This window comes from Carassius gibelio, chromosome B12, assembly GCF_023724105.1.
Source record: "Carassius gibelio isolate Cgi1373 ecotype wild population from Czech Republic chromosome B12, carGib1.2-hapl.c, whole genome shotgun sequence".
Lineage (NCBI taxonomy): Eukaryota > Metazoa > Chordata > Actinopteri > Cypriniformes > Cyprinidae > Carassius > Carassius gibelio.
In genome coordinates, this window is record NC_068407.1 from 21387291 (window position 1) to 21459379 (window position 72089).

The following is a 72089-nucleotide window of genomic DNA, read 5'->3' on the forward strand; positions in this document are numbered from 1 at the left end:
TGTTTTTCAGTCATTTTGCTTCTGAAGTATTTCCGCACACTTAGATGGTTTTGCAGTGCAGATACACTACTGTTAGTGTTTGCACAAGCCTGAATTATTTCTGTGGTGAAGGAAAGCAGGCCACAGAAGCTCCAGAAAATTCCTTTATTGTTCCTTTTTATGACTTCTTTTAATGGAAGAGTATTTGTGATTTAATAATGGGAAGCTAATGAAATATCAGAGTGTATCTGTATCTGGAGCAGACGTGCAGACACCACCGATCTGAACTTTCCGTGTCTGTCTGACTCTTGAGGAATAAATAAGACACAATCTCTCACTCCAAGGGTTTTTGACACATGTGTAAGAAAGTTATTTAACTGTGAAATGTAGAGGGAGCCCACCACCTTCACCACTAACAAGAACCAGCTCTGCTCAACACATGCCAGATATATACTGTCTGTCACGTCTTTCTCTTCTGTTTTGTAAGTGTACATGAAACATTTCTATGTGGAAGAACATGACTGCTTTTACCGTGTGTGTCCAAAATCTGTCTCTAAAAAACAATCCGATTCAGTTTCTGCGAGGGTTTGTGTGTACGGTGGTTTGTGGGATTGAACGAGGCAAAGTTTGACATGTGTTTGTGTTTAAATGGGAGGTTTCCTTCTGGCCATTTCAGAAATAAAAACAGGACCACGTTAGGAAGACATGAAGCAGTGTGTGTCAAGTTATCATATTACACTGTCACTTTAATCTCTTAAAGACATGGCTCATCCAAAAATAAAAATGTGCTGTTAATTTACCCTCAGACCGTCAGAGATTAATTGCAGATAAATGCAGCTAGGGCTACTCTGAGAGTCTGCATATCATTCGAGGAAAACTTAATCCCAGTGTCTCCTGATGATATACTGAGGTCTTATGAAGCGAAATGATCAGTCTGTGCAAGAAACTGAACTTTATTACTTCTAACATCATTATCTTTAATCCAGAGCCTCATTTAAATGGTCTGGAGTGATGTCCGGTTCAGCCACGGATCTTTTCTGTAGTAAAACAGATGAATCAGTTCACCAGATCGTCTGAATTGTGAATTCATTCACTTTATATGCTTTAGACATGTAAGATGTCCATTGTTCATGTCATTAATGGATGCTTTAGTATTATAATCGTGTATATGTGATGCCATTGCGTGATTAAGTAAACAGAATAGTGGATTGAAACAGAAGAAACAAAAGATTCAGATTTCCTCTGGATTACAGGTAATACTAACAATATTGTAAATGATTGTGTGTATGTGTGATTTTGTTTTCCTTGATATTCTTCTTGTTTTCTTTAGTTTTTCTTTTCCTCATAGACACAGCCAGTGACATGTATTTAATGAATCTTCTTCACTGTCCTACTCTTCCCAAGAGCTAAACCTTTAACACACTTGGGGAAACACAAGGAGTAATGCTTCTACACGTCATCTTACAAGTATAGTCTTCATCTAAACTGTGTTTGAAGTGCAGGACTAACTTCTGCTTTTCTCCCAGGTCTACAAGAGCTTCGCTCATGAGTCATCTTAAATATTTCACCTGATTAGGACAGAAAACACTGCACTAAAACACCTCAGATAATTCTGAGGAGACACAGCAAACTCAAGCTAACATTAGACTAAAAGTAGACACGGTTTGAATTAGCTCATAAAAGAAAGGTTTCTGTTTCTGGAGCGTAGATGAGTCTCAGACAAGATTTCTAGATAAACATTTATGAAGTAGGTCAGCTGAGGTCTGCACGTGGCCTAAAACTGAGCAAAACCACATCCTTGATTCAAAGAAACTTCCATTCGCCAGTTTTCCAGAGATCATCTTAAGAGAGAGTTCAATCTATTCCTGAACAAGACACCTGGGAAATAAAAACAAACCCTCAGAAATAATCAAACATAGATTTAATATAACAACAAATTAATGTGCTATTTAGATTCAATTCAAGTTTATTTGTATAGCGCTTTTTACGATACAAATCATTACAAAGCAACTTTACAGAAAATTATGTTTCTACAATATTTAGTAGTAGCTTATGGTGGTGACTGTCAGTTTGTGCGTATATGACAGGATTTTTCTGAAAAATTAATACAAGATGTAGTCAGCCAGACGATGAACATTATTAACAGCAGTTATTATATGATGCAGTCACACTTGTAGCAATATTTGTTAGTTCTGTTGTTGATTCAGGGTTAGCATCATCTGAGGTCCTCTGAGGGTCAGCATCATCTCTTCTCAGGTGTTCTGGATCCAGACTGGAGCTTGTGTAAATCCTAGTTACCACGGGATGAAGATCCAGCAGAAACAGAGAAACACATAGAGACATCATTAGCATAGCTGCTGATCCAACAAAGTAAAATTAGTTTAACCCAAGCTAAAGAATAAGAATGCACATTTGATCAGATACAACTACACTCACAATTTAAGAGATGCATTATTTGAATGTTTGGTGAAAGAGATGTGTTTTTAATCTAGATTTAAACAGAGAGAGTGTGTCTGAACCCCGAACATTATCAGGAAGGCTATTCCAGAGTTTGGGAGCCAAATGTGAGAAAGCTCTACCTCCTTTAGTGGACTTTGCTATCCTAGGAACTTAATAACATAACATAATAATAGGCTATTGTTCATATTTTTATTATAACTTTAACCTTAAGTATTACATATTTGTTTGATTTGTTATAAGGATACAAAATTGTGTTGTTTTTTGGGAAGAAATCAATCAATCAACCAATTATCATACCTCTGGAAAGACAAAGACCATTAGATAAAGAGTGTTTTTATTTTTTGTTTTGTTAACAATAAGAACAATAAGATATGTATATATATATATATATATATATATATATATATATATATATATACATACATATTTTAAAGTACATGTTTTATCTTTATGTAATGTTATTTATTACAATAATTTAACCATTACATTCAACCAAAACCAAAACATCATTTAACACAAATAAAAGTTATTGAAATAAAAATTGTTTTATCTGCAAAAGTTATTAGCAATTTCTAAGCCCAAAACTTTAGTGTACATTAAAAAAAATGCTTATTTTTCCAATTTTAAAAGTAAATCTAATGTAACATAGCAAAACTTTCAAAATATTTAAATGATTACAACACCAAGCAAAAATAAATAAGCAAATAAGATAATCTAGAACATTATAGTGTGCAAAAATTTTTCAAGAAGGTTCCAAAAAAAGAAATGCAAATACAAAAAAAGTATGCAAATAAAAAATAAAATAAAATAAAGTTCTTTTGAGTTCTTAAGGTAAAACAGCTGTATCCAAAATACCACTAAACAAATGCTGTCCTCTGGTGTAAAGAGCATCTATCGGTTGATGACAGGAGTCTGAGTGCGTGGCCATGATTTGCATCACGTCTCCCTGGATCATCACTTTTGCTCTTCCTGGAGCAACATCTGCATCAAACAAACAAACACAGCCAGCTCCAAACCCTAACAAGATCCGGAAGAACACCCTACTCTGCAGAACGAGGGGGTGTAAGTGACCTAGATTACACCTACTGATCAAAATACACTAAAGGAGTGAGTCAGAAATCAGCTAAACATCTTTACTCATGACTCATCTGAGACTGAGCTGCAGAAAAACACCAGATTTTAAAAGATAAAAATACATTCTCTTTCAGTGATTACAAGAATATTGTAGTATTTTTTCAGTAGTGGCATGCATGTTGCATGATGTTTGTTGCATGCTTTTAAAATACGTTTGCATCATTTATCAGGTAAATAAACGTCAAAGCAGTTTGCTGCCCTCTCTTGGTCTTAAAACGCCATGACAGACGTACTGATATTTTGCGTCACTGTTCTGTCCTGTTTCAAAATAAAATAAAATAAACGTTAATTTAAAATTAAAATAATAAAATTAAAATAAATTAAACAAAATAAAATGAATTAAAAAAGTTAAATAAATGTAAAAGTTAAATAAAAAATAAATGAAATACATTGTTTTCTTATTTAATTAATAAAATAAATTTAAATAAGGTCAAACAAAAACAAAATAAAGTACAATTAAATTGAATTAAATTTAAAAATACAATAATAAATCCTTGCATTAATTGTAAAACACAAAGTGTGGAGTATACCATATATCATAAATAGCATATACTATAAAAAGCTGAGTCTGGCTTGCTTTCAGGAATAATTTACTGTACATTCAGCCAAACTACTGTACATCCATTTCTAACTAGTTCTCTGTCAGGTACGGATCTCAAAGGGTACAACTATCCACAACAACACTGAAACATGCATGCTAACATTTGTGCATAAAAATATAATAAACACATCAGTCGTCTACTAACAAACGGCAGAACACAGATCCAGTCACAGCAGGCAAGAACAAGCATTTCTGTCATAATGTTGCTTGCCATATTGAATACACACATATATCTGTTTACTTTTCTGCAGTCTGCAACATTTCAAGTTGTTTAATTGAAATAACATTCATTTACCATAAATTAACGACCTAACAAAAAAATAGCATTTTAAATCTGAACATTTACTTAGATTAATACATTAACTTGCTTAAATTAAATTAATATCAGTTAATGTATCATGAATAAAGATGAATTACCAATTAAAAAATATTATTTTTAAAAGCAAACTGTAAAGATTGATTGATTTTAGTTCCAGATCTCTAATGCATGGACTGATGTACAGTAAGGTGTTGTGTGTTTTGTGTTCTGTGAGCCGTGTGCTGGCATACACTCATGTAATGCAGAAACACATGCTGACCACAGCAGTTTGAGCAGCGTTTGACTGGTCTCTGTGTCCTTCAGCAGCAGCGCTGGAGCATGACACACACCTCTGTCAAACACGTCTCAGATGTGTCTCCAGGGACCGGACTAATAATCAACGTGAGCAGAACGACAGCTTGTGAGTTCACAATGTTTAACAACTATTAGTGTGGAAATGGTTACACTTTCAAAATAAATAAATAAATACATTAATGAATGGAATGCACTACAATAAAACAAAAATAAAATAGTTAAACCAAAATAAAATGAAAAATTAATAAACGTTTTAAAACAAAAATAAGTAAAACTAAACAAATAGAACAAAAAAATATTTTCAAATAAAATTAAGTAAAATAAAAGAAAACGCATTTATTTTCCTACAAAATTATTTGCTTCATTAATATTATTATTATTATTTTTTTTTCAGTAATACACTAAAGGAATAATAATAATAATAATAATAATAATAATAATGAAGCATTTACATTTCTGTGTGCCTTTAGCCCTGTTGTGCCCTATAGTACACACACTGGGTCAAAAATTCAATTGTAATAGGAATGTTTTTATTGATACATTTATTGATTTCAGCATAATTTCTCTCACCTCATCCACCTTTTTGGCTGGACTTTTTCAAATAACTTGCCAGTGCATTATTGGAACTACAATGCATTGAAATGCTGCCCACTGGGCATAGCCCACACATTTACTGTGTGTCCCTGGAGCACAACATCAGGGTCACAGGGATATCTGTAGCAATAGACAATAATACATTGTATGGATCACAATTATACATTTTTATTTTATGCCAAAAGTCATTAGGATTTTGAGTTAAGATCATGTTCCATAAAGATGTTTTGTACATTTTCTACCATAAATATATTAAAACTTAATTTTTGATTACTAATATGCATTGCTAATGACTTAATTTAGGACAACTTTTAATGTGACTTTTCTCAATATTTTTTTTTTTATTAATCTTTTTTTTTTTGGACCCTTAGATTCCAGATATTCAAATAGTTGTATCTGAGCCAAATATTGTCCTCCTAACAAACATACGTGAATAACTTATGTATTCAGCTTTCAAAGGGTGTGTCTCAATCAATCCTTTTAACTGGTTTGTGGCCTAGGGTCACAAATTAATGTTGTTTCTAAAAAAAAACGTACCCAATGTTGCATTGCTCCTAGTCACAATATAGTGAATCTGTGAACTGCTTGATTTGTAGTGTCTGTGACGGCACCCATAGGTTTCTGAAGATAGTTTTTGAAGCCAAAAGTAGGCAGAGTGGGCCGTCGCCATATTTGCAGCATGTCATTCCCGGATCATCGAAAATAGGCAAAAAGGCGGGAGCTGGCTGCTGAAGCCACGCCCACCTAGCACAACAGCAGTGACAGCAGCGGCAATCCACCTGTCACTCAAGTGGCCACGCCCTTAATTATGCAGCACTTTAATGCTTAATATAATTTAAACATTTAAACAATTATCATGAAGGGCAAAATTAGCTATTTAGACCAAAAAAAACAAAAAAACAAAAACTGTACCAGGCTGTAAACGTTTTGGTATCAAAGGTTCCATGAAAAACGTTTAACATCCTTTCATTATTTACACTATTTGAATTAAGTCTCAAATGACAGAATGTCTGCCAGGTGGGTCTAGGTCTTAGCAAGCAAAGGTCCAAACAGATTAAAAAATAAAAAATAAACACTAATGCAGATGCTCAGTTTATATGCTGTTTACATTATGAAAATAATTAAAGATTTCACATCAGAAAGACATGTGTACCAAGACCTGCGGGTGGATGTTTGTACAATTATACTAAAAGGCTTTTTGCTTAAAAATTTCAGTTGAAAGACATGTAGATTGTGTTGAAGTTGATCTTGTAATAGCTTCTGTGCGTCACCAGGGAGAAGCAAATCTCTAAACGGCCTCAGTTCTCACTACTGCCCCCTTCAGCAGATACAGTGACATTACAATCACATCTGGAAAGTGTAACACCACACCGGATGTTGCTGTGTGCATTTGCTGAGGTTTTAGGCTACATAAAGATGTAAATTATTTAAAGCTAAAGTCTAATATTCATTCAGGAAAAAAAAAAAATGTCACTTTGAAGATGCCAATATGAGTTTAATGACTGTAAATGGAGAGAGATAGGCAGGATTAAACTTATAAGAGATTGAAAGGTCACCAATGCATTATAAATACTTATGCTAGAGCTTCAACAAGTGCAGTAGATTCATTACTTACCCAATCATCTACTTTTTGTTGTGAAGAACAAGTGCTGGTGAATGCAATTATGTCCATATTGATTTTTCTTCTTCCTTTTCTCATTTCTCTTGAGAAACACTTCTCTAATTATCACTCGGCTCAATTCTATTGATTCTCCCACATTGGCACTGTTTTAATGATCTGCTCATGACATGACAAGAGACATTTTAAATTTCTAAAAATACGTCTCTCTGTTTATCTATAGTTAACATTGCAAATAAAGAAGATAAAATTCACAACAAAATCTGTGAGTAGTATGTCATATGAGATAAATGAAATGTAAATCTAAATGTACATGAAACGTTTTATTCACAAACATAAGTCTTCGCCCTTTAACAGTTTCAAAATAAGTTGATTTCATGGGATTTATATATATTATTTTGAAAATCTCTGTTGCTCCATCACCGCTTGTGATGTCTCCGGAGATGCCCTTCTGAATTATCAATGTCCTGCTAAATCAATAAGTCTTGTGACATTACATCTCAGTCGACAGCAACAGAAGCAGTAATCAGAATTGGTCTGAATGACTGAAGGTGTATTGAAGGGTTTGAAACTGCAACATTACTGTGACAGACAACATTTTTTTCTATCAATATGAACTATGTGTTGTTTGAGTCACTGCTATCTGAAAGCTTCAACCAAGCACATTTACAGTATTGTTCAAAATAATAGCAGTACAATGTGACTAACCAGAATAATCAAGGTTTTTAGTATATTTTTTATTGCTACATGGCAAACAAGTTACCAGTAGGTTCAGTAGATTGTCAGAAAACAAACAAGACCCAGCATTCATGATATGCACGCTCTTAAGGCTGTGCAATTGGGCAATTAGTTGAAAGGGGTGTGTTCAAAAAAATAGCAGTGTCTACCTTTGACTGTACAAACTCAAAACTATTTTGTACAAACATTTTTTTTTTCTGGGATTTAGCAATCCTGTGAATCACTAAACTAATATTTAGTTGTATGACCACAGTTTTTTAAAACTGCTTGACATCTGTGTGGCATGGAGTCAACCAACTTGTGGCACCTCTCAGCTGTTATTCCACTCCATGATTCTTTAACAACATTCCACAATTCATTCACATTTCTTGGTTTTGCTTCAGAAACAGCATTTTTGATATCACCCCACAAGTTCTCAATTGGATTAAGGTCTGGAGATTGGGCTGGCCACTCCATAACATTAATTTTGTTGGTTTGGAACCAAGACTTTGCCCGTTTACTAGTGTGTTTTGGGTCATTGTCTTGTTGAAACAACCATTTCAAGGGCATGTCCTCTTCAGCATAGGGCAACATGACCTCTTCAAGTATTTTAACATATGCAAACTGATCCATGATCCCTGGTATGCGATAAATAGGCCCAACACCATAGTAGGAGAAACATGCCCATATCATGATGCTTGCACCTCCATGCTTCACTGTCTTCACTGTGTACTGTGGCTTGAATTCGGAGTTTGGGGGTCGTCTCACAAACTGCCTGTGGCCCTTGGACCCAAAAAGAACAATTTTACTCTCATCAGTCCACAAAATGTTCCTCCATTTCTCTTTAGGCCAGTTGATGTGTTCTTTGGCAAATTGTAACCTCTTCTGCACATGCCTTTTTTTTAACAGAGGGACTTTGCGGGGGATTCTTGAAAATAGATTAGCTTCACACAGACGTCTTCTAACTGTCACAGTACTTACAGGTAACTCCAGACTGTCTTTGATCATCCTGGAGGTGATCATTGGCTGAGCCTTTGCCATTCTGGTTATTCTTCTATCCTTTTTGATGGTTGTCTTCCGTTTTCTTCCACGTCTCTCTGGTTTTGCTCTCCATTTTAAGGCATTGGAGATCATTTTAGCTGAACAGCCTATCATTTTTTGCACCTCTTTATAGGTTTTCCCCTCTCTAATCAACTTTTTAATCAAAGTACGCTGTTCTTCTGAACAATGTCTTGAACGACCCATTTTCCTCAGCTTTCAAATGCATGTTCAACAAGTGTTGGCTTCATCCTTAAATAGGGGCCACCTGATTCACACCTGTTTCTTCACAAAATTGATGACCTCAGTGATTGAATGCCACACTGCTATTTTTTTGAACACACCCCTTTCAACTAATTCAACTAATTGCCCAATTGCACAGCCTTAAGAGCGTGCTTATCATGAATGCTGGGTCTCATTTGTTTTCTGAGAATCTACTGAACCTACTGGTAACTTGTTTGCCACGTAGCAATAAAAAAATATACGAAAAACCTTGATTATTCTGGTTAGTCACATTGTACTGCTATTATTTTGAACAATACTGTATCAGCCAACCTTTTCAGTACAGCTTCAAGTGTAATTTAAGCCAGAGCAGAATAGGTTCTTTAATAATAATAATAATAATAATAATAATAATAATAATAATAATAAAAGGCATATTTTGAAAGAAAAGACATTGTCCATTTCAAAAACACATCTCAAGGTCAAATAATCCAGCAATGATGAGACTAAACATCCTGACCACTTGCAATGGACAAAGAACCATTTCAAACAAACAGCTAAATCATCAATAACCCAGCTCATGTGGGTATTAAATCCCCAGACGGTCAAGTGCATCCCATCTAAGTGGTTTAGGACATGTGCATTTCCAAAAGAGATGCATCAAAGCATTTGACAAAGAGGATGTTTATGGGAATAAATCATTTTGTGGAAATGCAGAAGGGCAGACGACAGATTAGCTAGACGGCAATTACGAAAAGATATTCTGAATAAACAAACGTGTGTTGGGAGAGAACAAAGCGCTTTATTTGAGAGAGTGGAGTGTATTTGGGGACTGGCGGGTCGGTGCTGGTCAGAGGCAGTTGAATGAGGTTTTTATTGCCACCCGCATCTTTTCTGAGGAGCAGCTGTGGTCTACAGGGCTGAGCAGATTGAATGGCATTGGTGGAGCTGCTGCTATTATCTGCTGTACTGGGGGTGGCTTAAGAAAAAGACGGGAAGAAAAGAAAGACGAGGGCAGGAGGAGAAACAGGGCGGAGAGAACACTAAATGGAGATTTGAGACGGGCAATTTGAGTCATTTGGAGGTTGAACACTCCAGTAACCCAGGAAAAACCATATATATATATATGCTGGATTCAACAGTTTCAAAATAACTTAATTTCATGAGATTATAATTGGATTAAAAGCATTAAAGTGATAGTTCACCCACCCAAAAAGTCATTGTATATTATATATGCATGTATATTCAATTTGTATGTATAATTGTGTAAGTATCTAATTAAAAGTTAAAAGCAGAATGTTTTGTTTTAATGGGAAGCATCTCTGTTATGAATATAGAAATAAATTAATTAATTCAAATAAATTCAAACATAAATAAATTATTGCAGAAATGTTAATGATGTCTCATGTCATTCTAAAACCCAAATAAATACGTGCCTCTCCCACAACTTTTATTCCTTTTCACACAAAGTATGATTTGCAGGTCCCCAGCTTCGTTTAATAAAAAGCCTAATTTTCACATAATTACTTGAAGAAATATTATGTTATGATTTCTAAACAATTTTAGCATGTTGTAAGATTTGAAAACTGATGCATTTGAAGCTTAGCGTCACACATTTAGCATTATATGCATTCGTTTTCTAATCGGTGATGAACAAAAGATTCTGGCTCCTATTAAACTTTTGTAAAAATTATAAAAATGCTGACAGTGACTGGCAACTATTTATTTTTTTATTTTATTATTATTATTATTATTATTATTTTGGTATAGACAGTTATATATTGTTATTGAAAAAAATCCCAATAAATATTGAAATGTCATTTTTTGCCATTATTGCACACCTATGTGAGAGTAAATAAAAGCATTGATGAAACATAATGGTAATATATGTGAAACAAAAACATAACAGTTATATTCAGGATATGAAACATGCTGTATTAGACCATAACATCAACACCTAAATGAGAAAGTGCATACAGATGCAATTCATGAATAGCTTGAGTAATATTTTACCAGTTGACTAGTTACTTGTAGATTAAGTACTTCACTGGAAAAGAAAAGGAAAAAAAAAGAAGTGTACAATTTACAGTAAAATGCCGGAATTTTACCGTAAAAATACGGTAGGAACATTTTTGGTTTTACGGTTTTACGGTAATTTCTTTAACTGACATAATGTTAATATAACAACTTACCGAAGCACTGAAATCAATGCTGAAAAATGTTTCACCATATATAGTAGGTTAACTTACCGTTAACCATTTAACAGGTTTTTACTGTAGCATTTTTACAGTCTTTTACCATTAAATTCAATGTCATTTTTTACAGAGTGGCCAGCTTCAGTAGTGCACACCTCTGATGGAGATATGTGTGTGCACAAGAGACAGACAGGGTGAGACATCTCCAGAGACGGAGGAGTGCGAGAACACATGCCTCAGACCAATTAAGAGATGGGCGCTGTACTCTTTAGGACAGCCTGCTGTAACCATACACACACTGCTCAATGTAGAGGAGCGATGATGAATAATGCATCATCGCCCGGTGGATGTGGACCAGCGTGTGTGTGTGTGTGTGTGTGTGTGAGTCAGAACTGGAGAGCGAGCATGTGTGTGTGAGGAATCCCTCCCCCAGCCCCCAACCAGTCTGCAACATGAAGCCAGCGAGCGAGCGGAGAAGAGAGGAGAGAGCGAGGAGGACAGGAGCAGGAGGGAGAATGTACCGAGATCAGATCTGACGAGGAGGACCATGACGAGCGTAGGAAGCGCAGCCCATCGATGGCAGCCATGCTGAGTCCAAAGATCAGACAGACCAGGAGAGGTACAGTACACCGCTTCTGTGTTTCATCTGAACCTGCTTCATCTCACAGCATCTCTGCTTCAGCTGTTCAGCACATCACTGGATCATCTCCATTATATCACTTAATATCTCTCTATATATATGGACAAGTATAAATATATTTGTTTTAGATAGATAGATAGATAGATAGATATTAGTATATATATATATAATATATATAATATAATTTTTTTTATGATTTTAAATTATATTTTGCTACTAATTTGCTACTAAGTTTCCCACTATATGTCAGCTTTTTATTGATTATGAAAAAATATAGTTTCAGTGTATATGTTTACATTCCAACTGATGTAATTAAATTGAATTGACCTTATATTATAAATGAGAAAATTATTTGCCATAAAAGATGTCCATATTTGGAAATAAACGCCCATAGTAGTCGACGACTGATGCACAGCTGTCCGACTGATTATTCAGCTATTTACTCCATCAAAACTCTGATTCTGCTAAACAGATAGATATGAATGTAAATACACTTAATAAGTCTTATCTCTTTACTCTCATTGTGTTATGGCTGACCATAAGATCAACCACAAGCATTTAGCAATGCATGTCACACACATTCTGCTATCATCTGCAGCACGCTGAGGCTTTTACACACAGAGCGCCGATCGTCCTTCATCAGCAGCCTGTAGATGTGAAATACAGCCAGAGCGCAGGGTTTCATTCATCATGCATCAACCTGATGTTAATAAGCAAAGCTCAATGCATGTAAAAGGCTGAGTAATTCAGCCCTTTATGTCCTCTCACACCTCTCCTTCCCCCAGCAGCTGAGCATCACGGCATCTGCTGGGAGATGTTCAACCGTGAACCATGCATTTATTTATTTCTCTCTGGAAAGCTTGATTCTCACTGGACAGTCACAGCATTCTGCATCACTCACATTTATTGTATAAAGAGTTTCTAGCTGAAAACGGACCTTCCAGGTAACAGAGATCTTGCTCAGATTAATATTTGTACTCATTTATTTGGCAGAAGACATGCACTATGCTGGATAATGTGCAGTCAGTCGCTCATAATCGCAAAATAAACCCTTCAGGGCAATTTGAGACCTCTCTGCTTAGAGGCAGGGTCTTACATCAAGGGGTTTGTTTCGCGATATCGCCAGCTGACTGTACATTAGACCTTGTTTATTTCCCAGTGGACATTACATCATGTGCATGCATCTGACAGATGCTTTAATACAAAGAGATTGCATTGAAGGTATACATTCATTTAGTTCATGCATTCAACGGAAATCAAACATAATCAGACTCTGATGTTGCTAGAGTCCTACAATTAAAAAAAATTGACATATCTAGAATAAAACAAATACTAGATATATAGAAATACTAGATTTGTCTTAGAGTCAAACCAATTAATTTATGACAAAACATAATATAAAACATATTTCTTTGATGGATGGATGGATGGATATTTTGCCATATATATATATATATATATATATGTATATATATATATATATATATATATGTGTGTGTGTGTGTGTGTGTGTGTGTGTAATTTCAGAAATTACTAAATTACGAAAACTTCACAAATTCAAAAGTAATATGTAGTAAAAAAATAATCTACAAAAAAAAAAAAATTAGAACCACAACCAATAAAATGAAAAAAAAAAAAAATATGTAATAATATGTGCTAAATGTAATATAGTTAATGTCTTAAAGTATGCAAACCCACGCTCTAGGTGGTTTCTTGCTGTTGCTAATCGCGGTGGACTTTATCTAAGGTGCCTAATTGATATGCCACTATCAAGGCTCCAGTACGCTCACTGTCATCATGCACAACTTGAAAACATTCTATCCAGTATATTTTAACTGCAACTTTAGAGACAACTATTCTCAGAGTTGGTCCTGTACGTGCCAAAACAGGCAGTTTTGGTGACCACATCCTAGAAACGCCCAATACAATGTGGGAAGGTATGAATCATCGTGTAGAGAGATTTGCAAACTGGGTGTCTGCACTCTGTTCCATTTGACTTCAGCACTGAAAATACTCCAAACGGTGATGGGCACCGAACACTCGTGCAGGGAAAACATTTCCATCATGGGCTCCACAGAAGGACAGCTTTGAGGGAGTTTTAAAACACTCAATGTTTGCATTTCTGCTACACATCAAAGCTGAAAGTTCCTACTTCTGCATAATAGTCACTATATATATATATATAGTGCCTCGCACAACCAAACCAATTGTAGGTGCACTGGATAAGGAACGCTGGACAAACTGGCATTACTAACAGTTGATTTAACTCACTATAAATGTGTTTATAAATGTGCTTCTACTTTGCATGTTTCGTAAGCCTGTGGAAAGTCAATTGACCAAAACACTGCTCATTAAAATATTTTTGTGATGATCCAAACTTAAGTAGTGTGCAATATTTATATTTTATTAGTTTATACTGCAGAATACTCACACAAATAAAATGGAAAATTATTTGAGCAAATTGGTACCTACAGTGTTCACAAAAAAATGTATAAAAAATAAACTTTAAAAACTGAAACAAAGGCTGCAATAATCATCCCGCCAAGAAACTTGAGGTTTTCATTTGCCACTACCAAGTTCATAGTTTCAAGTTTTTTTGTTTATATTACTGTATCTCTTAGAGGAACTGATTGTCTTCAGAAAAATTTTGTTTAGTTGGTATTTTCTTTTCACCTTGCCTCTGGATAATCCATAATAAAGCAGTGTTTATAAGTGCAGCACTGCTTTGTTTACAGAAACCAAGAAAATCTGCTGTTCCATATGCGCCACCTGCTGGCAGAGAGCGAGATGTGTGTCATTCAGCCCATCCGCTGTTTCTGTTACGTTTTTCTGTTTAGAGCATTGGGAGGTCATTTGTAGTGCTTCATAGGAGAAGCACTAAAGACATGTTTTGCCGTATTTATCTTGTTTTGATGCTCTGATTGGTAGAGATTTCTTTGCAGAATTGTGGGTAATATAGTTTTTCAACAGGATGATTAAACATGATTTTCTTCTTTAATTATTATTAATATGTAGGCTGAAACAAAAGAATATATCATGAATTAACAACCTCTTAGTTCACAGTAATGGTTATATACGTTACTATTCAAAACCATTGAGAAAACATGGAACTTTTAATTCCGGATCCGGACCGTTGCACTCTATATGAATTACAGACTTAAAGACCAGTCAGCAGTCCAGCTCACCAGTGGATTGGGAGTGAAACATAATACAATAATATAAATGAGAAGGACACATCGATTTCTTTTCTTTCTCTGAAAGCCAGGCATGCATTGATTTGGAGTCTACAGCCCAGAGGCATAAGATGACTGAGGTGTAGACAGACTCCTATAAATTATCAATGGTGACACAGATTGTTCATACAGTAGTCCAGATTTAAGCCTGCATGGCCTGTGTCAGAGCAAAATCAGGAGAATCAAACCAAAATCTGTTGGTCCATGAAAAAGTGGTCCTTGAACATCATAACTACATGAATTGGCAGACTGCAGAAGCTTCTATATCAAGTGAGCCTCTGGCTAAATTACACTCTGGAGATCCTATTAGAGCATGAGCACTCACTCCCTCTGGGAAAGAGATACTGGAGGATCACACATGTATTTACCAGAGGGTAAGTGGTACAGACCAGAGAGGATGAATCAGAGCACACAGAGCAAAGAAGCTTATAGCAGGGTTATTATAGAACTAATTCATTTTTACAACCTAAAATAAATGTTAACTGAAATTTTATTAAATATATGTGCATTTTATATCTACTAGTACAAATAATAGAAACTATATAGAAGCTCACCAGTGGATTGGGAGAGGAAAATAATTTAATATAATAAAATAAATAAGAAAAAAAAAAAGAAAAAACATCGAATTCCCCATCGTTCTATGAAAGCAACACATTGATTTTGAGTCTAGAATCCAGAGGCATAACATGACATAAAAATGACAGAAACACAAATAAATTACCAACATCTTGACTAAAAATAAATAGAAAATGGAAAATACAAAAAATAAAAGTACTATTATAAAAAATAAATAAATAAAAACTACATCTCAATGACATTAAAATTATTTTGGATTATCAAGTATATCATTCATTGATTATTTAGTATAAATTACTGGCTCACAGGATAAACACAGCACCTATCACTAAGCTACAAGTTTTTGGTCAAGTTTCTTTCATCCGTGGAAAACCAAAATTATTATTTTTCCATGCGTTTATGCCATGAATGGAGAGTGAAGCTGTCAAGCTTCAAAAAATACACAAAAGCACTGCCAAAGTCTCATAAAAAGTGGTTGGTATGACTCATGAAGTCTTCTGAAATCATACAATAGCCTACAGTTCTGCTTTTGTGTAAATTATGACAGTTTCCCCTCTGCTACTGTAAGTGCTTGTCATCCTTAAATGATGCTTGACTACAAATGATGATGAGGATGATGATGATGTCTTTGATCACTGACATGTACGTCTCTTGTCGTCACCTGCAGCCAGGTCCAAGAGCATGGTGATGGGAGAAGCATCACGTGGCTCACCGAGTCTCCAGGAGGGAGTGCTAAAGGCCGGCTGGCTGAAGAAGCAGAGGAGCATTATGAAGAACTGGCAGCTGCGCTGGTTTGTGCTGCGTGCTGACCACCTCTACTTCTACAAGGATGAAGAGGAGACCAAACCACAGGTATGTTCAGCCTTGAAGACGTGCAGAAATATGGCTATAAAAGGAAATTTGGCGGTTGAACTACTCTGAATTTGCATCACTGCACTACTGAGAACAGTTGTCCCAAGACTTACAGTACATTTAAAGAAGGGTACAACAGGGCTAAAGGCACGTCTTAAAGGGTTAGTTCACACAAAAATGAAAATTAACCAGTGTTTTACTCACCCTCAAAGCATCCTACATGAGTATATGACTTTCTTCTTTCGGTGAGTTATATAAAAAATTGTTTTCTTAATATTTCAAACGTAATAAACACTTTTTTTCGCACTGTTGGCAAAATGAGCTGTTTGATCTACCAAAAAGAAACAACTCATTTTGGAATCAAATATATCAGTAGATGTGTTTTTAATCACTAAAAACAATAATAACATCTAAAGGGTCATTAATTCAAAAGTCATATAAACTGAAAAAAATGCACATTTAATAAATAATTAATAGTTCATAAATAGGCATTTCGATCAGTTCACTTCCAATGAGTAAACTGCAGTGTGGAAAGCGCTGAGAGCCATCATTAACTACAAGACACCATCTCCCTGCATTGAGGCAAAGCAACGACTTGCTAACGACCTGAATGAGTTTTATTGTAGATTTGAAACCCCCAACACCCATTCTGACCGTCTCCCTACACAACCATTAACACCTCCTGCAATCCCCCGTTCCACACCTACTGCTCTTCAAATCTGTGAAGATGATGTGCGCCAGGTCTTCAAGAAGAACAAAAGAAGAAGAAAAGCACCAGGCACAGATGGCGTTACGCCTGTCTGAAAACCTGTGCTGACCAGCTGGCCCCCATCTTTTCACAGATCTTCAACAGATCCCTGGAGTTGTGTGAAGTACCTTCCTGCTTCAAACACTCCACCATCATCCCCATCCCAAAGAAACCCAAGATAGCAGAACTTAACGACTACAGGCCTGTGGCTCTAACGTCTGTCGTCATGAAGTCGTTTGAAAAACTGGTTCTGGCTTATCTGAAGGACATCACTGGACCCTTACTGGACCCCCTGCAGTTTGCTTACCGAGCAAACAGGTCTGTGGATGATGCAATCAACATGGGATTGCACTTCATCCTGCAACATCTGGACAAAACAGGGACTTATGTGAGGATCCTTGTTATGAGCCCAAGTCATTTATTGGTTGTTTCCATTCTGTCCTCTTGTGTTCTCTCTGTGTATGTTTGTATCAGATGGGCGGTTCCTGGAGATAATTTGTTGGAGGCTGTGATTGGTTCTCCTCTTCACCTGACCCAGATATCCCGGACGAGCCCCCAATTTATGTTACGACTGCTAGGGGTCAGCAGTAACAGGAAAAGGAAGAGAGTCTCAGAACCAGAGAGATGTTGAATAACAATAATTTATTTACAAGTTGGCGCTTAGCGTCAGGGGCAGACAAGGCCAAAATAACAAACAAAAATCATCTTTTTGTTAACCCTCTACACTTCCTAAATCAAAATTAAAGAAAAAATAAAATAAAATACATTTTCAACTTACCTGACGCCCTGAACCCACAACAATGTGAAAAGTGACATTTGTGGACTTTCAGGACCTAAAGTGGGACAGTCACATTGACTCCATTGTAAAAAAGGCCCAACAAAGGTTGTATTTCCTTCGCCAGCTGAGGAAGTTTAACCTGCCACAGGAGCTGCTGAAACTGTTCTACTCAGCCGTCATTGAGTCTGTACTGTGTACTTCAATAACTGTCTGGTTTGGCTCAGCAACAAAATCAGACATCAGAAGACTACAGAGAACTGTTCAGACTGCTGAAAGGATTATTGGTGCTCCCCTGCCCACCCTTCAAGAACTGTATACATCCAGAATGAGGAAAAGGCCTCAGAAAATCACTCTGGATCCCTCACATCCAAGTCACCCCATCTTTGAACTTTTGCCATCTGGCCGGCGTCTCAGAGCCGCAAACACCAGAACAGCAAGGCACAAGAACAGTTTCTTCCCCCAGGCAATCTACCTCATGAACAGTTAAATGTTCCCCACTTATGCAATAAAAATGTGCAATATTCTTCTGTTTATTTGTTACCTATCCATCCTAGTACATCCCTGAATCTCACTCTATTCTATTCCATTATCATCTATAGCACAACTGTTCATACAATTCATTTATTGTTTGAGCTATTTTGTAATATTTGTCTTTATATTAACTTGGTCTGTGTGTTGTTGTGTCTGTACTGGAAGCTTATGTCACTAAAACAAATTGGCAATAAAGCTCTTTCTGATTTCTGATTCTAATTTTGTATAGCTTTATCTGTATGTCAGATAAAGTCAAATAGAGATATCCCTATCATAAGCACAAATATTCACTGTAAAAATGCACTAGCCTTGTTGTGATACTGCTAAGAAACATCTCAGAGTATTCAACGTTTCTTAATTTATCTTAATGCAAGACATTCACAAATGAGAGTCACAACCCATGCCATATTTTAGTGAGAGTCCTTTTTCCAACAAAAGATGGCAAAAAAAACAGTCAATAAATGTGATATCCGTCACATTAACACTATGCATCCTTTCTAGATTCTAGACAGCACTTTATGTTAGATTATTATGTGACATAGAGCTATTAGTAAGTGTGAACTCTTCCATTTATGCCCAATTGCATCATATTTCCAGCACAATCCGAGCCTGCACATTGCCTTCAGCAGGTTTCGACCATCTCATATTAAGCAATCAATAAAATCCAGCCTTGGTGAGTTCTTGAGATGAAAAGCATTCTTCACAGGAGAATGTCAATACTCATCAAAGCCCCATTAATCGGTGCCCATGCTGCGCTGGCCAAGATGTGTGCGGAAATGTCAATCCCTCCTGCTTTTCTTGACTTTAATCAATAGAATACAAAGTGGAAGGCCTGTGTAGAAAAATACCATATCAAATCTCACGCTGAGATAAAAGGTGACAGTGGAGACTGGGCCGTATTGAGCATTACGATTATAATGTTATTAGCATTATGATCCGGGGTATTTGATAGTTGTTCAGAAGTAGAGCTGGGACTGGATATGTGAAAAAAACTGCTACAGTATTTTCTTCTTATATATATATATATATATATATATATATATATACATATACTTTTTTAAAACAAAACTGAAGAAGAATTTGAATTCCGGTAAAGAATGTTCTTAAAACTGATCATAAATAAAATTCTTAAAGTTAAGACAACCTCCAACTTGACTTAAATCCACAAAGGATATATATTTTTAAAATAACGAGCTTGTTTTACATTTTTAAAGATTTTTTTCTTTTTTTTTTAGCAAATATGGGAGTGGCCATACACAGAAAAAAATTTAGTTATTATACAGTAATATGGAGGTAGTGCAAAAATAAAACAATAAATAAAATAAAATAAAATAAAAACGTGTGAGTTGGTTTTCAAGTTGATCAATGCAAAGACCATCATACAATCAGATAATACCAAAGCTTGTCATTTTCTTCTTAAGTAAGATGTTCTTGAGAAAATGTGAATTTAAATATGAAATATTCTTTAACCTCCTAAACAATTTTTCAAGAATTGAGCATTCTTACAAACTTCTTGGAATTCAACCTAAGAAATATCTTTATTTCTTTCTTAAGAAGATTTTTTAAAGATTCAATCTGTTCAAAATATTTCAAAAAACAACAACCAATCAAAGGAAAGTGTCTGCTAAAGGATTCAGCTTGATTGGATTGGATTGGCCTGGTGAATAATCTCTGAACTTTATTCAGTTTACAGTTTATCTAATTGAAGGAGGCGTTTCGAAAATGTGCAGTATGGCAAACCACCAAATGTTCAAGCTTTTGATTGTACAATAGGCTCAAAATCCCTGGTAACACATTTCCAGAAGACTTGGAGACTTGATGCTGATTAAAGAATGATATCCAAGTTTACATGGTAATTAATTCTGATTGATTTAAATGGTCAGTAATGGTCATGTGATGCATTTCTAACTCTTTGTCTGTGCAGGGCTGCATCTCACTGAAGGGCAGCCAGGTGAATGAACTGACAGCCAACACAGAAGAACCCGGCCGACAGCTTTTTGAGATTGTGCCAGGTGAGCAGATCTTCAGATCAAATCATCAAATCAATGTCCTGAACTGAAACCAGCATGCATGGCTTTTCAAATTGATTAGGCTTTCCAGAACACACTGATTAAAGATTTTGCCATGAATTTATTTACTGACGCTGACTGTGTGTATATCTTATTTATGACAAGTAAAGAACATGAGTGTGACACCCACCAGAGCTTCCTTTTCTAAACAATAAAGTAAAGAAAACTGGGGTCAACATCCAAACACATTCAGAGTTTACAAGATATTCAATTCTCTTTTTTGCACACAATAATGATATTCAAATGGTGAAAATCTATGAAAATGCAGACCGCGTCTGCTCAAGCCAAAGACAGCGATGTGACTAAAAAGAAGAAAAATGCAGAATAAGAAAAAAAATCAGATTACAAATAATTGTCCTGTAATTAGAGAAATACGCTGAATAGTTTTGCATATAATTAATGAAAAATTCTGATCAAGAATAATTTAAGAAAAAATAAAAAATAAATAATATTATATCAGGATGCATCAGTGAATAAATTGTTCACCCCTAAAATGCATCATAAACATTTAGAAAACTGAATTTGGTGTTAGCCTAAGTATGCACCAAACACAATAAATAAAACAGCCAAACACACAAAGCAGTTTGCTACACCCAACAGCACTTTCTCATGTCAGATCAGTAAACACAGAGAAGAACCCATAACCACAGTCTCCATCTGACCAGCACGCTTCAGCTCCTTTGAGTCCCTTTTCGTGCAAAGCAAACAATAAAATATATTTAAAAAATCCGATTTCAGAGCTCCCTTGTGCTCCTCAGCTGTAAAACGAGTGCAGCATTTGTCTGGCGATGCCTGGCCTGTTGTTGATTGTGTCTCTGAAAGTGAAGAAGTTCCAAAAACAATGAAGAAATGGAAATATTTGATTAACCAGTGAACAGTCTTGAAACTGAATCAAGGAAAAACTGACATTTAGAAACATTCAAAGCCCCAAACTGAATAGAAATAATGCAAAATGGTGCAGATGTTGATATTTATATGGCCGCAAAGATGAAATTCTGGCAGTATGTAATGCGAGATCTTCATAACAGTTTAGCAGACTGCTCACATGAAATTATATAAATATCAGTTTTCACAACAATAATAAGTCTGAGTATTATGGAATTTGCAGGTGTGTACAAAACATGTACTATTCGATTTGGCAAAAGTCAGAGTCCTTTGATTATCAATACCCAGGAACCTAGATGAAAGCTTTTATTTCAAAACTATTTACAAAAAGAACAAAATACAATTGCACTAAATAAAATAATTGAATGAATACATAGGCTAATTACAATTTAAGCACTTAACTAAAATATGTAGGCTATTTCTAAAATAAATAACTAGGAAGGCTGACTATCAGCTTGCTTCCATTTCGTGAGATGCATGTAAGCCTACTCTTCACCTGAATTAGAAAAAAAGCTCGACTAGTCTTCAGTGATCTAAGACAACGCTTGCTCGCAGGCCTAAACGTAATATCTGAGCAGAGACCATTCATAAAAGAACAATGTATATTTAAAAGCACACATCCAGTTGTGTGAGAGTGACCACGAGAGTGACCCCTGAGAATAATCACTCCTGCTCGTAATATTTCTCCAAACAACACTTTGAGATAATCTACTTGGTGGCCTTGATTTTGCCAAGACATGTTCCTGGATCAACATCTTTCGATGATCCTAGATCAACATTATTGTCCAAATAAACTTAACCCGAAACCTAACCCTACCCGTAATGTATTCCTAAAATCAGTGTGAAATTATTAAGAAGGGTGAAGAAGCACCTAACCATGGCTTTAAGCCTAAAACAGATATTTCCTGAAAAGTTATCCCTCAATTCTGATTGGTTGATTGGAATGTTGTTCTGGGAACATGTGGTACTTGTGAAATCAGAGATCTTCTTCAGTCCTGTGCATAACTACACAACACACAACACAAAGTCCCAGGAACGCACACAACCACTGCCAAATTCATGGATAAAACAGATAAAAAAACACAATTGCACGCTGAGCACATAATTGTGTATCTGTAAAAGCCTGCACTCAATCTGTATTCCACGATTAAATAAACACAATTCAGTTGTTTGAAAAAGGAAAAAGTCCCCAGAATTCACTTTTAATCAGATCACTGTTGTTCTTTCACCACAAGCCCTTTTTTTTTTCTTCCCTACAACTGCTGGGTTTGCTTCTCTTATTTATCTTAATTGCATCAGTATTTGTTTTTGTTCAGTGGACTGCTGTAAGCACTTATCTTCTCATGACTAATTCCTCCAGTCATTTTATCTGGCCAGCAGAGTATTGGCTGTTCAATGCTTTTATCAGTGTGAAGCTTTGAACTGAAGCCGTTGTGGAGGTCTTTATCCTTTACTGTTGCAAACCCAATGGGTAACTGGAAATGTCTTTGTTACTTTGGTCTTTTTAAGTTTTAAACTGAAGATCTGTGACGTGTTCAACTTCTCATGCCAATGATGGCGAGACGGACAGCAAGTTAGTACCAAAACACTGAAGTAATACTGAAATATATCTCACTGATACGTGACAATAGAGATACACATATAGACTCCATCTAAAAGATGTGGTCGGTTGTTTCCACCGCAAAATAAAAAGGAATTCAAAGATAATAATGACATTTTATCTCACAATTTAGATTTTTTTTTCTCATAATTGCAAGATTTAAAGAATTATGGGATATAAACTCACAAAGTTTTTCAACAGCATAAATAAGCTTCCATAAAAAGAAGACTGAATGATTAGTTACAGTTACAGCACCTCAATAAATATATTATTTCAGGCTAAACTCTTTACAGCAGCATTATACAATAACTGCATGACATTTCTACATGTCCGAATATAACGGCATATATAAATACATCTTGGTGAAAAATTAGTGCTATTCATTTGATCAAAAAACAACAGAAAGCTAGCGGCTCTTGCATCTGTGGTCATTTCTTGTCTTGGCACATAAATTAGCTGCAAGCAATAATAGCAATGTTTATGAATGGATATGTATCTCTGAATAATAAACAGTGATGTAGTGGTGAAAGAAGCCTCTCTTGTTTCTGTCTCAGCTGGTGAGAAAGACAAGGCTGCGATGAGCCATGAGTCTTTTCTTCTCATGGCCAACTCCCAGAGTGACATGGACGACTGGGTGAAGGCCATCAGACGGGTCATTTGGGCTCCTTTAGGAGGAGGTAAACCCACCAAATTAAAATACATACACTGCTACATAGTCATTACCTCTCTCCTCCACTGAATGTTTCATGTACAGTGTGTCCACATGATATCACCAGTGTTACACAAATATCACGGAGCAGAGTATGCCTCACTATCCACAGGTTCAATTACAAAGTCATGATATTAATAGAAAGTTCAAACAAGCAATGTAAAGCACCACTCCTGTTAGCAGCTAGAACTGTAAAAGCCCTGCTGACGTTATCTTTAGATGAAGTATAACACCAAAGAGATTTTCTTACGACGCCAATGAGAAGAAGAGTCCATCTACTGGATTGTTTTAGAGACTGCTTTACAGTTAAGCTTGGATTGACTTTATTAAGACAGCTTGGCCTAAGACATCATCTAAGGACTGTGTCCACATCAAAACTTTCTCTGATCGCGGTCTTCTAGTCATTAGTATTTGAAACGCCTCAATAGTTTGCGCAGATTTCTGCCACAAACAAGATTCACACCTGGATGAGAAACATGCGCTGAGAGGAGGTCAATGGAAAGAGAATACGCTTGTGTAAAACGACTGAAATACTTGGATGTCCACTGTAAGTGTCGTCTGGAGTAAAGCTGGCAGTCAGGAACGTACTGGGAATTTGGTATAATTAAATATATAATGAAACAACTTCTGTGTTCACAACAGTGGTGGATTTTAAGTAAATGTTGCGTAAAATACTGTTGAGCTTCAGCTTATACGTTGTAGCATTGACATTGTACATCTTGGATTTTTCAAAGTGAAACTTTCATATATTCCAGATTCGTTACATGTAGAGTAACAAAAGAGTTAATATCAAAGGCAAATCAGTGTGGTAATGATCAAACTGCAATAGTATTATCACTGTACCGTACTTTTTTTGACTGATATAAGCTAAACATGAGCTGTTTGGTCTCTGCAGGCATATTTGGCCAGCGTTTGGAGGACACTGTACAATATGAGAGTAAGTTTGGTCCTCGTCTCGCCCCTCTCGTGGTGGAGCAGTGTGTGGATTTCATCAGGGAACAGGGTCTCGATGAAGAAGGTTTGTTCCGGATGCCAGGACAAGCCAACCTGGTGAAGGAGCTTCAGGAGGCGTTTGACTGTGGAGATAAACCTCAGTTTGACAGGTACACGTCTTCTCCGAGAGCACACGTGGAGCGCTAAACCCTTACCAACCCTTCATGCTAACCCTATGATTGTGATTTCTAGTGACACGGATGTGCACACCGTGGCTTCCCTGCTGAAGCTGTATCTCAGGGAGCTTCCCGAACCCGTCGTTCCCTTCTGCAAGTACGAGGACTTCCTCACGTGTGCTCAGATCCTGGCCAGAGACGAGGACGAGGTTAGCGACTGCACCGCACACATAATCTATGCATGATTTCAAGCACTTGATTTTATTTTATTTTTAAAATAAACTTTACTATAAAAAAAAAACAGTGATATTTTCACTTGAATTTGATCCTCGAGACGTTTTGATCGCTTCAATGACTTCCCACAGGGAATACAAGAATTAGGGAAGCTAGTGACGACCCTTCCAGCTGCCAATTACAACCTTCTGAAATATATATGCAAGTATGTCCAACATAATCATCTCAGACACAGAGTTTGCGTGCTTCGCTGCTGACCGTGAGCTCTGTCCTCGTAGATTTCTGGATGAGGTGCAGTCTCACGAAAACGAAAATAAAATGGGTGTGCAGAACCTGGCCACCGTGTTTGGACCAAATATCCTCCGTCCCAACATGGAGGATCCAGTAGCTATCATGGAAGGTACACACTTATATTGTTGAATTTATATTGAACACTTCAGAACTAGACACCTGCGGGACGAGCTGTGCCTAATGTAGTCTATATGTGTGGCATAAACGCAATTATAATCTACACACGATTAAATATCTTAGCATGTACAGCAAGATACAGTTTCATAATATTAAAAAAATAATTTTATTTCATGTCACATATGTTAGAAATCAGTTGTACACCCAAATTGTATAAGCATTTACAAAGAAATGGCAAGTACAAAACTAAATTAATCATGACATTGTTTTAAGTAGCAGGACTGAAACAAGTAAAGATACTGAATTATTTTGTAAAGATACTCCAAATATTTTTTTTTGTTTTATTTAGAACTTCAATAAATTGTTTTTACAGTGCATTGTAATTTTTTTCTAAATGTACTAATAAAATTTCACCTATAACCCAATGCAACGTTTTTCCTCTCAACAATGCAGTTTTGACCCAGTGCGACTTATTGTCTGGAAAATGTGTAAACATTATAATGTGCAACGTCTGGGTTATGTATGCAACCCTTGTTCCCTGATGAAGATGTTATGTCATGACAACATTAGGGGTCCTGGGACCCCGTATCCTCTCTGATTAAGAGGAAATTGCTAATGAAAATTGGCTAGTGGATCTTGCATGTTCAGCCATTCCCCATGCATGCAGTATAAGAGGCGTTTTATGCTTGTGTGTGTGTATGTGTGTGTGTGTGTGTGTGTGTTATAGGCACCTCCCTTGTTCAGCATCTCATGACGCTGCTCATCAGTAATCACGAGCACCTGTACACTGAGAAACCCTCAGAAACATCACAGAACCAGACGGAGCTCGAGGACCAAAGCCAGCAACTTCAGCAGTCCGACCTGGTGGACGTGATCTCTGAGGAGGATCTCCACACCTCGTCTCAGGGGAAGGGAGAGACAGCCGTCAGCCCTAGTAAGCAGGCCAAGACACTTCCGGGATGGAAGCACACCTTCAGAGGCTCCGCGGTGGACGGTGGGAACTGGTTAATGAACGGTCTGTCCTCACTGAGGGGACACCGCCGAACCTCAGCTGGGGAACGCTCCAGGGACTCGGGCTCCTCTCAGAGACTGTCTACTTACGACAACATCACGTCTTCATCGAGTCTGAGTGTGGACAGCACGCCGTGGTCCAGCTCGTCCTGTGAGATCTCCGTCACAGACTCGAGCGAGCCGCTGGGGACAGAAGACAGACGGAGCGAGGAGGAGGTGAAGCCTGAGGAACTCCAGGAGGATGCTGAGGAGACGCGTGCGAGCGGATTGTTCTGTATCACACCGGTCATTAGAGTCGTGGAGGAAGACGGAGATGCAGAAGAAAGCCCTTCGTCTCTGCTCAGCGTCGTGACAGAACTGAAAGAAGAGCTGAGAAAGCAGAAACAGACTTATGAATCTAGAATTGAAAAGTAAGCGTTTTTTTTTTTTTTTTTTTTTTTTTTTAACAAGGGCATTTGGAATTGTTTAAAAATGACACATATTAAAGGAGTCATGTGGTGATGCTAAAAATTGCATTATGTTGTGTATTTGGTGTAATGCAATGTGTTTACGGTTTAAGGTTAAGAAAAACACTAAATTATTTTCCACATACCGTACTTTATTGTCGCTCCTCTCTGCCGTGTCTTTCTGAAACGCACTGATTTCTACAAAGCTCCGTCTCTTCTGCTGAACACAAAATAAGATATTTTGAAGAATGTTAGTTACAAAACAGTTGCATGTACATCATTTAATGTAGAAATTCTCATTTATACTATGTGAGAAAAAAAATTAAGCAACGTATTATTAAGACAACATTTTTGTGATTTTAATTTGAATCAAACACAGAATTTTCTCTCCACAAAATCAAAAAAAAAAGAAAAAAAAAAAACTTAAAAAAAAATAATAATAATAATAATTTGGGGGTCCTCTGAAAAATCACAGAACAACTCTGTTAACAATTGTAAAATAAATATTGTTTTGTAATGAATCCGGTCTGAGGCTCTCTAGAATTAATTTATTGCCAGAATTTGTACTTATTTTTAAGGATGGATCAGGGTTAGGGGTTCATGTTTCAATCCTTACTATAACTGAATCTGGAAAAATTTTATTTTTAGCATAATTGGCATTATATAATTTATAAACATTAATTTTATGAATAAAGATCCATGTATACTGTGTAAGAAAACATGTCCTATTAGGAAGACAACATCTGCTTGAGATTTGGATTCAAATAAAAAACAGCATTTTTTGTAGAGAAAAACATTACAGAAAAAATATACTTTCTTCCACAGTTTTATATATATATAATTTGGGGGTCCTCTGAAACATTATCATACGTTAATAATACTTTTTTAAACTTACAGTAGTTTTGGAATATGTCTTTTTTAAATTCAAATTTCAAATTTGGTACATTTTATTTTTTTCTCTCTCCATAATCCTAGTCTGAAAACCCCTGTCATAAGTAACTGTGTTGTTATATATCACTCACACTTCTGTGTTGATCTCTGCAGGCTGCAAGAGTCGAGTTCAGCTCTGTGTGCACAGATGGAGAGACTCGAGCAGGAGATGGAACAGGAGAGAAAAAGAAAAGGAATGCTTGAGATCAAGCTGAGAAACTCTGAGCGTGCTCGTGAGGACGCAGAGAGCCGCAATCGCCTCCTGGAGAAGGAGATGGAAGAATTCTTCTCCACGCTGGGGGATCTGGCTCTTGGAAGCCGGACAAGTGACATTTAACGCAAAAAATAAACACACCCAAAGACACGAGGACCAGAGCACTCCGGCTTCTCCGCAATCATGTGGACAATTTAATGTATGCAGAATATTGTGTTCATCAAATCATTTCACTATCACACTAAATCTACTGGTTACTTTTCCCAAGAAGACTTTTCCCATCATTTCAGCAGTGTAGTGTTTACTAAAGCCTTTTTACTCTTGACATTTTAAAAGCGATTTTTTTCCGGAAGCTTCAGGTGACACAGAAACAAATGGAACGTCTGAATCCTGTCCTGAAATCAGTTCAGAGGAATCTTTTGCATGTTCAGGGATCCCAATGATAATGACGATTAGAGCAGAGTCATTGGCTTTTGTTTTTATCAGCTGTTTGGACTCTCATTCTGACGGCACCCATTCACTGCAGAGCATCCATTGATGAGACACTGATGCAATGCTACATTTCTCCAAACCTGATGAAGAAACAATTCAAGACTGTCAGTGACCGTTAGTGCCACTTTCATAAAAAAAAAAAAAAAAAAAAAAAATAGGATTAAATGTGACTTTTATCATTTTATCTGATTTTATATGTATTTTACACAGGTGATGTGTGTAGGAAGGCTGGAAACATGTGGATGTGAGTGGTCAAATACTGTCATAGCTTTAGACTCATTTTCTGACCGCAGTGGGTTTTATTCTACATCAGCCTCATGGTTCCCTCTCCAGGCTGCTAATATGATGATTCAGGTTCAATCTCAAGAAAAAGAGACCCAGAAACTGGACATCACCGCTGTGCCCTCGAGCAAACTGCTTTCTGCTGCTCAACTCGTTTAGTCATCAATACACTTGGATCTTATTTGGATTTCTCTAGAACAGCTTTTACAAAGGACTTCAGTGCATATGTAGAGTATGTGAAGATGTTATACATCACGATTAGTCCGTGCTGTGCTAAAAAGTGTAATTATTCACAAAGGACTCAATTAAACGAACTGAAAAGTATATTCTGTATATTAAACTGTGGTGTAAAGGCAATGAGACAGAGGAGAAGGAGACCGTTCTGATTCAAACTGGTGTTTATTTGCAGCACATATATATTTGGTATCATAAGATCCCAGTGGATTCTGTGTAGTAGTGTCTTCTCAGTGTCTGTACGCCGTTTAGCACACACAGAGCTAGCCATGTCTATATAACTGTAGGGCTGGCATTGCTAGCCAATATTACACACCTCAACATGTTGGTACTATTTGAAGATATTTTACAGATGCCTTGAATCAGAGTCCAGTGGCTAAACTTAACAACCTGCTAACATCAGCCACAGATTTGTGTTTTTGGTAAAATGGGTTATGTAACATTGACAGTATAAGCCAAATGGAAAACAATAAATACAAATAAAATCCAGATTTAAAAAGACAAAAACATGAATGTATCTGACAGTACCAAACATATCTCTACCTCGGGGTTCATAAAACGAATAAGTCTAGATCTGTCGATCGTGACAGCAGTGGGTATTGCACATGAACTGTAAAAAATGAGTACAAAGTAAAGTTAAACAAAAAAGATCAAATTTACATTTCAGTTCTTTTACTTCTAGGTGAAATATACATAATGTACAAAACTATACCTTGCCTACTATTGACAATAGTTCACTTCAGAAATAAATAAATAATGAGATCTGTATTAACATCCGTCTTACAGGCAGCTAGTCACGCAGAGAAGAAAGAAAAGAGAATTCTGTAGAAATTTAGAGTGAGGTAGTTCATCAAAGCCTACTTCATCTGAATCATAACATTTCTGAGAGATGAAATAAAAGCAGATGCAATGAACAATCTAAAGTTAAAATCCATCAACTTCCCTTAAAGAGAGCGAAGAATAAAATAAGAGCACTTAAAATCATTATTCAAACTCAAACCTTTAGTTCCTACAACTCCCATCTATCCCGCATGTACATTCCACCGCACTGCCTCATGGGAAATGGAGTTCCCACCTACAGCATTTGATGCAATATTTTGCATATTTTCATAAACAAAATAAAGCTGCAAACCATAAACACATACCAAAAACTTTCCAATTTGCTTTCCTTTCCAGCTCATCTTCTCTACATGCCCCGACCTTTCAATCGACATCACATACGTCCAGCACGACCGAAAAATAGACACTCCAACATGATAGGAGCGGTATTACTTTAGAAAAACCTCACTTAAATTTCCTCATCTTTCACACACACTAGGACTCAATCACATTTTTCTAAGCATTAGAATGGAAAGTATCTGATACCGATGGGCTATTCTTTAGCGTACATATCATTCTGAGCCTCCAATCTAATACGTCTCCATTCATTTAGCATGACTGCTCCATCTGAAACAACATTATTATTAAAAAAAGAGCGCTCTGATTGATGCAGTTTGAGTATTACAGATCATAAGCGTTTCATATGCATGAGCAAAACACCCAGTTTGGGTTTCAGATCATAATAACCAAGTGTTCAGACAAGACCTTTACATCAGGCTGAAGTGTAATGGAAACTGGGTTACTGTGTTCTGTGTCTAAAGCTGAAATATGTACACACTAGATTACATACAGAGACGACTGAAAACCCAAACGTGTTTAACAAGACAAAACGTCCAAAACGTCCGGTCTGCTGCCAGACAAACTGGGATTTATACACCACTGACTCCAAAGCAGTATTAACCGTGAGGAAACACTGGTTTATCCAGGAAACAGATGTGCCGTTTAATGAACTTCCACTTATTAGTGACTCTCTCTCTCTCAAAAAAAAAGAAGAGAAACACAAAACAATGAAACACCTTAAAAATATATTCCCCATTCATCTTTATAATAGAAATAAACTCAATCAGTCCACATCTGAATGGCAAGATGGCGCAGCAGTAGCTTCATCTGTGGAAAACGAAAGCGATCGGAGTAATGCTGGTTTTGAAGATACCCTCCAAAACTCGTACCTCCGTTCTTACACTTACACTCCGCTCAGAAGAAGGTGTCAGTTTGAGACAGAAAGGAGGACTGACGTGAGCTAGCATGGATGATGATGATGATGATGGAGGAGGAGGATAGTCATCTGCAGCAGCGCAGCGGTCCTGCGCTCGTCTCCTGACTGCTGTCTGTGTCGGTGGACATGGACGAGACCGCGTTTGAGGAGGACTCATGGGAGTCATTGCTCACTGCTGCACCTGTGCTGAGATACAGAGCCCATATTTATCAGACAGGCACTCTTCAGAGCTTTGACTTTAAATGAATGAAGGATGCATTTCTATACGCTGTGTATTGCTGTACACTCAGAGCGCTTTACAATCATGTTTTAGCTAGCTTCATAAAAACTCGATGAAGAGCTGTTAGTATGCAAAATAGAGCTGCACAATTCTGGATAAATTGACCTTTTCTTATAAATAGAATTTGTAGTTCTCTCACAATTCTAAAAAAAAATATTAGAGAACTAAACACAACCTCATGGAATGCATGGATGGAGTGATTCAGTGACTCACTCAGGATTTACTGATGAATCAATCTCTTGTACATATTTAACAGCCCCTTAGAAAAAACTAAAAGCACACAGGAAGTGATCGGAGGAACAACAAGCATCCGATTCAACTCTCAACCCTAGCTGTCACTAATGTTTATTTTGTTAATAGAGTAATCTGTCGATTATTATGATGATTCATTGTTTTTATTTATTTTGTGGTAATAAAAATAAACCTAAGCAAAGAATTACTTTTAAAATGATTTTAAATGCATATATAATAGCAATGATGCAATAATAATTAGCTTAAAAAATGATCAAACACAAAACAACATCCAGAGACGCTCCACGCATGCAAATGAGAACAGTTTGGTTTCTAAAGACCGAGGAGGACACTAACCTAGTGAAGCCGGCTGTCCTCGGACCACGCCGTTTTTCGTTCGTTCCTCCCAGTCCATCACTTCCTGATATATTAGCTCTGATCAGAGAACAGACACAGAGGAGCTAAAACTACACAAAGAAACAAGTCACTGATGCCATCACGGCAGTCTTATATCACCCATTAAGATCCAAATTAAAAGAGAAAATCATCATACATATATGATAAAGCTTGCAATCAATGGATTCCAAAAAAATAGGCATAATCAAATTGTGATTTAATAAATATATTTTTATAAAATAAATAAAACTTACTTGTTTGTTGCATTTACTAATATTATACAGACACACACAATATATATTCGTCCCCCTTCTTTTTTTTTCTTTTTTATAATTTTTTGGGCTTATTTGTCACACTTGAATGATTCAGATCAAACTAATTTTAATATTACGCAAAGATAACCCATGAAATATAAAATGCAGTTTTGAAATAATTATTGCATTTATTAAGGGAAAAAAGCTGTATGAGGTGAACCATTTAAAATGTAAAGGAGCTAAAAGTGCAAGCCCTGGAAACCCAAGGAAATTAAATGCATCACTTTTAATGCAATGCATTGTTTCTATTCAACATGATTTTTTTGTTTCAAACACACATGGCATTATTTTGCTTCCATCTTAAACCTGTATCTCACCAGAGACTGGATCTGAATTACCTTTCCACTCGTCCACCGTGTGTTCTCTCTCGTCCAGCTGTTTGTCGCTGATGGCCGGCGGAGGCTGAAACAGAGCAGATAAACGTCAGGAGCACGCTCGGGATCAGTCCTGGTCTCTGGAGAGGTCATCTGAACTCACCGCTTCCACTTCTGCCGGGTCGAACCACACGTTGATGTAGGGGTGCTGGAGAGCCTCGTCCACAGAGATCCGCTTGGACGCATCGATCACCAGCATCTTAGACAACAAGTCTCGCGCCTGGCTCGCTGCAAAACATTGCATTTCAATCAGGAACTGAATTTATTTTAGAGCAGCTTCTGCTTTGATATGCATTTTAACATTGAATTTGTAAAATAAAAAAACTAATTATTCTTAAATTTTGTTGTGCTGTAATTGTTGTTTGTTAAAATAATTTACGCTCTATTGTATTCTTTACATTTCTGTATTTCTTTAGTTTTTTCTTCTTTTTGGTATTTGTTTTAAGGCGGGTTAATAAAGCAACTTATAACTGTTATTATTATTATTGCTATTAATGGTATTATTATTAATAATAACAATAATAATAATTTAAAAATAATTTATTATCTTAAAATAATTACACCTTCCAATTAAACAATTTTAGTAAGATTTGTCGAAAAGCTGTTAATGTGACATCAAATGCATTTTTTTGATTTACATTCATTTACATAAAATACCAAAACGCACCATGTTTAATAAAGATTCACAATTATAAATAAAAACAATATTTGCAGCAAGCAAAACACACTAGCCTAGCATCATTAGCCTGTCACGTTCAGAATCAGAAGTTAGCATTTCTCTGCGTTGCATCTTTGAACACGGCTCATCCGATCAGCACGATTCGTGTCTGTTATCAGTCTGTAGAAAGTGAGCAGCCTGTAGATCTCACCCTTCAGTTTGTTGTGGTCGGAGTCTGCGGGGAACAGCACGTCGGGGAAGAGCTTCTCGAAGCTGTATCCAGCGTAGCGGGGCCGGTTCTCCACATACGTCCTCACAGACTGGTTGAGCTTCAGCATGAACTCCTGAGACGGCGTGCCCAGCTGCTCGATCACCTTGTTCCACTGGTCGATGTCTTCAGAGCAAGCTAAGGAGACTACTGACTCTCTCACCAGGTGTTCAGATGGAGATCTTAGCAATGAACATTACTAATCAAACATTACGTCCTGATATATTTACAGTAGGAGGTTTACTAATTATCTTCATAGAACATGATCTTTACTTAATATCCTAATGATTTTTGGTATAAAAGAGAGATGTATAACTGTGACACACAGTGTGTTGTTGTGTATTTCTCCAGATATACGTCTGTGACACTGATGACTCTTCTGTGCTGCTGGACACTGACACGGTTTCACTTTCAGCTATTATAATGTTCACTTATGCAGTTAACTTCTTTATTAAATTTAAGAATGACACAAGATTTTCCTGATATGGAGTGACGTTAAGCCTTTTTTTCAGCCCCAGTTGAAAGTTAAAATGTTATATTAACTGGTGTGTGTGTGTGTGTGTACATATGCCTACATATATCATTAGTACTGATAATGGAAATGTTTGTTTGTTGGTTCATGACAATTATATCAGGTTTTTACAACATATTTTTGCTTTATATATATTATATATAATGTGTTATAATATATGTTATATATAATACATTTGGTTAATAAATTTCTTCAAAATTATAAATATAGATGTATATACACCATTACTTTTTGATCTTTTTAATTTTTACATTATCAAGATGTTTAAAAATTTTGTAAGTCTCTCTTGCTCACAAAAACTGCATTCATTTGATCAAAAGATAGAGAAATATTAATACATTCTCAATTATGATATGGCAAATTAACCTTTAGAAATAGTGGTGGAATTAATAATCATATAATCCACTGGAGGGAAAAATTTAACCTTTTTTATTAAATATGGAAATCAATATGATATGAAATATGTCTGCTTAAACAGTTATGGAGGTTGTGTAGTACATATGATTATGAATAGTCTTTCTTTTCTAATTATCTTCTTTTTATGTACTCTGTATACATCTGTAATAAATGAACATCATTAAACTACACAAATGTAGAGTGGGAGTTTTAGATGAATGAGATTTACTTTGGGGAAATGAATACATTTGACACTTAACACTGTATTGTATTAAAAACCGTACCTTCTTTTCATCAGGTCTCGCACATCAATGACAAAACACACATCCAGGGTAAAATAAGTCAACAGAAGAAACACACACACACACACTCAGACGAGCAGGTAAGGATACGGTCCGTGCCGGGAAACAACACACTACCTCTGACCATTTCTGCCATGATGCAGCCCACAGACCAGACATCCACTGAAACATGAAGGGACAGCCAAATTAACATGACAAAAATCTTACAAATGAAGAACTGAAAATCGAGCGCACACACACACACACACACACAGGGTGCATTGATGCGGACGCAACAGAGGTGTCACATGCATGCAGACGTCTCAGAAACTGTAACAGAGCCAGACACGGCTTCGGCTGAAGGATACAGTCCCTCCCTGGGAAAAGGATTTTGTGCCGCACCATCTCTGCCATAATGCAGCCCACGGCCCAAATATCCACTACCCCAGTGTAGCATAGAGGAAAAGGAGAAAACATGAGCAAAGCATGAAGGGCTAAACGTTTCCTCCGCGCTCTCATCCAGCACTAAACCTCAGCGTGTCAGGCCGTTGAATCGATGTCTGTACTGCAGCACTGGTGATCCGGGGACTAATGCTGTTCCTCTCTAGATGCTCAGTGCTACAGACAAACACATCCCTTCAGCTGAACACAACAATCCCTACACAGACCTGGACTAGGGCCCTAGGAAATCTCTTTCATTTATTTTTTCTTTCCAAAAAATTTATTTTTATTTTTCTGGACTCCATTTTAACTGTTAAATTAAATTGTATTAATCAAAAAGCATGGCTGCTTAATTAAAATCATGAAACTTATACAATTTAACATCTATATATTACAAGTTTAACAACAAAAGCCCTATTTTTTCCCTCATGTTCTGTTTTATTGTTACCAAATTCTGTGTTTAAGCATTATTTGTATGCATTAAAACATTTTACAATAGCCCTATAAAATATTCAGATTTTTATTTAATTATTTTGCAGAAATTCTTTGTTTATACTATTAAATACTATTAAAATTAAAACATTGTGTGATTGGTTCCTAAATAAATTTTTAATAATGTATTATATACAATAATATATTTCTGACATAGTTTATTCCATATGATTTGATATGGTGCTTTTTTAAAGATCATTATTTTGTGTATAATATTGTTGACATGCTTTAATGTTCAAAAAACACATAATTTTTCAAATACTGTACACTATTGTAGGAAATAATTAGGCCTGGACCAGAATATTTGATAATTTGTTCGGTAGGTTGGCATTCGAGGTTCAAATATTCAACGGTATGAACAGAATTGTGTTTTATGTGGATATTGGAAAGTGAGTGAAGTGGGCTACTGGATACATAATAACCTAAATAATATTTGGGCATTCAGATACATCACAAATATGGAAACATTTGATTTTGTGTGGAATGAGAGACCAAACATAGATATCAGTTTCGTTTTAGGCCAAATTAATAAGTTTTGGCTTGTAGTTTATATAGCTATAGCTTCTTATATTTTTAATCATTGTTCTTTTCTAAAATTAAAAATGATTAATTAAGTGTTCCTGTAGCTCAACTGGTAGAGTGTTGTGTAAGCAAGCAAGCAAGCGCAAGGTTGTGGGTTCGATTCCCCGGGAACACATGATAGGTAAAAACTGACAGCCTGAATGCACTGTAAGTCGCTTTGGATAAAAGCGTCTGCTAAATGCATACATTTAAATTTTAAAATGTCTGTTTTTGAAAAGATTTGTTGTGGAGTGAGGGGAACTAAAATAGTCGAGCTATGTTTACAGGGTTTATTATAAAGTTTGTAAACATACACGACGGCATAAAGTCCATTTATGGATTAAATAATAAAGTGCGTCTATAAGCAACTTATGTTTTGTTTTTGTTTTTCAAAAAACTTTTTTATAGTGTAGCTTATTTTAACCATGCAGCAAACCTTTTTAAATATTTTTATAAATTACTGAAAAAATTATTGAAACTGCATCATATGACCCCTTTAATAGAGACAGAGAAGATTCATATTTAAAGCCTTTTTGCATCTTAATATTTACAGTAGGGTTGTAACAATTCACTCAACTCATGGTTTGATTCATGATTTTGATTTAATAATTAGATTTTCGGACAATTTGAGATTGAAGACATATTTACATTAAATGAAAAGGTGTCATTTTATTAGTCTGAACTGAACTGAATGAGACACAGATTCACTCTCTGCCAGCAGGTGGTGCTCATGAACAGCAGTGATACAGTGTTTCCTTGGTTACCGCTGTAAACAAAGCAGAGCTGCTCTCATGAACAGCAGAGATACAGTGTTTCCTTGGTTACCGCTGTAAACAAAGCAGAGCTGCTCTCATGAACAGCAGAGATACAGTGTTTCCTTGGTTACCGCTGTAAACAAAGCAGAGCTGCTCTCATGAACAGCAGTGATACAGTGTCTCCTTGGTTACCGCTGTAAACAAAGCAGAGCTGCTCTCATGAACAGCAGAGATACAGTGTTTCCTTGGTTACCGCTGTAAACAAAGCAGAGCTGCTCTCATGAACAGCAGAGATACAGTGTTTCCTTGGTTACCGCTGTAAACAAGGCAGAGCTGCTCTCATGAACAGCAGTGATACAGTGTTTCCTTGGTTACCGCTGTAAACAAAGCAGAGCTGCTCTCATGAACAGCAGTGATACAGTGTCTCCTTGGTTACCGCTGTAAACAAAGCAGAGCTGCTCTCATGAACAGCAGAGATACAGTGTCTCCTTGGTTACCGCTGTAAACAAAGCAGAGCTGCTCTCATGAACAGCAGTGATACAGTGTTTCCTTGGTTACCGCTGTAAACAAGGCAGAGCTGCTCTCATGAACAGCAGTGATACAGTGTTTCCTTGGTTACCGCTGTAAACAAAGCAGAGCTGCTCTCATGAACAGCAGTGATACAGTGTCTCCTTGGTTACCGCTGTAAACAAAGCAGAGCTGCTCTCATGAACAGCAGAGATACAGTGTCTCCTTGGTTACCGCTGTAAACAAAGCAGAGCTGCTCTCATGAACAGCAGTGATACAGTGTCTCCTTGGTTACCGCTGTAAACAAAGCAGAGCTGCTCTCATGAACAGCAGTGATACAGTGTCTCCTTGGTTACCGCTGTAAACAAAGCAGAGCTGCTCTCATGAACAGCGGTGATACTCGTTCTTGAGTCAAGAACTGGTTGCATCGGTTTTCAGATCACCAGTAGTTCTTTCGGACAGTTTGATTTAATAAACCGGTTGAAGAAAACAATTCACCGGTTCTTTTGGACTCGACGTAATGTCTGACAGAAACGGTCCTTGACTTTAGAATGAGTCAATCTTCGTTCATTATCTGGCTCTGCTCGGTGTTCATCTTCAGTTCTCTCTTCACAGCAGTTCAGTCAGTCACTGTTTGAGTACATTAATTATTATTCCAAAGATAAACAAAGTCTTACGGGTTTGGAACGACATGAGGGTAACTTATTAATGACATAATTTAGATTTTTGGGTGAACTACCCTTTAAGTTTAATGACCTACTTTTAATTAATTAATTCTACAGTTTGACCAAGTCCGTGATTAGGTGCGCATGGCAGAAATCATCGGGCCCAGTCTGATGTTAAAGCACCACAGCGGCTCAGATGTGCTTTACATGCAGTGACATCAGGTCAGCACTCACCATTGGCTTGGTAACCCATCCCCAGAATGACCTCGGGCGCTCGGTAGTACCGCGTCACCACGTACGGAGTCATGAGGAGACCGGTGGCAGCCGTCCGGGCCAGACCGAAGTCCAGGATCTTCAGAGTACAGTCCGATTTCACCACTATGTTACTGGGCTTCAGATCCTGGGGAGTGCAGAGGTCAGGGGTCAGAAACTGCTGGTAAATCACAATGTAATGGCAAGTAACGCATTGAATTAAACGTGACATTTTTAATTAGAAAGAATGAATTTTTTTATTCTTCAGGATTTAAGTTTTCTTTAATTGTTGAATGAAACTTTAGTTATCAAAAGCATGTCAAATGTATTGAAATCATGAAACTTTTGCTATTAGACAATTACCAAAAATACCAGTGTAATTTGGGATCAAAAATTGTTCTTACGCTTTGACCGGACCATGTTTTATTACATACCTTTCTATCAAAGTTATCTGACATTATCAAGATCAATCTGGTCTGACACAGTTTAGTGATGAGTTTTTGTCATATTTTATTACCCTATCGAATAAATAATGTGAGAGTAAGAAAAATGGACTGCTTTTTTCTGCACTATTTTCATTTTAAAAACATAAATGGGTTAATACAATGGAAAATAAACTATAAAACATAGACTACTATAAGAGATCATCTTTTTTGTGGGTCATTGGCATCAAAACATCTGAAAACTCCTGCACTAGCAAACCAGTTCATTAGCCTTTGAAATATAGCAACCAAAAACCATTACACCTATGGGATGTCCCCACTTTTCATAAAAACAAACGTGTGTGTGTGTGTGTGTCTGTGTGTCTGTGTGTGCATGTGTGTGTGCGTGCGTGGTGTGTGCGCGTGTGTGTGTGTGTGTGTGTACCCGGTGTATGATGCCAGCAGCGTGCAGGTGTTTGATGCCGCAGAGCGTCTGATAAAGCAGATATGAGAGTCTCTCGTGGTCCAGCTCCATCTGAATGACCTGGCACAGGTTAGCATCCATCAGCTCCATCACCAGATACCTGAGGAACACACATGAACACGCATATAAACACACAGACACCTGCGGTTCATGCAGGTTTCACTTCCATTAAAATCACAGCAGAACGAACTTACATATCCTGGAACTCTTCGAGTGTCTTCTGTGGCGTGAATACATGTAATAAGCCAATTATCTGTGAAATTAAAGCATACTGCGTAAAAGATATGCCCCGTGCTGATATCTGATTAAATCAAGCTCTTCTAACCTAAAATATAGCATGACAAAAATAAGTACAATAGTAGATATTATGGACACTTCTGATCAAGAAGTTAATAGGTTTTTAATCAAGCACGCATTAAATGGATCAAAGATGACAGTAAAGACATTTATAATGCTGCAAAAGATTTCCATTTAAAATAAACGCTGTTCTTTTGAACTTTCTATTCATCTGTGAATCTTGAAAAATAATTTGCAGGATGGTTTCCACAAGAATAAACTGTGTTCAACACTGATAATAATCAGAAATGTTCCTTGAGCAGTAAATCATCATATTATTCTGATTTCTGAAGATCATGTGACTCTGAAGACTGGAGGAATGATGCTGAAAATACAGCGGAGCATCACAGAAATAAATATATTCACACTGAAAACAGTTATTTTATATTGTAATCATATTTTATAATACTACTCTGCTTCTGATCAAATAAAAGCAGCCCAACAGATTCCAAAAACATGACAAACCTCACTTCTTTTTAGTTTTTTAGACACACACACCCAGACAGAGACAGAGAAAAACATGTCTTACATTTTTGTGGTTGACACATTTCATCAGGACCAGTTCTCTGTAGGCTCGCTTGGCGTGGGTTTGGTTCTGAAAGGGTCGGCTGAGTTTCTTAATCGCAACATTTCGTTCCAGGACGTGATCATACGCTGAGCTACAAAAACAAACAGAAAAGGCCAAACACATGCTTGTCATCCACCACCATAATCTGTTTCTATCACAGAAACCCAGCTGGACTCACCAGACGATGCCCTGTGCTCCAGACCCGATCGGTCTCAGATTCTGATAGCGCTTCAAAACGGTGAACGTGGAGTCTCCTACATCTATGCTGTAATACTCCTTCTCACGCTTATTCCTGTTCATGGTGAAAACCCTACTGACTGTGTCTTGGGCATTCAAGAAGAACTTCCCCTTCAAAAACCTGAAGAGACAAAGAAATTAATGTCCTGCGTTTGTTTTAATGATGCAGTTGAAAAGAAAGAACCAAAAACACACTTTCAGTAAAGTCTATTGGCCTTTAAAGTCATATGCATAAATGCTAATCGCTAGGCTACTAGTCAATTAATACAAGAGTGCATTGCAGCTAGAATATTCATCTAATTATAGATGATGATCAGATCTCTGTGTGGAGCACACAAATCTCACTGGGTTATTACAATTAATGGAAAAATTAACGTTTGGAAAGGTAAACTGAGATTTCCCACTGACACACTACAACAAAACATAGAAATAACGGACTTAAAACCATTCTTTAGATGGTTAAAATACTAGTGTTTTAATCATTTTGGCCACCACTGTACATGGAGGAATAGTTTGCATACTGCAATGTGCTTTATATTTGGTGATTGATTTATTAGACTAGTTTCATGATCCTTCATCACTCATGAGTTTAGAAAACTGAAGCATTTTAGCTGAAATTCAGATTTCAGAAACAGTATAAACTCCTTTTCATGAATGAATCAAAGCTATGCATATAACAGCTTTTTTTTACTATATATTAAACATTTTATTTTAGAATAACTATACGTAAGTAAATACTGCTAATTCTTCTTTGTACATATGATTATAAATCAAAATAATTCTGGCTTTGTGAAAAAAAAAAACATGCTTTATTTTTAACGGCACATGCATCAATATCCAGATTTAGCATTAAAGTTGTGCAAAATATCAATACATTTTCTTTTTGTGTGTTGGTTATGTTATATATTATGTGCAAAAGAAGGAAAATTACATTGTAAAACACTGCAAGAAAGAAAGAAAGAAAGAAAGAAAGAACAGACTAAATGTATACTGATATTTCAGATTACCAGACTAAACTTTAGACAAACTTCCACCATTCAGTCTGTGTCCTCCGCTATATTTCACATGCATTTTGTCCATAACAATATTTAATTCACTACCGTAAAGTGTGCATGTCATTATTTTAGTTTAAGTAGAAGTAGTTTAAGTTTTTGGTTCTTTTAATTGTGATGATTTTGGCTCACATTTAACAAAAATCAACCAATTAATTATCTCATTAAATTAGAATATGGTGACATGCCGATCAGCTAATCAACTCCAAACACCTGCAACGGTGTTTTTTCCTCCTTCACAAGGAGGGTAAGACATAAACATTCATTGTCAAAGAAGCTGGCTGTTCACAGAGTGCTGTATCTAAGCATGTTAACAGAAAGTTGACTGGAAGGAAAAAGATGCACAACCAACCGAGAGAACCACAGCCTTATGAGGATTCAGGATTAAACTGATTCATCTTGATAATGTCAGATAACTTTGAAAGAAAGATACGTCATGGATTACAAACAACCAAAAATTATTCAGCTGTTAATTTAAAGTACAAAATTAGATAAAACCAATTACCAAGAGATGCTTCATTATGTTCAGTCTGTGGTGTAAAAAAAAAAGTTCACATTAGTAATTAAAGAAAAATAAATTCAGCAAAACATGCTCCGGTCAAACTGTCTGAATCATGTCTGATCCCTAAATTTCTCTGTTAGTCCACTGTATGAAGAATCTTTGGGTATAATATGTCACCGAATACTTCATTTTGCTCTGCTCACTTACATTAATTAATTATAGTGTCCTGCACCCACTAGTAACAAATAAATAAATAAATAAATATAAAAAATTCAAATTATATCTGGTGTTTGAATACTTTTTGGTTTGACCTATGAAACATCACCCAGTACCATGGTGTATAACGGAGTACCAGAGTAACGTTACTAACAGCAGTAACGGCAGATGTGAACTGTCGAAAGGGTATACTGTACAACAGAGTGTTAAACACAATACTCTAACACACGAAGATGTGTATTAAACACTAGATGTGTACTAAACAGCAGATGTGTATTAAACAGCAGATGTGTATGATCCGCAGCGAGTGAGCGGTGTTTACGGTGAGCGCGCCCCTCCCCCACGGAGCAGTTTAAACAGCAGCGGTTTAACCGTCAGTGTTCCCCTCACTCACCCTCTCAACAGGGACACAGCCAGCTCTAGAGCCCCTTCAGGGCCGCACCGGTGTCTCTGAGGTCGGGAGCCTGCTGAGTTCGTCTTGTTTTCCTCTTCAAGACACCAGCTCTGCGCTCGATCACTGTAAGCTTCCGTCCACTGGCAGGCCTTGAGCTGCGGACAGTTGCGTACTACGTCACCGTGTCGTTGCTTGGAAGTGACGTGCGCAGTTTATGCGTTGTGTCGATGACGTCGTGTTGCTTATTATTGAACATCGCAATAAATCTAACCTGCATGTTCTATTGATCATGTGAATATGTTATACCTCGTGTTCTTGTGGCATTGCATTAATAAAGCATTTACAAAGAGAGAGAGAAAGAAAGAAATCGCTCTTAAAAAGATTAACTTCTAAAAAGGGTTAGAAATTATGAAGTTAGACCTATTTTAATAGGAGAATCCTACCTTTTTGTCGCCCGTAATCTCGTATTAGAATAATTGCAGAATTATACAGATAGAAATATTTCCTCACTAATAAATAAAATTACAAAAAAAAAAAAAAAACTTTTTTTTTTTCAATAGTATAAGCCTCAAATGTCAATAGCTACATCCGATTGATTTCTTAAATTTATAAAAAAAGTAAAAATATGAATGGTATTAGGCTATGTTATCAATATTTTAATAATTGGACAAACCCTTAAGATAACATTTAGGAAAGAAAAAAAACATAATCTGCACGCATTTTTGATGACAATTTAGTATGATGATGCATTAACTGTGCATCCGCTGATATTGATGAATGAGTGAAAGTAGTTTGTTTGTCAGTATGTTAGTGAGAGATAAAGAGCAAGATCTCCAATGTAGAAAGATTATCATCCTTGAACTTTCACTGTCTTAGAACAGAGAAGCAATATTCTTCCGTTTAGAAGTAAAAATTTGGAATGGGAAGGTCAACTTTGTTTAAATGTTGTTGCTTTTTGTCACTGGAGTCCAGTGTTTTGGACCCCATCGACTTTCATATGGACTAGAACAATACAAATATAGTCTGCTTAAACAAGTGAAGAACGATGATGTGTGAACGTACAGTGAAACATTAACAGTGCAGTAACAGTGAATTTTTATATATATAATATATATATATATATATATATATATATATATATATATATATATATATATATATATATATATATATATATTATATATATATATATGTATATATATGTATATATATATATATATATATATATATATATATATATATATATATGTATATGTATATATATACATATATATACATATATATATATATATGTATATATATGTATATATATATATATATATATATTTATATATATGTTTACATAAAAGTCAAGTGTTTATTTGAATGCATATTATATAACCATTGGTATTTCTCAAGGGAACCATGTTTAATTTTGAGATCAAGACATGTTATGTGTCAAAGCAGGTAAATCTGTGTCTACACTGCATGTTCAATGAGTTTAGAGGAATGCTGTCCCCTCTGACTTCCATAGTGTTGTTGTTGTTTTAAGGGTTATGGTTTTTAGCTAAAACTAACCCAAATTTTATAATATCTCAACTGCTCAGCTCATTTAAAAATTCAAAACAGGCATTTGAATTCATTCTGCAGAATTACATTACAACTGAAGCTAAGATATCTAAGTTAAGGTTTATTTTAAGTTTAATAATAAGTTTATAATTCAATTGATAATTAAGCTTTAATTAACATGACCTGTTTTTATTTCCCAACAGCTGCTGGACCTGTTGCGCAGAACAGGAAGTGTCCACAGGGCGGCGCTACAGCTCTAGAAAACATTCATCAAAACAAAGCGCTATAAACCTTTAATCCTGCTGCACACTGAATACTGTAATGTAATCTGATGTCAGATCACTACGATACACACATTCACCTTAACTGTGATTTCTATGGTGTCCTGCTGTCAAAATAATACGATTACCACTTCTACTAATTTCAGATATGTCTTTTTTTTAGTGAAGCATGTTTTGTATATTACAGTGTCCACCTGTTTTTCATGTGTGCAATAAAGAGTGAACATGTCACAATAGTGTTAATGTTACATTAGAGTCAATATTATGTCCCCAAACCAGAGATCTACATCGTTCCTAATCTTAGAGATAGATCGACAGACATATAGACAGATATATAGATCGATAGATAGAGAATGAAAGAAAAGATTGAATGACAGAACGAATTAATGAAGAAAGTAGAAAGAAGTAGCAAATGATGGATAGAACTATGTAACAAATGATAGAACAAATGAATGGATGACAACAATGGATCGAATAAAGGAACAGACGATAGAAAAAAAACAACAGATAGAAATAACAAACTAACGAGAGAATGATGACAGAAATCACAATGAACGACGAATAGAACAAAAGAATGGAGAGTAGAAGGAGTGATAGACAGACAGAGTCCATCTTCAAGAATCGCTATAACACATCTCTTCTGACTTTATTTGACCCTCTAACTCTAACACGCTCTATTCTAATTCTATTCTATTAAAAAACGTGCCCTGCTTGTTTTTAATAAAATAAAAACTAACACTAGCTTCTCTAATCATGTTATACTTATTCAAAAGAAATGTAGACACTATAATTTCTATTTAATAATAATATTTTTATTTAGTGGCAGAATGATTTCTCCAATATGTAAGAGACAGCATCGTAAATCATTTAAATAATGCATTTTTTTTTTTTTAATTCATATATTCAAGTATCAAGAGTACATTTTAAGTGATTTTAATTGTATTTATTTATTATTTAGTATAAGAGGAAATCCAACAAAAACAAATGTTGTATTGTAAAACTGAATTAAAAATTAAAAATCTGGCTGTGGAAGAAAGTTAAGACCAAATCTATACTTTCAAAAATTAGTACTAATAAGAAGATCATAAAAAAAAAAAAAAAAAAAAAAAAAAGTTAGTCAATTTTATGTTATGTTTAAATAATTAAAAAAGAAAATGTTTTTAATGCATTTTTACATCATAATAAAAAATTCTAATTTAATATCTGAACAAAATATATAAAAAAAAATTCTCAGCTTTTCATGCAAGACGTGCATGTCTGAAGACGCTGTGTGAAGTTGGAGGGAATCCAGCTGGTAAACACCAGACTGTATAAAGCCAGCTAAACACACATCCCTAGAGCGCACTGACTCCATGTGAACACGAGCTGTGTTCTGCTCCTTCACACGCCTCACATGATGATGACACTGTGGGTCTAGAACCTCAAGACTCTGCTTCCCAGAGGAATAAATCACTCACAATAAACATTCACAATCATTTCCTGCAGATCTTCTAGCATGGATGCACGTTTTATTATTGTGGACACAAGCATTCACTGTGAGGAGGAAGTGAAGCTAATTAGAGTTCAGGTAATTACCAGCAGATGGTGCAAATGAGCCGTGAACAACTAACAGATGAACAGAAACCATGTGACATTTACTCTAAAGTACAAGAACACTTGAATCATGCAGGCTCGGATTGCAAATAGAATTATTTCAGGAATTGTTAGGAAGTGTTATTATGGACTTTTAGTTAAAATCATCTTAATGCTGGATGTGTTTCAGGTTTTGTCTTCTCCAGATGTTCACTGATGGACTGGAGTGCTGTGGATTATTGGGATGTTTTTATCAGACTCTCATTCTGACGGCACCCATTCACTGCAGAGCATCCATTGATGAGACACTGATGCAGTGCTACATTTCTACAAACCTGATGAAGAAACAAACTCAGATGAACTGAGGGGGAGCATGTATTCAGTAAATGTTGATTGCTAAGTGAACTACTCCTTTAAATATAAAAATGCTGCCAGGATATATTTATATTCGTTTGAGTTTCTCATAAGTACAAAGGTTTACAGCTTCTTGGTTGAACTCTTCTGTCAATCCAACCGTTTGATTTGTTGAAGGACACTCAATATCATATTATTTCCAGGTCGAACTTGATGCAAATATCTCTCCTCACATTGGGCTATATATAAACCTTCCCAATGAGAGTCTGATCGTTATGATGAACGCAACATCCTCGTTCCAGCATGATTTGCTTGAAGCTCTCGAAAGACCAACGCTCCAAGAACAATAATAATAACCGCCTGAATGAAGAAACAGAAAGGAGATGGTTTATTTCTCTCTGTCACTGTGTTCAACATTGATAATAATCAGAAATGTTTCTTGAGCAGTAAATCATCATATTTTCATGATTTCTGAAGATCATGTGACACTGAAGACTGGAGGAATGATGCTGAAAATACAGCGGAGCATCACAGAAATACATTACACTTTAACACAGATTCACACAGAAAACAGCTGATTTAAATCGTAATAATATTTCACATTTTTAACTCTATTTCTAATTAAATGAAATGTGCCCATGGTGAGCACAAGAGACTTTTTGGTGAGAGACGCTTTTTTCATATTTCTGAGAGACACTGTAAAAGGAAAGTCATATCTAATAAGCAAATTATTAGTATTATTATTTTACATGTATTAATGAATCATTCACAAGAAAACCGAACTATACTTCATGTTGAACTCTGAAGAGGGAGAGTCATATGTAAAATTGAACATATATCAATGTTCACACAATCTGAATGATTTAATATTTCAATTAAAGAGAGAAGACATTGAGACCTGCTGAAATTCCACTTGCTCCAGGCTTCTCACATATTTTCAGCGTAAACGGTTTCAGATTGCAATAATGCGTCAAACCGTACTAAGATTTGCCAAGTCTTCAATTAAACATCAGAGATTTCAAAATGAACAAAGATACTGAACTTAAACTATTCATGGCCTCTCATACATTATTGCTTACATAAAGAGATATCATGAACTCTCTAGAGCGGTTTGGTCATCTTTGAACAAAACGGTTATTTTTACTTCATCAGAATGACACAAAACTTGATCAGTGTTCTGACATTTGCTATGTGAACACACACACACACACACACACACACACACACACACACACATACACACATAAATGTGGACATTATTTGAAAAGGTAAAAGTAAAAAATGGCTGCGTTGGAAATGAGTAGGAAATTAATTTCATTTTGTGGAAATATTTGGTACTGTGCTCAAACAAAATCATACTGGAAGCTAATGTTTTGAGATAGCAAACCTTTAAATTTGGAATGCTACTTTTTAGATTTATGCATTTGATTTTCATGCAGATTTACTATGTTTCAGAAAATATATAATTCATAAAAATATATATAATTGTATTTTTGTGCATTTTTCATAGATATATATAATTAAGAGTCTACTTTAAATAGAGACCAAACTTAAGTCAATGCTCCAAAGCATTTAAGATTATATGCATTCAAGGTCTATGCCCAAAAAGTGGTTGCATGGGCCATTTAGTTGTTTTTGTGGTACTAAAGTGTAACATAAAATCAACTAAAAATACTAAATATTAAATCAAAAAACATTAACAATCTAAAATATAGTGCATTTATTTAATTCATTTATTTAAATACTACCAGAGGGTTAAGCATTATGGCAAAACAAATAAAAAAGAAAAAATAAAAAAATTAAAAAAAGAATAAAAACTAGATCAGATGCCCAATTTAACTCTGTGTGTTTGACATGCACAGCATCACCACACATTCACTGCGCTGTTATCAGGGGAACACGTCTGTGTCCTCCAGGGTCCGGTGTGGGTGGTCAAGAGGACGACCGCAGGCCTCCAGTCTGGAAAAACTCCCGAGCCGCATACACACCCCTGCTGCTCCCCAAAAACAAACAGATCTAAAACAGCCTTTGTCTTTACATTACACACTTCCATTCCTCAAGCTGTGCTGTGGCGGCTTAGAAACAAAACATCAGATCAACGAGGGAAACCGTAAACACGAGGTGTGCATCCTGCGCACAACATATGCACTCGCCATCACAACAATTACAGTCAAATTTGGGTGTCATTTTGCGAGTTAATGGGCGATGCAAGTTGAAAACAACAACAACACAAAAAAAAAAACAGCCTGAGGCGACTTCTGGCCAAGCGTCAAACAGTTTGTGGCTCTGAATCAACTCTTTCTAAAATCTCATGCATGCAAAATCAACTCCCCAGCAACACATGATCGCTGTTATTCATTGCAGATTTCCCATAAACAGATAAATAAGTAATGCTTTGGTTTTTCTTTTTCTTTTTTATTCTCAGAAATCCCACTAAGGTTACGGGATTAGTTATTTTCTAAACTGGAAGTGATTGATTTTGTGTAAAAATGCATTGCTGCTTTGTGAAATATACTATAGCCTAGGCTACATGATAAATCTACTTCATGACAAACTCAGGCACTTTCTAAATCTATACTCTTTACAGCTGAATGACAGCGACTGTAACTTTTGGGAGGCACCTCTACCTTTCAACAGGCAAGAAAGCAGGCATCGCTGCGACTGTGGCTCTTCTGTGCTCATGTCCGATCGAGCAGAACGATCTGGAGAGGAGAGATGGTTTAATAGAGGAGGGAAGAGATGCTTCTAAAGACAAAAAAAGAGAGAAAACTTTATGACTGAAGACTGTCAGAATAACGCGACGAAGCAAAGGAAGAAAGCAACTTTTACACACCAGCTGCATCGCTCTTAATGATTCACGAAACAAGACTCTTTCGTCCACTTCTCTCTGTGTGCAGAGATATATTAAATATATACTGAAGGGCTTCTTAATCAAGACAAACACAGCAATGAGCTGGAGCTGGTTTAAGACCGTCTCTGATCTCTGGTCATTGCATTTTATCTCTTGGCATATTAAAATGACTGCTAACACTGCTCTTAAAGGGAATGCACTTAAGTGTATTAGATGTACTTCAAATCTTAAAAGTATATATATGTTTTAAAAAAAACTATTTGCAAATAATATAATATTAATGATATAAAAAGATCACTTAAGGGGACAACACATGTGCACAACGATTTCTTAACACACTTAAGTGCACTTTTAAAAAGTCAACTTTAAGATCATTTCCAATTTAATGTTTTACTACAAGAGGACACTTTAATATGTTTTAATAATATGTTGACGTGTCGACTAATATACCAAAGTACTTGATTATAATTTTAACTGTAGAGTGTTATTTGATATAACATTTACAATTAAAATATTTTAAATTAAATTGCAAAATAATGACTAATTACAAATATATTTAAATATGGCATAGCAGTTTCAATTAAACATGACGCTTACGTATATTTTAGTATATTTAATGTATAAACATACTTAAGTGGGTACGATAATTTAACTGATTTCACTCCATATAAAATGTAAAATTAACTTTCAGTTAAGTGCCCAACAACTTTAAATATGAACTTTGCACTTAATATTCTGTTACTTCCATAATAAGTAATATTTTTACATGTATGCTAATGTATATTACTTTTTCACAAGTGGTATTTCCCCCCAAAAAAAAACTCTTTCATGATTTATATTCATCATATAGCTGCAAATCTGTGACTTTCTTCTGTGGAACACAAACAATGGAAGTCAATGGGGTCCAAAACAACCTGATAGTCTTTGTCATACAGGTTTATAAAGACTCAAGGTAAATAATGACCCAATTATCATATTTTGGGTAAACTGGCCCTTTAAGACAGAAATGAAGATCTGCATGTTGTTGGATGAAGTAGTAGTTGCTGAGACTTCTTCCAGTACAGATCCCATATTGTTTCTCTTCTGATTCCCAGCGAGGGAATGACAACATGACGGAGTGATTGGGGACACATTCCTGCTCCTGCCTTGACAACTTCCCAGCAGGGAGACGTCTGCTTTGTCCTCGCTACAGAGATCTTACTGTGATGCTCTTTCTGGACGTCCATGTTGACAGCAGTCAAGCTAAATCAGCTAACTTTTAGCAATAACTTTTTGAAGAGGAAAAGACCAAAATGAGTCTGAATGCTAAGACTGAATGTCACAATCAACTGCAACAGACTGTGTGCAAGAATCAATGGTATTTTTAATCTAAACACGAATGCAAATAAAACTTTGAGCATTCGCAAACATGAACAAGAACTTGCATTTTGGTCTTTCCATCACATGACTTCAGAAGACTTTAAATACCGTGTGTATTTTCTAATGCATTAACTCCCAAAACAACCTAATTAAAAATGCATGCATAAGCAGGAAAAGCAAAGAAATCAGGCATCATATATCACTGAACCGACTCGAGATTGAGCACAAGTGATGTGATACCAGTCATAAATTTGATTGATAGAAATGATTTGATTTTGGCATAACTGGTGGGATATTTTAATAGCTAACACTAAACTAAACAGCAGCAGTGCTGAAATAGAAAATAGAGAGACTTTACAAAAGCAAAGTCAAGTCATAAAGAAAGACCACAACACTGAAAACTATAATGTGGGAGGGGGAATACGAGACAGGGAATGAGAAACAAGCGCGCGTGAAAACGATCCAGAGTAGGTGTGAACTGGGAGTTTCTGGAAGCTTTCCCGTCGTAATATCTCACACTTGGCTCATTGTTTCTTCACCTGGTGGTCTAAGCTCAGTTCAGAGGATACATCTAGGCATGTAAGAGAAGCAGCACCAAGAGATTCAGGAGAGATCTTAGTTTTCAGCGTTTTCACTCGTCGCCCACAAATACCCATAAGCCTCGTCCAGACAGTGACACACTAGTGTGACGGAGCCAAACCACATCAGTGTGCCATTATTAACAGCAGACCTTACGCTTCTCAAAAGCCGAGAAATACGCTCCTTGTTTTTCCAGATTAGCGAGAGTGTGAGCTTGTTGAGGAGGTTTCAGTCTCCTGACTGGTTTCTACAGCCAACTCCATATGAGCAGGAATGAACTTCAGACACCTTCCTCTCGCTGACGGCAGAGCGAGCACATGCTATTCACATCGACTTCAGTCCTCAACAAACACCTGAGACAATGACAATGAAAGACATGCTCCATACGTTGCTTCTGAGATATTAAATCTTAGCTTGAAGCGAACACATCGATGTTCAGACTCCTGCTGGAGTCATCTATGGCCCTCACTAGAGATGAGTCACAATAAATGTGAAGATTTCTATTTCAAGCCACTTCACCCATTTCTACATTCGGTCAAACGTCACATTAAATCACAATAACCAAAAATAATAAAATAAATAAATAAAAACTTTTATATTCCAGCTAGCTGCTAGGGCAACATTTTAATTAACCTGAGTATATATATATATAAACCAGCATCTTAAAATACCACTGGAATGCATTGCTGTATGAAGCATAATATTGTTATTACTCTTGCAGACAGATAAACATATATATCTGGGTCCGGGTAAGAAAGAGTACACATTGTTCATAAACATATATTACAGACACTTCATAATAATAAAAAACTGGCTGAAACAGCAAACCTGACTTCTAAAAATGTGGGTTATTATATTGAGTTTTACATAATTTTTTCAGCAAAATGCATGAATGAATTTACAAAGTTATATACATAGTTATATAATTTTCAGCTTGTTTCATGTATTTTTTTTCGTAAATAAAAAATATTAGTGAATAAAACAGTTTGTAAACAAACAATTTGTAAACTTAAAAAAAACTGTATAGCCAATATAAAAATTAATAGCTCAAAATAATAATAATAATAATTTAATCTTTAGTGGTACAGCCAGTGAAGATGTTGGTAGTAGAACAGAAAAAAAAGTTACATTTTGTGGATCATTTTAGAATCATAAAAGAAAGAATCACAATGCTCTGCTGTGTGGATACACCCAACCCGAATTATTTCACTTTTTTTTTATGTTTCATGATTTGGCCTGGGACCACAAAACCCCACCGACCGCCCTGATCCAAGGCTCTTCAGCTCTAAAAGCTTGATATTATCACTGACATTGTCTCATTTTTCACATGAGAACTCACAGAAGCTTGTTGGAGCGCCATGTCTGCTTCAGTCCAAGCACGTATAGGTTGGTTTGGTTTTGTGGTGAGGGGTGAGGACTGTAACCTGCACACACCCATAGACTGACCAAAAACATTCACATGAGGACAGGGATGTCCCTGCTTCCTGATGGGACCCTACAGCCTTCATTCTGGCTGATGAATGACCCTGTGTTTGTATCACAACTACAGATACCAGACATACATCTCAGAAGCCAAACTGCTAATTATCATTTAACATAGCCGAGGTCCACTCTACATGTATCTGACACACGAGAGGAATATATATATAAAGCACAGTTTTAATTATTTAAAAAAAACAGACATTGATGAGTTTGTGTCTTCATCAGGTTTGTAGAAATGTAGCACTGCATCAGTGTCTCATCAATGGATGCTCTGCAGTGAATGGGTGCCGTCAGAATGAGAGTCTGATAAAAACATCACAATAATCCACAGCACTCCAGTCCATCAGTGAACAACAAAAGATGAAACACATCCAGCATTAAGATGATTTTAACTCAAATAATCCATAATAACACTTCCTCCAGTGAAGATGTGCATCTGCTGTTGTCTCTCACATCAGAATCCAGACACATAATTGTTTAGATCTGTTTAAGCGCTGCTGGATCTGTGCAGATTTCTCTCCTGATTCGGACCAGAACACTGTTTCACTGGAGGAAGTGTTATTCTGGATTATAGACTCTATGTGTTTGAGTTAAAATCATCTTAATGCTGGATGTGTTTCAGGTTTTGTCTTCTCCAGATGTTCACTGATGGACTGGAGTGCTGTGGATTATTGTGATGTTTTTATCAGACTCTCATTCTGACGGCACCCATTCACTGCAGAGCATCCATTGATGAGACACTGATGCAGTGCTACATTTCTACAAACCTGATGAAGACACAAACTCATCCTGATCTTGGATGACCTGAAAATGAACAGATTTTCAGCAAATCTATATTTATGGGTGAACCTCTTTCTTTAAGAATTACATTTAGGTGTTGACACATGCATCTATACTTGTTTCCGTAAAGCAACAGTCTTCGAAGTAACACTGACAACAACAAGCTGCTGCGCCGTAATACATCTTTAAGAAAACCTCAGCTTCACGTTGAGTTCACTCCATGCTTTGACCTTTAGCTCATTAGATGCCTGCAATCGTACGGGTGCTAAACACTTACTGAAATAATTCTGACACGCAGGGGTTGCCAGAACTCATTTAATTATTTCAGTTTTACAATGCCAGAGAATAGCCTGTATGGCTGACATTTCCTGCAAACAAAGAAACATTTGTTCAAGTACTGTAACTCGTAAAACTCTACCGCAAAGGAAAAGGAACAAGCAGGAAAACATATCCTCTTTTTTATTGAAATCATGTGACAGTTATGGATTTGAGATGGGGAAGAGTGGTTGTAATTAGGCAGCTTTGATTACAAGCTTGTCCATCAGCTTTCTCCTTTAAAGAGCTGTTTAATGTCTTAAGCATGAATATCAGCCTGAGACACGTCATAAAATCTCACACCGTTATTCACTGCCAGGAATTGTTGCAGAGCAACTCTCGCGTCTCGCCAGATGTGCGCAGATTGCCCGAGCACTTCGAAACCATTTCTAAAACTGAAAATAGAGACGACTATACGACACAACTCCCTCCATCCATCGACTCGCTGAACTCATTCATTACAGCCAGAGATCTTTGAAGAAACCCATCTCGACTGATTCTTGTTTCTGTGTTCGTATGGGATCTGCAGATGTCAACATTGTGGCGCAGTAAATCACTGGGATAAAGACAGAGACAGATGTGAGACGGCCGAGTGAAGAAATACCAATGTTCTGGATCACCAGCGCTGGGAAACTGAACTGTGCCTCTTTCAATTTGTGTCAAAGCACAGAAATCAAAACCTGGGTTTGGAGCGTAAGACTCTCTTACGGCTAATTTAACACGTGTATATTGGGTTGCACGAGAGATAGAAAGAGAAGTATTGACGGGTTTGTAAATAAACGCAGATTCTTTCACACACACCTCATATGTTCCTGTTTAAAGATGATATCTGATTTACACTTTCAGACCAAAAACACGCAGTAAACGTAGAAAACAGATTACAATATTCATTTAGCATCTTTTATGTTGAGATGTTTTTAGTTATAGCTGTTTTATGTTATAGCGCTTGCATAAGATCCTATGTTCAGAAAAGAGCATCAGAAGTTATGAAGATGTTTGTCTGTACTTCATTGTTAGCTATGAAACACGATCTAATAAAACCTACATACGTTTCAAGCATTTCCCCTCATATCTACAAGCTCATGTTGAGTGTAAGTATAGCATTTGTGCTACAGAAAGACACAAGATAGCTATGTGAAGAAAACCACAAGCATCCTCTGACCGAACGTCTGCCAAGTCACAAATTAACATTGATTTAGTAACAACAGAAGCCTTTTGTTTAAATACCTCCCCTGAAACCAAAAAGAGGAGAAAATCACAGCGCTCAGGTTTCCGTCTTGTTATTTTTCTGCACATAAAACTTTGAGGATGAAATAAAGCAGTCGGTGCTTTGGCTGAAGAGATGGATGTCTTACTGGATGGGGTTGAGCTGGTCAGTGCACTTGACTGATGACCGCTGCACAAACATTGTCATCGCTCTGATGAAGCTGTTTAAACAATCACTTATCTCACACTGTTTCACACACACAACACACGCAGATATGAAGAGAACCTCTGAAGATTACACGCTTATCAGAAGGAAAGCGAAACAGACATCCATGTGGAAATGAAGAAGTGGAATGTTATCCATCCCCAGACAAATAAATGACTGACTCAGTCGTTGGGAACCTGAGCCTGATGTCTGGGGAATCTCAAATATATCAGCTGCTGTGTTTCTATTCATCCTGTATTTCACAGCCGCTGAATGGGAAGAGCGATCAGCTTCACATGTGCTGGACCTCTGCTTTAGGCTCCGATTCAACAGAATTCACGAGGAAAGTGAGAAAGAGCAGGTGGAGAACGAGAGAATGAGGTTGAGGAGGAGCGCTGAATGTCTAGAAGTGTTTCTGGTGTGTTGCAACAGTTAACCATATCTATTTATCTATGAGGAATGATGATGGAAATTCACCATTGTTTACAACAGGATTTGTATTTCCATGCGTTTAAATTAAAATAACCATGCTGGGTGAATAAAGTCCCCCTGTAGCGAATCCATGCATTTTTGTTAGATTAAAATCCAGGTTTAAATATAATAAACACTTCTTTTTTTTACATCTGCTGACTGTCAGAAGACGTCTGGAGGAAGATGGAAGATGTTTGAGTCGTGTGTGAGCCTCTGGGAAATGTAAGAAAACCAGTCTCCTCTTGGCTTATTTCAAAATCCTCCAACGTTTCTCTTTACTAATCCTCGTTTTGTGCTTCTAATTTGTTAATTCGTGACCAGCGTAAAACAACTGATTTCAGCAAGTCAAATCAACAGTGTAAGCCACATACCAGTTTATATTTGTCCTTTACCAAAGAGTAGTATACTTCAAGTTTATTTTACTAAGTATATTTAAGTAAAGTTCCAGTATATTTTTAAGTATACTTTATATAGCAATTATACAAATATAGTAGAACATTTGTAAGTGTACTGTTTCAATACTCCATGGGACTAAACTGGACCACTCTCTAGTATATTTTATACAGCAAGTATACAAGTATATATAAGTATAGTTTTCTTGAAGTGAACTTTACATCATACTTTAAGTATACTACTATATCCCTATTTAGGTTTTAATTTGTATTTATTTTGCATACAAATAAAGAACAGGGTATCTGCGTGTAAACAAAAACATTGTATTCTAGCTTCATGCATTCTTTTTTTTAAACACTTTAATGTGGGTGAGTTTCGTAAAAAAAAAAAAAAAAGATAATAATAAATGAACAAAAAGCTGAAAAAAGACTATGAACTGGATTCAGAATGATAATCAAAACGTAGATGAAGTCGATCAACACCCCAAAGTTTTACTGTAATTATTACCTCTTCATCTGTCAACATTTTATTCCATAACATTGCAGTTTTGATGCTGTTTCATCTCATGATCGTGTTAGATTAAGTGTGCTAGTATCATAGACAGTAAAAGAAATGGACACAGCGACCCCATTGGAACTCAACTGAGACAAGTGAAGCCCATTTTTAGCTTTTTTTAGCACTTCCGTTTCTGACGCGCAGACTCAAACGAAGCTTGACGACGTCAGCAACCTGTCTGCCAGATGTGAATCTTCTAGTAGCTGTGCGTGCAAACTGCCATCGTTAATCTTGCAGAGACGGCGAGCTTGAGCGGGGAGTTCTTTGGCGTGAGTGAGCAGGAGTAAGTATTCTGATTAATTATTTTGTATAGTATTTTAAAATGTAACGCCAGTACGCCATATTAAGTTAATTGCCTGCGAGCTTCTCCTCCTGTCTGTACGGTAATGCGACAGAGAGACGAGTGGTTATGATGCAATCGTTAGCCTATTTTTTACAAAAACTGTTTATACGGGGCCATAATGTAACATAGAAGGTAATGGAGTCCTTTATACATTGCCGTGTATCTTTAGAAATAAATAATGGACAAACAGATTCTTTAAACGCCTCAGATGTAAAGTTATTCGCTGTCAAAGTGACGCCAAAATGAATGGGAGTCAATGGGAATGCTAACGCAAGTGAAGTTCTGCTAAAAGATGGCAGCCCCCACCCGACTTCAACTTCCGGTCGAGTTCCTTGCCGCTTGGATAGTATCTGCTGTTACTATTTTTTTCTTCACTTGTGTTTTTTTGTAAATTCTGTGCAGAAGATGTGTACTAGCGCCCTCTACTGCATAACAATGAAAACACAGATTCTAGGAGCACAAGTACAGCTCAAATATATTTAGTGTTATAAGAGACGTTTTTTTTATAATTTTTTTTCTTTTATTTGGTCACATAGTACAGGAGTACATAAAAAGTAAACTAAAAGCATACTTGCCTATTTGTAGTTTAAAAGAAGTACACTAATAGCACACTTGAATAAACTTCTTTTTTGTAAGGGATATTTGGGACATTCATACCATCAGATTCATCCACGAAGAACAGCGCAGACGACGCACAGCTCACGTAATGAACAAAACAATGTTCCTCCGCAAGTTTCTCGTAGTTTTATGCTTCAACCGCTACAGGACAAGAAGTCACATACTGTGTCTTTCATTTTTTTTTTTTTTTTTTAGTAGCTACTATTCTTTAAATATAAAACATTTTTTTAAATAGCCTATAAAAAATACTTTAAAAAGTCATTAAAGAGAAGCTGAGTTTCCCATAGAGTGTGGCAGGATTAATTGTTAATTCAGTGAATATCCCTTCCTGATGTTTTAGGCTCAGCTGCTGGAGTCTGAACGCTGAATGGTTTCTGCACACCTGGGAACAGGAACATACAGTAACTGCACTGAATCTGTGAGGCACCTTTCAGCCGTCGCCGCTCCACGCTCACCTTTCAATGATTTAATGCTGAGGGTTCATCCAAGGGTCACACAATAATTCTTGGAAATCAGCAAAGGCCAGCGGCAACATACCACAGGATAATAGAGAAATAATTCAGGGAAAACAAGATATTGTGGTAAATGTTGAGCCCTAAGAAAAGAGAGCTCTGTGTTTCATCTTTTTTACATTACCAAAGCCTGTGAGGTTATAGAAACAAACAGCAAAAGAAAAACAAACAGGAAAATAATTTGACAGTTTTGGCAGTGAGTGAGTGAGTGCAGAGAAAGGCATTAACAGCTGTTATACAGCCACAGACTTCTAATGGAGATGATAATGATCATGTACAGACTTACAAGAGAAAGCAGAGATATCTGCTATTAAACACATCTATGAGCCAAAGATTGCATTCAAGTGCATTTCCCTTTTTCCACAAAAGTGTGATACACTTGAGCCAATTGATCATATCCAAAAACTGACAAAAGTGTCTTTATTTATTTTTATAAATTTATTTTTTTATTTATTTTCAATAAACAAATACGATTAATTTAGTTAATTTTTTCTAAACAAATTAGATATGATATTTATTTTTGATATTCATAATTGTTTATGCTTTTTCAGTTTGAAATCTCCCAAAAGACATATACATTTTAAAGTATAGTAAATTTGTGCATTTTTGGTAAGACTGCACTAATATTTGCATCATCAATTATCATTGCTCTTGTAATATATATATATATATACAGGGCAACAGTCAAGTTTAAGGCAGATCTGAATTATGTAAGCTATGCAAGCATTAGTAAGTAATGCAGAAAATGCAAGTATAGTTCATTTTAGGTTTATTCATCGACCCATTGCACATGACTGGTCTCCGTCCGGATATTGCTAAAGAGACTGGATCTGTCAGAAAGCAGACCGCTGATGTGCACCACACAAGAGAAGACAGGCGAAGCCAAACACTGATGGATCTTGGCACAGACGAGACGGTTAACAGAGGTTTTCATGGCCCACGGACATCCATGACCGAATCGGTCAGAACGGTCATTTAGATGAAGCCAGCGAAATACAAAAAGTGGGAGGTTGGTGAGGGTCCAAGATCAACATGGCTTACGCTGTCTTTTAGTTTAGACGAGCATTCAATGCAGAAAACCCAATAATGAGAGCGAGCGAGCGTTCAGTGCAGAGGTTTACAGCAGGGGACCAGACACATCTGTCATTTTCAGACCAAACACTGGAAAGATTGAATAGTTTAGCAGCCATTTATTACTCTGAAGCGTTCTTGATCTGGGCGTTTGATTGTTTTTCCATTGTACATCATTTAAACATGAAAAGTGAATGAATGCAAATCAATATATCAGAGTTTTGCTCTTTTAGGATGCATAAAGTCACACATGCTTATCATTATACAACATATTTCTATGGCATGTTTAGCTCCGTTCAGGTGAAGTAATGGATGAAGTCTATACTCTGCATCTCAGCCTGTTTCTTCTCCTGTGAAGGTGTGCAGAAATGGATGTGGTGTTGTAAGATATAATCACAAACTGTTTTGCTTCATCATTTACTGAGGGGCAAACGTAAGAAGAAAATACAGCGCAGTGTGGAAGGAAACCCCTAACTGTGCTGAAGAGTGCAGCTGGAAGTATTTCACTGTGAGAAACCACACGGTTCAAACCCACAGAGGAACATGTGCATTTACACTGCATGAGTTAACACTAACGATAATTACACAGCATTTATTAATATTATGTGAGGTTATTTCCAACATTTTATAAATGATTAAAATCTAAAATGTAAAAGTTGTAACTGTGAACTAACATGATCATTTTAACTGAGGTTAATAAATGCTGCAAGAACAAAATGTTCATTATTTCATGTTAGTGTATTAATGTAATCAAATGATACCTTTACTTATTTTAAAGTGTTACCAGTTTTTTTCTTTAACAAGCCTTAATGTCCTCTACAGAGAAACTGTGTGTGTGTGTGTGTGTGTGTAAAGAACAAAAACAAGAAGTGCAGTAAATGTAAAACTGTTTGCGCAAACCAGTGTGTTTTTATTTACGAAAATATATTAAAATACTGTAATAAATATACCAGTTTGCAACATCATAGAAAAAGCACCACCAGCTAAAGTATCTGAAAGCAAAATATGTCACCAGAAGTGTTTTTCTTTGCTTTGCTTTAAGCTACATCTAAACTGAAATGTGTAAATAGTCCATTGCAATGATGGAGGAATAGAGTGAGTTTGGATGATGCTTCGCTTGTCTTCGGCTGCCAGCGTCATCAAGCATCTGTCTTCATCATCATCATCATCATCATCATCATCGCTTCAGCAGCGAGAAACAAGTGTCTGAGCACACACACACACACACACACACACACACACACGCGGACTTCAGCATCACAGCTAGCAGCACTCTTCCTCTTCAGCTCATGTTGATCGCGGGGGATAAAGTGTGAGTATGGCATCAGTTTATGCGGTGGCACGCGTTTTTCTTTATCTTAACATCGTCAGAGTTTACTTGGTTAACTCGTCAGAACTGAACGGAGATATTCCTGCAACACAGCATTCACTCCACAGTCCTGCCCGAGACATGATGACTGTTAATATGTACAGAGTGTATGATAAATACAGCAAGAAGCACCATCATCATCATCATCATCATCATCATCATCAGCAACAACAACAACAACAACAACAACAACACCAGAACATAAATACAGTCCGAAGCTTTAGAGGAGTCCCAGGTGAGAGAAACGATCTAAAGACCTTTAAAACGCTGAGACTGCTGTTAAAAAAAAACTATGTCAAATATAGAAATGTTTGTTCTGATAAAGCAGGATTTTGTGCTGCACTGTTGTTGTTTTTTATCTTCCAAAGTGATGCATTTTTGGTGTCTGAATTTTAATGACTGTAGTGATCATTTTAGTTATATTTGACAAAATGCATTATATTTAAATACAGTACTATATATATTAGGGGTGGTTAATCTGTCTGATTTCCCGATTCGATTCGATTACGATTATTGAAGTCCCGATTCGATTACAGTCGATTTTCGATTATTAACGATTCTCGATTAACGATTATTGATTTTCCATTTCACAACAGTAAGTAGTAAACAAACTGTGTAAATCATTACTAATAAATGGTAGAAACAAACCGAATGCATGTAGCGGTTGGGATTTTCAGTTTACCACATGCAGCAGGCACTCTGATTCCATGTATGGGGCACATATATATTATTCATATGACACACAAACACAAGTAGACAAGACCTTTTTAGTTCAAAATCTATGCCCCGTGTCACATCGCCTCTGCTTCTGCTATGAGCAGCGCGGCCAGATCTGCCTCGCGCACGCGCCGAGTGTGCACAGCTCGGACTACTGTCAGGGTCATTGCGACTCCCCACCTTGCCTCCTAACTGTCCTATGAATATTTCGACCTCGTCTAACATACCCAGAGGCGGTGCGGTCAGAAGACAAATATACATGTCTAGCGCGGAAAAAATCTCCCGCTTCGTCCCCGCAACACTAACACGCCTGCTAATTTCGCAATGAACACTCCGACCCCTGCAAACATTGTTCACACCTCTGACATTTGGCAAAGGACCATTTACATTGGGCAAAGGATTCACCGTTTGTGCTTGGTGTACTTTCACTTTCAATATCACCGTCATCTTCTGGATACAGATATTCCCCTTCAGAATCAGTGTCCGCGAATAGAAGTCCCAACACTTCATTGATGGTTTATTGAAGCTTTATTGATGCCATTAGATAATAATAAAAATAATAATGATAATAATAATAATCTAATGCCAATACTCGCTGACGTTGACAACATTGGTCAGATAAAATGGCTCACTCTCACACTAGCTCCGCTTTTTTTTCGCACTGATTCAATGCGCTCTCGAAGATTTTGTTAAGGAGCATTACGTTTTTTTGAGTCAGAGATTAAGTATTACATGTCTGCTATCTGGTGCAGGGGAGGTCGCGTGAAATTTGACACCCTATTTGACAAAATCGGCCGTTTTATTCAGTGCCGCATCTTGTCGAGTAAACTCGACCATGGCGCCAAGAGGGTTAGAGCTCCTGCCATGAAAACCAAAATAAATCCACACGCTTGCTTTGAGCCCAGATGGAGCTGGGTGGTTCGGTTGGTTGCTCGCTCCTGGTTTTTCCATTTTACACACCTGTTCTGGCTGCTTGCTAACTGGAACTGGGCGCGTTCGTGACGTTCAACTCCCGGTATAATTTTTTTTACAAAATAAAATAATGCAAAAAAAAAAAAAAAAATCGATTTTTGAAAATTTAATAATCGATTCATACTCGTCCATAACATACTCGCGATTAATCAATAATCGATTTTTTTCACCACCCCTAATATATATATATATATATATATATATATATATATATATATATATATATATATATATATATATAATATAATTCTGTTTTATGCATTCATTATGTGAGTTAATTATAATATTTCAATTATAGACTTAAAAAAAAAGATGACTTTTAATCCAGCATTACATATTCTATAATGCTATAATTGCATCTGGATTAAAAGTCAATTATATATGGTAAGCATGGGTGAATGCATGCACAGAAAGTATTTTCCCATTATTTTAGAGTTTCCACTGGAAGTGCACTATTAAAACACTGAGAGGGTATTAGAAACAGAAAAAAGAAAGAAAGAGTCGCTCACTAAACACTACCATATGTCCAGAAACTGATTCGGGAGCCATGTTTATCTTTTTATTAAACTGCCTCGTAAACCACAGAATGTGGTGGGATATTAAATCTAGAATGTGTAAAATGTGTTGTTTATGAGGATGTTGTCTGGAAACTTTACTGGTCAATCACATGCATGCATGAGCGTAAAACCAACGCTACAGTGACGAGCAGCAATTTCCGTGTTTTAATATCGTATTTCAGAGATCTCCCAGCACAAGGTCGTGTTCCACTTCAACCTGACCTCTATCCCCGATTCAGAGGTGATACTGATGTCAACTCTACACTTTCTTGACCAACAAGCTGGTCAGCGGTCTTGGGCCTGCCGGCGTTCCCGAGGAGCCGCATGCCGTCTCCAGCTCCTTCGGTCCTCCACCATCACACATCTCATCATGAAGGGAACATCGCCAAACGCTGCGGTCCCCTCGCAGCTGAGCAACATCACGCTGTCTCCTAACAGAAAGGGGCTTTGGCAGATTACAGACGTATCATCAGCTGTCAAACAAGCCCAAGTGAACGGCCAGCTCTCCATTACTGTTGAGTTTGAGCATCAGAGACGTCAGGAGCGCTGGTCTCCTCACAGCCTGCCGTTCATTCTTGTATACGCCGATGACGTTGCAATAACGGAGCCCAACAGTGTTGCTGTGAGTCTACAGAGATACAGTCCATCCCCTGTGCATGAGGACACCAGGACCAGAGCACCTCCATCTTCATTCAACTCTAGAATCAGAAGGGAACTAGATCACCTGCAGAGCAACTATCTACCTGACATCCCATATAATGATCTCAAGAGCAGGGAGATATGGGACGGCGTCGCCTTTGAAAAAAAGCCCAAATCCTTGTCCAAAGCTCAGGAAAATCACGGAGGAGTGAGAGGGTCGAGGGAGCTCAGCTTTGACGAGAAGACCATGAAGAAAGCCAGACGCCAGCAGTGGAGTGAGCCTCGAGTGTGTTCACGCCGTTACCTGCGGGTGGACTTCGCAGACATCGGATGGAGCGAATGGATATTGGCACCGAAGGCATTTGATGCTTACTACTGCGCAGGAACATGCGGATTCCCCATCCCGAAGGTCAGTGTGTTGTAGATCAACTCTGGAGGACTAAAACTTAGAGAGCATTGCCGTCTTTCCTCGGTGGAAATAATTTATTTCATGCATTAAGACTAAATGTGTCCTACAGCACAGAAGCAGTCACCAGTATCTCAGGGATATCTGGAGAAATACACAACAATACACTGTATGAGTCACAATTATACATCTCTCTTTTATACCAAAAACCATTAGGATATTAAGTAAAGATCATGTTCCATGAAGATATTTTGTACATCTCCTACCATAAATATATCAATTTTCTCAATATTTAGATGTTTTTGCTCCCTCAGATTCCAGATTTTCAAATAGTTGTATCTCAGATAAATATTGATCTATCCTAACAAACCACACATCACTGGAGTGATGATTTATTCAGCTTTCAGAGTCACATATGAAAAGATGATCAGTTCATGTGACAATACAGTTATCTGTCACGACACATTAAAGAGACGCGGAACAATCACCAAATTTGAATGATATGAGCTGGTTTCATTCCAGAAGTAACCTGCTCGGTCTCGTCTGGCAGTGTGTTGTCAGTTTCCTCTTTGCTCCGAGATGTATTTATTATTGCATGAGAACATGATGTGAAGTGTGAGACAGAGCAACAGTAACTAAGGAGGACAGGGTTTTGCGATGGGTCATTTAACACTTAAAATGACTTTTCACTATAATCAATAAATGATTATGCACGTATGAGAGAGTATTTGGACATTTAACTCGTGTAATTACACTGAATACAGTCAATACATTTTCTGTAAATGCAAATAAGCTAACCCTTCTGAAAATGAAGTATGGTTTTATTGTAGTAAAAGTGTAGTAACCATGTTTTTTTTGTGGCAATATGATTACTATTTTTATTGCCATATACCATGGTTCGTTTTCGTAAGGGAATTCGCTATCAAGCTAATCATAAATCTGAATGCAATGCTAATATGTAAGCTAACTGAAACATGATATAGTTCAGATGACATATATCATAAGGTGATTGCAATCAGGCCTTAAAGAGAGTGTTATTACAGAAGTTAGAGAAGTTATTCAGCCAATGGGATTTTCATCTAAAAATGCAAGATGCAATGCTCAGGAATGCCTTTTTTTTTAATGCTGCACAGAGCGCCTCCTCCAATGTGTAGCAATCAAATAAAACAGTTGCCATGCCAACTTGCAATGCTTGCCCCGCCTCCATTGTCTTCTGATTGGTCCACTGTTCTGGAACTGACATTGATGAGTGGTGTTGCCTGTAAAAGTTGAAATAATTTTAACTTGACACAGTGTCTTAAAAATATTGAAAGACAAATAAAGACAGAGGAACAATATCGTTTTCTTTTCCAGCTGATGAATTTCCAGCCAATCAGAATCCACCAGACATTTATAGTGGCAGATGACAAACTGCAGCAGAACCTTATTGTGCGTCGTCACTGATGTGATTATTGTTAAAGTTCTCGTTATAGTGATCGTTCCTGCTGTCAATGGGTCCTAGGCTGATACACAGGGCAAGATTTTGAGCAATGTTGTGAGGTTAATGTTACTGTCAATGGGTGCCAAGTCAAAAGTGCTCAAAAAGTTGCCCTGTGTATCATCGGTCGCCGTGATTTTACAAAGTAAGACATGTTCCTGGATCAACATTATTGTCCAAAAATATAGACTTAACCCAATCCCTACCCATAATGTATTCCTAAAATCAGTGGGAAATGATAGCTGATATACGAGGGTGTAGAAGCACCTAACTCTGATTTTAAGTCTAAAACAGATATTTCCTGAAAAGTTATATCTCTCTTCTGATTGGTTGATTGGAAGGTTGATCAAGGAACATGTTGTACTTGGTGAAATCGCTAGCCGTGTATCATCAGCCTTAAAGAGATAGTACACACAGAAATTAATTACTCACCCTCATGTCGTTCCAAACCCGTCGTTCATCTTCGGAACACACATTAATATATTTTTGTTGAAATCAGAGAGCTTGAGACCTTTTTCATTTTTGGCTGAACTGTCCCTTCAAGAAAGGCATTCAGTCATCATAGCACTGTCTTGTTAACAGGCAACCGTTTTTCTCCAACATTGAAATGCAGGTTGTCAGTCCGTCCAATCACGCCACTATCCAGAGTATCGTGAGAGCCGTAGGGATCGTCCCTGGAGTCCCCGAGCCGTGCTGCGTCCCGGATCAGATGAGCTCTCTGACTGTGCTCTTCCTGGACTCCAGCAGGAACATGGTCCTGAAGATCTATCCCAGCATGTCTGTGGAGACCTGTGCCTGTCGATGAACCAGCTAACGGACATAAATATTCACACCCTGCAGATCACAACACACTCAGCTGAAGTCGATGGGACGAATCCCTGCGAATAAGACCTGAACACCTCAAATTATACAGGATTTCCCTTCGCACACAAACATTGTATCATCTTTCCAGTCTTTCTTATTGAATGAATTGTATATAAACCTTATTGTAACATGTAGTCAGCAGAACTGTTTTCATTTTGATAAAGCATTTCTGTAAATAAATCCCGTAACACTTTTCATTAAGCTATCATTTGTTAACATTAGTTAATGCATTGGGCATCATGAACTATGAGCAATATATTTTGTTAATAAAAATACAGTTTGTTCGTGTTAGCTCATTAATGTAAACAGATGACTTTTAAAGATTAAAACTTATTAATGGTCAATGTAGAAATGAACCAAGATGAATAAATTGTTACTTAATGTTAACTAAAGTAGTTAACTAATGTTAACAAATGAAACAGTTTTGTAAAGTTTCAAAACTTCAACCTAGGAATTCAACACCTGGGATCTTGAATGGAAAGAAACTTTTTGGTAATTTGTGAGAATATGAAGGAAACTCAGCATAATGCTGCCATCTAGTGCTTCGTGATCTGACATTCATATCAAAGTTTCTCCTTCGAGGACAGACCTTTTAGATTAGAAGAGATACATTGATTAGCCATGTCTATAGAAAAGGAGTTAAGTGATAGATTAGTACGTTTTAAAATAAATAACAACCCAGAGGTTATGATTTCTGATACTTTATCAAAGCAATTACATGTCGATTGTAATTATTTATTTTCCAAACTGTATTGTTTACAACTTTTTATGCAAACAATTTTTGTTTTTTTTCTGTAATCCTGGAGGACTTTTTGTGAATAAAGGTTTAATGAGTTGTATTAGGAATGAACAGTAGATTATTTACAACATCAGAGCAAAGTTCAATTTAGACCCATTAACCCTTGCACAACCAGATCCCAGCTTTTGAATTTTAGTGGGAGCTTGACTGAATAAATGAGGGAAGCACTGGAATCTAAAATGTTAATATTTATCACATCCGAGGATGATTAGCTGAAGCATCTTAAATACACACACAAGCACATGATGGAGTTGCTTTAGTAAGAACAGCCTGAAGTATGACCCTGTGAATAAGGCATTGGTTTTCAGAAGTGTGTGTTTACAGAACCCTCTTTAACTACAAGCTTCGTCGTACACGGTAAGTGCATAGCTTACGGTCTCTGAGACAGAGGCATTCGATTCTGGGAACACGAGGAGTCGGGACTGTATCCAAAGCCAGATCATTGACTTTTTCCATACCAAAGATTATGTTTTTGATTCGTTTATTAATCTCTCTTTCATGTTCTTTATTCCATTAGACAGGGCAACAAATCCCAACACAGACTGCTGTTCAACGTTTCCATCCCAAATCATGAAGAGATCACATCAGTCCAGCTGAGGCTGTTCACTCTCTGGGAAGTAATGTAACTCATCACATTTGATTACTTTTCTAAATTTCTAATTAATGTTTTCAACTGTTGAATATATTAAAACCTTTAACGCATTATTAAAATGTTCTTCAAGATAAAAAAAAAAAAAGGGTTACTTTAAGAACTGATCACTGAGAGACTCTTTGGGGGAACCAAAAGTGGTTATTCCATGGCATCATGTAAAAATAATAATAAATAAATAAATAAAAACCTTTTGACCTTTTATTTTAAAAAATGTATAGAGTACCTTTTGTGGAATGGAAAGGCTCCGTGGATGTTAAAGAGTTTTTTGGAACCACAAATGACTATAAAGACCCTTTAAAAGGTTTTGGTTAAAGTCAGATTCCCTTGCGTGATTAAAATGTTTTTGTGTTTTCATTTAGTTTATGCAGACTAAGGGTGCAGCGGTGTTTCTAGGATTGACAGCATCTGGGACATAGACCAAAACATCATGGGCGATATTCTTTCCTAAGGATTTTTGTTTTACATGTTTACGTTGATGCAGAAACAGATAGATGTCAATGGTTGGCCAAGAGTGTGTTGTACATACTATGAGGAACCTCAAGAGGGCGATAGAGTCACGGCCCCAAATGCTTGTGCCATGAAATTGGGATTGGGCCTAAATCTAGTTTAAATCTTGAAATACATCCCACTATTTCCAGACCAAAACATTAAGGTTGAAGACATTGGTCCCTAAAACACATCCCCTAGTGACTCCCATGAACGAAACTTTTTTTTTTTTTTCATTTATTTATTTTTTCTCTCAAAAAGAAATGTGTATATAATCCGTTGTTTTTGCTTATGTATTTCTAGCATGTATATTTACATACACAATATTTAATTTTACAATGGTTATTTAATTAATTTGTAAATCGTTTCAAAATGTATCACAGCCATTTTAGTTTGGGCTCCTTAACGTCATTTTACAGTTATCCAAAAATATGGATAACATCCTCAAAAAAAAAGACATTTATGTATTTTAGGAAAAACAAAAAGCTTATAACAATCATATAGATTTTTTTTCTCTTTTTTCAACAAAAGGCATCTTGAATCTGAATTTACTCAGTTGCTTCACTTTCATAATCTAAACATTCAACATTGTTCATCATTTTCCACATAAACTATGCTTAACGAGTAATCCAACAACTATGCAGCATTCTGAGCAGTTGTATCGACTGATAGTTAGATCATTGTAAAAAATGAATAGACACTCAAAGGACTAATTGTTAGAGGGTTGGACTCCCAATCGAAGGGTTGTGGGTTCTAGTCTCGGGCCGGACGGAATTGTGGGTTGGGGGAGTGCATGTAAAAATCTAAAATATCTTAAACTGAGGTCTTACAGGTTTGGTACAACATGAGAGTGAGTTATTAATGACATCATTTTGATTTTTGGGTGAACTTACCCTTCAACTCAGATGTTATCCATGAGTTGCGTTTTGAAGAGAGTTTTCTGATGAAGTTGTGTCATTTTGAATATAAGATACAAATTATCGTTGGTTCATGTGTATTGCATCCAAAAAAGTGTTATTCATGCAACATGCTAACCTGTTTATTATCTACAGCTTAAAATATTTCCTCATATCAGATGCACTGGACAAAAAGAGATTTGCATTCTGTGATTGGCCACATGGAATCAGCAGATAGAATTGCATAAGACTCTGAGCATTAAAAGATAAAGCAAGATTAACAGTGCAACACCAATTAGTGTTGAATGAGTTTGGAGTTATATAATTTCATCCTGTAAAAGTGGCCAGGGCCTCTAAATTCACGCTAATGCTCTGATATTTAGGCAAATGCTAGAAAAGAATGGAGGGAGAAAATCTCTAAGCAGATTTTTTTATGAACAATGACTGTTCTGGCTTTGAATAACACACAGTTTTTGCGAAAGAGCGAATAAATGATCTTATTTCAGAAGAAAATAGTAATGCATTGAATATTATACAGTCAAATCCAAATAAAGTTACTGCACCAAATTGTCAAGGTAAGAAATCTGTTACGTTTCATTGTAATGAGGTCAGCCAAGTGCATCTTAAGTGTTCATTAAATGGACAACTGTTTACCTGTGAAATAATGGCATTAGCCTGACCCAGACTTTGAAAGCTTGACCTTATTTTACTCATGCTGTGACGACAGGGCTGCGAGGACCATAATCCAAAGGGAATGTAGACTTTTTATTGCTTAAAATGTTTTCAGCAAAACTAAAGTGGTCAAAAACATTGAGACTAAATAAACTAGTTAATGGTGGAACAAAGGCTAAACTTTGCAATCAATATACAGTACTTAAGCATTTTGTCTAATGATGCAATTTCCTTACAAACCCAAACATTACAATTTGATCATCATGTATCATCTGTCATCACCCTCATGTCATAACAAACCTGTATGAAACACACATTTTAAACTCTTTTTGTCCATACAATTAACATCAATGGGGTCCAAAACAATGGAACCTATTGAATTTCATTGTGTGGACACAAAAAAGTCATACGTGAGATTTGGGTGTGAACCTACCCCTTAAATTCATGATGAAGCTGCGTATTTACAGAGATTTGATATCCTCTCCGACAATTATTGATTTTCATCTGTGATTGCATTGCTGATGCACTTCAGATAATGCGATTAAAGGTTTATTCAGAGCAAAAGCCTCTTATGTGGTTGCTGTTGTCAAAAACCTAGTAGAGAAAACAGAGTCCCATTTAACAACGGACCTCTTCACCAAATGAATGGAAAATGATGGCAGGGACTGTAAGAGTTTTTGCCTTGATCATAGTTGTGTGTCAGGTCCGGCTCATCGATGCATCGTTTCAGCCTGCTCTAGTCATGGACATGGCTAAAATTCTGCTTGAAAACTACTGCTTCCCAGAGAATCTAGTTGGAATGCAGGAGGCAATCCAACAAGCCATAAGCAGCGGAGAGATCCTACACATCTCTGACCGGAAAACACTGGCAGCTGTACTGACTGCCGGCGTTCAAGGTGCACTCAATGACCCCAGACTGACCGTGTCTTACGAGCCTAATTATATTCCGATCACGCCACCTGCACTTCAGTCGCTGCCCATGGATCAACTGATGCGGCTAATCAGGAATACAGTTAAACTGGAGGTGATGGATAACCACATCGGTTATCTGAGGATTGACCGTATTATAGGTCAGGAGACTGCGGCCAAATTGGGACGCCTCCTTCATGACAACATCTGGATGAAGGTTGCCCATACATCAGCGATGATCTTTGATTTGCGTTTTAGCACAGCAGGAGAGATCTCAGGTGTGCCATACATAGTTTCATATTTTTCTGACTCTGAACCACTTTTGCACATAGACACAATCTATGAACGACCCCCCAACACTACAAAGGAGCTATGGACACTTCCGAATCTCCTGGGTGAACGATACGGGAAGAGAAAAGAGCTGATCGTTTTAATCAGCAAGCGCACCACGGGAGCAGCAGAAGCTGTTGCCTACATCTTAAAACACCTAAGAAGAGCCATCATTGTTGGAGAAAAGTCGGCCGGTGGGTCGGTTAAGGTTGAAAAGTTAAGGGTTGGGGATTCTGGGTTTTATATAACGGTCCCTGTTGCTAGATCTGTGAACCCCGTCACAGGACAGAGTTGGGAAGTGACCGGGGTGTCACCATCCGTTACCGTCAACCCAAAGGAAGGAATCGCCAAAGCCAAATCCCTCATCGCTGTCAGGAAATCAATACTGAAAGCAGTTAAAAGAGTGTCAGATATCATTAAACGATTTTATGCATTTAGAGATAAAATCCCAGCTTTGCTAAACCATCTTGCTAAAACAGATTTTTTCCCAGTGATTTCTGAAGGGGATCTGGCGGCAAGACTTAATTATGAGCTGCAGTCCGTCTTTGAAGACCCTCGATTAAATATCAAGACTTTGCAAGGGTCGTCTGACAAAGGGCAAGACCTGGATGCAACATCCACAACCCCTTCATCTTTTGACAATCTACATATTCCATTATTCAAGTTGGAAATTCTATCAGGAAACATTGGATATCTGCGTTTTGACAGATTCCCTTCACCTACACTTTTGAAGGAACTAGAGGATCAAATCACAGAGAAGGTCTGGCAACCAGTCAGAGACACAGAAAACCTGATTATCGATCTGCGCTTTAACACCGGAGGATCCACCGAGGCCTTGCCCATTCTGCTTTCCTACATGTTCGATGCCTCATCAAATACTCACCTTTTTTCAATCTACGACAGCATTCGAAATGTGACCATTGATTTCCACACCCTCCGTGACATCATCGGGCCTTCCTATGGTTCCAGAAAGGGTATTTATGTTTTG

At 36.8% G+C, this 72089-nt stretch overlaps 3 protein-coding genes and 1 long non-coding RNA gene across 6 annotated transcripts; 2 read left to right on the top strand and 2 right to left on the bottom strand.

Annotated features, from left to right (window-relative positions):
• Positions 1-11562: 11562 nt before the first annotated feature.
• LOC127969168 (rho GTPase-activating protein 22) lies at positions 11563-29651 on the top strand. The gene is made up of 10 exons (XM_052570941.1): positions 11563-11790; positions 16288-16472; positions 20454-20541; positions 23638-23760; positions 24688-24895; positions 24978-25110; positions 25267-25340; positions 25414-25535; positions 26271-26964; positions 28045-29651. The coding sequence occupies exons 1-10, from the start codon at positions 11748-11750 to the stop codon at positions 28265-28267; spliced, it is 1893 nt and encodes a 630-aa protein (XP_052426901.1). The 5' UTR covers positions 11563-11747; the 3' UTR covers positions 28268-29651.
• LOC127969171 (uncharacterized) lies at positions 25686-28051 on the bottom strand. Its single transcript, XR_008156232.1, has 2 exons — positions 27147-28051; positions 25686-26923 (listed from the first exon to the last, which is right to left on the bottom strand). It is a non-coding gene; the product is annotated as an uncharacterized LOC127969171 (long non-coding RNA).
• On the bottom strand, positions 29299-43041 carry LOC127969169 (mitogen-activated protein kinase 8). 3 transcript variants are annotated; one of them, XM_052570942.1, is made up of 12 exons: positions 42862-43041; positions 40639-40818; positions 40422-40551; positions 39751-39809; positions 39518-39656; positions 38633-38798; positions 35089-35160; positions 33712-33894; positions 32946-33070; positions 32807-32870; positions 32116-32193; positions 29299-31433 (listed from the first exon to the last, which is right to left on the bottom strand). In XM_052570942.1, the coding sequence occupies exons 2-12, from the start codon at positions 40758-40760 to the stop codon at positions 31417-31419; spliced, it is 1155 nt and encodes a 384-aa protein (XP_052426902.1). In that variant the 5' UTR covers positions 40761-40818; positions 42862-43041; the 3' UTR covers positions 29299-31416. The 3 variants fall into 3 exon arrangements, with proteins under 3 accessions (XP_052426902.1, XP_052426903.1, XP_052426904.1); XM_052570943.1 differs by having other exon boundaries at positions 29299-31428; positions 42862-43038; XM_052570944.1 differs by lacking the exon at positions 35089-35160 and adding an exon at positions 35346-35417 and having other exon boundaries at positions 29299-31428; positions 42862-43038.
• A 17546-nt stretch (positions 43042-60587) lies between these two features.
• On the top strand, positions 60588-67205 carry LOC127968900 (growth/differentiation factor 10-like). Its single transcript, XM_052570314.1, has 3 exons — positions 60588-60960; positions 63154-64019; positions 66107-67205. Exons 1-3 carry the CDS (start codon positions 60675-60677, stop codon positions 66296-66298), a joined length of 1344 nt encoding a protein of 447 aa, XP_052426274.1. The 5' UTR covers positions 60588-60674; the 3' UTR covers positions 66299-67205.
• The last annotated feature ends 4884 nt before the right edge of the window (positions 67206-72089 follow it).

Bases quoted from the DNA above. Each gene is read 5' to 3' on its own strand.
- LOC127969168 (XM_052570941.1), top strand. From the start codon at position 11,748: ATGGCAGCCATGCTGAGTCCAAAGATCAGACAGACCAGGAGAG. The intron at 24,896-24,977 runs GTACACGTCTTC...TGTGATTTCTAG, and splicing joins GATAAACCTCAGTTTGACAG to TGACACGGATGTGCACACCG. The intron at 25,111-25,266 runs GTTAGCGACTGC...GACTTCCCACAG, and splicing joins TGGCCAGAGACGAGGACGAG to GGAATACAAGAATTAGGGAA.
- LOC127969169 (XM_052570943.1), bottom strand. From the start codon at position 40,760: ATGAACAGGAATAAGCGTGAGAAGGAGTATTACAGCATAGATGTAGGA. The intron at 38,799-39,517 runs GTACACACACAC...TGCACTCCCCAG, and splicing joins CTGCTGGCATCATACACCGG to GATCTGAAGCCCAGTAACAT. The intron at 33,071-33,711 runs GTGAGATCTACA...AATGTTTTGCAG, and splicing joins CGACCACAACAAACTGAAGG to CGAGCCAGGCGCGAGACTTG.
- LOC127968900 (XM_052570314.1), top strand. From the start codon at position 60,675: ATGGCATCAGTTTATGCGGTGGCACGCGTTTTTCTTTATCTTAACATC. The intron at 60,961-63,153 runs GTGAGAGAAACG...ATCGTATTTCAG, and splicing joins AAGCTTTAGAGGAGTCCCAG to AGATCTCCCAGCACAAGGTC. The intron at 64,020-66,106 runs GTCAGTGTGTTG...ATTGAAATGCAG, and splicing joins GCGGATTCCCCATCCCGAAG to GTTGTCAGTCCGTCCAATCA.